General features: G+C 37.7%; 4 protein-coding genes across 6 annotated transcripts in view; 2 read left to right on the top strand and 2 right to left on the bottom strand.

The window, feature by feature from the left end:
• LOC117399440 (solute carrier family 66 member 2-like) overlaps positions 1–29,058 on the bottom strand; it is a 53,885-nt gene extending 24,827 nt beyond the window's left edge. Inside the window, exons 1-4 of one of the 2 annotated variants that reach the window (XM_033998593.3) lie at positions 28,765–29,058; positions 27,763–28,324; positions 21,211–21,344; positions 10,107–10,157 (exon numbers count right to left, since the gene is read on the bottom strand). In XM_033998593.3, the coding sequence (XP_033854484.2) occupies positions 10,107–10,157; positions 21,211–21,344; positions 27,763–27,965 (388 nt within the window). In that variant the 5' untranslated portion in view covers positions 27,966–28,324; positions 28,765–29,058. The remainder of the gene's footprint in view (positions 1–10,106; positions 10,158–21,210; positions 21,345–27,762; positions 28,325–28,764) is intronic. The other variant, XM_033998595.3, reaches the window with a different exon arrangement.
• A 2,488-nt stretch (positions 29,059–31,546) lies between these two features.
• LOC117399807 (nuclear transport factor 2-like) lies at positions 31,547–38,305 on the top strand. Its single transcript, XM_033999186.3, has 5 exons — positions 31,547–31,704; positions 33,823–33,946; positions 35,021–35,092; positions 35,398–35,496; positions 37,911–38,305. Exons 2-5 carry the CDS (start codon positions 33,848–33,850, stop codon positions 38,022–38,024), a joined length of 384 nt encoding a protein of 127 aa, XP_033855077.1. The 5' UTR covers positions 31,547–31,704; positions 33,823–33,847; the 3' UTR covers positions 38,025–38,305.
• Positions 38,306–45,336: 7,031 nt separating this feature from the next.
• On the top strand, positions 45,337–66,021 carry LOC117399282 (activity-dependent neuroprotector homeobox protein 2-like). The gene is made up of 4 exons (XM_033998372.3): positions 45,337–45,625; positions 47,233–47,350; positions 49,653–49,745; positions 61,714–66,021. Exons 2-4 carry the CDS (start codon positions 47,243–47,245, stop codon positions 64,537–64,539), a joined length of 3,027 nt encoding a protein of 1,008 aa, XP_033854263.2. The 5' UTR covers positions 45,337–45,625; positions 47,233–47,242; the 3' UTR covers positions 64,540–66,021.
• A 1,072-nt stretch (positions 66,022–67,093) lies between these two features.
• Positions 67,094–71,701, bottom strand: LOC117399702 (biogenesis of lysosome-related organelles complex 1 subunit 4-like). Of its 2 annotated transcripts, XM_059022314.1 has the most exons (5): positions 71,399–71,697; positions 71,009–71,080; positions 70,289–70,390; positions 69,630–69,764; positions 67,094–69,220 (listed from the first exon to the last, which is right to left on the bottom strand). In XM_059022314.1, exons 1-5 carry the CDS (start codon positions 71,633–71,635, stop codon positions 69,134–69,136), a joined length of 633 nt encoding a protein of 210 aa, XP_058878297.1. In that variant the 5' UTR covers positions 71,636–71,697; the 3' UTR covers positions 67,094–69,133. The 2 variants fall into 2 exon arrangements, with proteins under 2 accessions (XP_058878297.1, XP_058878298.1); XM_059022315.1 differs by lacking the exon at positions 70,289–70,390 and having other exon boundaries at positions 71,399–71,701.
• Between the last annotated feature and the right edge of the window lie 388 nt (positions 71,702–72,089).

Raw genomic sequence — 72,089 nt, 5'->3', positions numbered from 1 at the left:
TTTCTGCGGATACAACTTGATGAGGATGGCAAAGGATTCCTACAACTTTAAACTGAAAGCCGCTGAGCTTTGCAGATCAGATCAGTGTTTGACAAGGTGAGGCCACATACCAGTGTAGCGTGGAGAGAGAAATAATAACAGAAAAATTTCAAAATACCGTGCATACAACCAAAACAGAAATACATTTAAGAAACTTAAGTAATTATCATACAGCTCCTGCATTATAACTAAAATCTATTTCTTTTCTTGCTAATTCCTAACATATATAGGCCCATTCACGTGCATGCCCAAAGCTCAACATTGTATAAATGTAGGTCCTGGTTTAAACATTTTAACTGAGCACAACTGATTGCAAACATGCAGAACAGAATGGGAAGGCAGGCTGCAAAAATAATCAGCTACTGACACCTGGAGAACAACAGGCAGTACTACATGCAGAAATGTATGAAACAAGTCAATTTAAAGAAGTACATCCTGGCATTTTTTGTTATTATAAACACAGGGAAATCAATTTAATCTAGTCAGTTATATAAAATGATAGGAATAAGTGTATCCATGTTCTACCTATTCTTTAAACAGAGAGCAGAAAGGATTCCAGGAGAAGGCAATATGTATTAAAGATCAGGTCTGACTCACTGAATCATGCCATTGAGCTCACCTTCTCACCCACAGTGTGTTTTTACTAATGGGATTGCATCTGCGAAGGAGCGAGTTAACAAATATCGACCGTGAGACAATGCCTTCCAACGTTTGACAATTCTTTTCTAAAATAGAAGACTGCAAGAAAGTACAGAGCAGCCTATGCAACAAGTGTCTGGGATACTCTGGTAACATCTCATTAAATGATGACCATTTCAATGAGATGGGACCCTACAACACTCCAAACAAAATCTGACAGTGATAAAAAAAGAGACATGTACCACTATATGCTGCTTTCATATAAAAAGAAAAAAAAAGATCCTAATAGTAACAGAGCAAAGCAGATTACAAGTATGATTGTGGATGTAGTGACACAAGATGTATTGTAAGGCCTGTAAATATTGTTGAGGGAGCTGCGTTTTGAAAACTGGTTACACATCTTGCACCAGGCTACCAAATGCCTTTTCGAAAGACGACGGCCAAGTAAAATATAAGCCATGAACAATTTACTGAACTGCTGTGGACAGCGTTTACTTTTAGTAAATTAGTTGTTCTCTGGATTGGTTGTTAAACCGACTGGATTTAAACTACTTTTTTGTTTTGTTTTGTTTTGTTTTAAAAAATCAATGGGCTTTGCTTTAACCCTCAACTGGCACAAATCAACACGGATAAAGGTAAGAAAATTATTAAATCTTTCTTTTTGTTGCTATCCTTTACTAGCAATGTTGCACATGAATCCACAGCTCCACATGCATTAGTGCTGTATTTTTTTTTTTTTTTTTTTTTACCCTTTCTTAACGTCAATGAATCGATGCATTGGCTTTTTTGAAAAACAATATATCGATGGTGAAAAATTAGGCATCACCCCAGCCTTAATATGTATGTAGCCTTAACTACTTGCAACCTAAACCTTTTCTACCGAAACATACAAGTTGGTTTCCCTTAGAAATAACAACCATTTATAGGTGTAATTGCTTTATTAAATAATGTATTGGCTACTTCTATACTAATCAAAACTAAAATGCTTAAATAAACTCAATAAATTCAATATAAATCTTTGTCAATGTCTTCATAAAGTGCATTTATCAGGTGATTGACTTATATGTGGCTAAAGGTTACACACGTTAAGCGTGTCTGGTATTTATAATTACATTTTAACTGGCACAGGGCCTATATTGGGGCTCTTATCTAGGCTTTTATCTGCCAAATGTGAACAGACATGGTTATATTAATGCAAATTCAAAGCACTAGCTCCAGTTGTCATAAGGCTCAATGTGACTTGTTTCTTTCAATATATATATTATAAATAACATAAAAAAGCTTGTTTTTTTCAGGGTATTCTACACTTGTGACTTAAATAGTTGAAGACCATTACTAAACAAGCCTTAACATTGGTTAAATTCTATTGTATTTAGGTTAGTCAAGTCTAAAGACTAACATGCTTTATGAATATGAGACAAATTAACAATAGGTTTGAAGCACTGCTAAACAATTTACACAAGCCTAAGACATGAACCAGCTGTATGAATGCAGCTCACAGATGGCTCAGTTGTTCTGGAAATACCCTGCATTGATGTCTCGCACACTGGGATTGATATAATCAGTAAACTCTTTCCTTTAAATAATTTATCTTAATTACTGTAATATTATGGCACTTTATAGTAAGTCATGATAATAAAATGAGTGTGTTTTTTTTACAAGTTTTTGGGGAGAAAGCTTTGCCAGGTGCCAGATTCCTACAGCTCTGGGGATCAACAAACTATTCTGCTAGTCTGATAACACCATCTAGTTATGAAACGTGAGCCTGAGCCAGGCTAAGATCCTTGCCAACTGCTTAGAGAATGCAATCGAACAACTTTTGGGCACCCTCTTGTGGCCATTTAAAGTAAAATCAAATCAAAAAGTACTGTATCAACTTTTCTTTTTTATTATTCTATTAAAACTAATTCAATAATAATAAACATGATGCTAATTTTCACTTCTTAACTAATGCTTTGTATAAATACACAATAGTGAAAACAACAATGTAGCAATGACTACAAGTGCATATTACCCACTGTACTATCAATCCCAGAATGCAATGGCAGAAGCTGCTGTACTAATAAAAACGAATGCATATACTACAAGGTAAATGAGAAAAATATTCAATCAATACAATATCCGCTGTATGTCAAGAGGAAAAGTTTAGAATTATTAGTGTAAAAAGTCATCTAAATGCAACTTAATTTTTTATTTATTTTAAATTAATAAAATGAAGGGTTGTCCTGGAAAAACCTGAAATCCACAATTTCATTTTCTTTAGATAACCTTATTATTAATTAATAAATAAATAAATAAATAAATAAATAAATAAATAAACAAACAAACATTTTGAAAACTGAAATGTTGGTGGGTTATCAAGTTTTTTCACCACATTATTATTATTATTATTTGTTTAATGATAATATGAAGCAAAATGAGAGTTATCAAGTTTTCCAGAACTAACCCATTAAACCCTGAGCTTTATACCTCTGGTTTATGGGTTGTGTTCATTTGTTCACAGGGAAATGCAAACGCCCAAACTGTGGGAAGCAAAACCAACTGTCAAACCAGCCCACAGATGTTATTGCAACTGAATTAAAAGTGTGATTATCTATGACATGACAACAGTAGTTCACATAAAGTAACAAACTACACATTGTAGAGGCAAGTCACATATTTTCTATAGACACCATGCAAGTTTTATTTCTGGCCATTCCACAAGTTTAAAATCGATACTGTATTTTTTTCTAACCAAAGAAATCAAGATGAATATGTTAAAAAAATCCCTTTTACTACGAACTGTGATTCCCAGTGTATAGCATATCTAACCCTTAGCTCTTCCTAATCCAGTCAATAACACCACACTCAAGAAAACAACACTTCAAAACAGCACAAGACCATTTGCATTTTGAACAGCTGGAAGATGCTTTCCATCAGTAAAATTAATTAATTAATCAAGTCAAATATCACTGTATCATATTTTGGTATGACTGCTATTTAATCTCCAATATTTCCCTGAAGTACAAAACATTTCACAGTCTTCATGTTCAGCCAACATAATTTTTTCTGCAGAGAGATTTAAAACCTGCCTCTTACGTCCACTGCAGTAGACGTGCATGAGGTAACTTCCACCATCAGCGCCAACATTTAGAGAGATTGAGTTCTGCCAGCCCACAACTGAGGTTTGGGGGTGTTGCAATTGAAATCGATTTGATATCGAAATGCTTTGAAGTCAGTGCCAGTGCCAATAGCTGTTTCCATTAAACTTTTTTATGCGCTAAAACTCGTAAAAAAAGCTAGACAACTGTGATGAAAACTCGGCTAATTCATGCAAGCGAACAAAATAAATACTGTAATGACCCTGGATCTGCTGTAACCGCGTTCGGGAAGGTTCTGTGGCCGCTCCCCCACTTCTCTTGGGCAGGGAGAGTACCGCTTCCATATGTCACATGTAGGATATTGAACTGTTTTGCTCCTATTAATATAAGAAGATATACATGTGTATAACCTATACCAATAAGCAATTAATACAATAACCCTAAGAAACCCTTGAGAGATAAATAATGAAAAAAGTTTGAATATAGCGTGCTTGGTCTGGAACAATAGGTGTGAATAATGTAGAGGTGAAGGGAACCTGTATTAACGCTGTGCTGAGGTGTCAGCGTTTTACAATTAGATGTAATAATTGGAACAGTTCTTATTTTTGACCCATTATATATATATAATAATAATAATAATAATAATAATAATAATAATAATAATAATAATAGAAGCTAAACATTTATTTAAAAGATACAACTCAATCGCAACAAGCAAATAAAGGGTACCTGTGGCCTTACACATCTTTTTTTGCAAACGGATGCACTTCTGTTTCAAAACCTCAGTCTCATTTGCTCTTAAGCAGCAGCACAGGACAGTGAGACGAGCTGACTCTGGACCAAACCATTCAATATACTACAAGGAGAAGAGGGGGAGTGTTATGCATAGGATTTATAATAATAATGACAGCGTTTTAATCATGTGTGTATTATTGTATGAAACTGGTTGTGAAAATATGTTCAGTATTTGTCTTTTTATGTATCTTTAATATAAATAGCTGTAAGTCTAGTTGCTTTATGTAATCAATTGGTACACTTGTTAGCCCTTTCAAATACCATAACTACTAGTGGCAGCAGTGTGGAGTAGTGGTTAGGGCTCTGGACTCTTGACCAGAGGGTCGTGGGTTCAATCCCAGGTGGGGGGACACTGCTGCTGTACCCTTGAGCAAGGTACTTTACCTAGATTGCTCCAGTAAAAACCCAACCGTATAAATGGGTAATTGTATGTAAAAAAAATAATGTCATTGTATGTAAAAATAATGTGATATCTTGTAACAATTGTAAGTCGCCCTGGATAAGGGCGTCTGCTAAGAAATAAATAATAATAATAATAATAGTGATAAACTGCAGTTCTGTTGAGTGTATGGGGAAACGGGGACTGCAGGCGGCGTGGTAGGGTTCAGAGAGTGTGGGGGGTGGTAGATAATAGTGACCCCTTGCTTCTAAATAGAGCACTACACCACTGGGCATTGGGGTGCATGTTTGTGGCAATTTCTTTAAAGACACTACCTGTTGTAAATTGTAACCGCTAATATCATACTGTAGTATAGCCTTTTTGGTCCAAGTTTACAAACGCCGACATGCACCTGACCCTCTGTTTTCTTTTACAAGCATCTCCTTTTCTGCTGCAGACGTGTTTAATATGTTTGTCAACTTTTTACACCATTTCTGGGCATGATCTCTGGCCACTGTATATTTTAATTGCTTCATTACCTGATCACACCTCATGCATTCCATGCTACTATCCCTGGATCGTTCAAAAACAAAAATATAAATGTTCCCAAGCAGGATTGAAATAACTTATTTTAGGTTTTGGTGCAGCTATCTCCAGAAGGTATCTGATACTGACTGCCATTCTGTCTGCATTATTATTATTCGTATTATTATTATTATTATTACTTAAAATACATGAGGGTGTGGCTGTAAATAATATTGTTTTGTGGGATTTAGGTGGTGGTTGGCAGGGATGGGGTTAATTTTCTATCCCAGCCACATGGTATTTAAGGAGAGAAAAATCCTTTGTTTGGAGAGGGAGTTGGGTGAGTACACTGTGTTTGCTGTCAAAATATTTGTAGTGAAGGCTAATGCCCAGCCTACGGTTTGGTATTTTGGTTAAACCTTTTGTTTTGGCACTTGAGCCGGTTATTTTGTTCCTGTTTTATTGCGTTTATTTAGCTCTTTGAGCAGTGTTTTGTTTGTACAACCTCTTTATTTTGTGTTTATTAAAAGTGTGCACCAACTCTTAAACTGCAGGGTTTTTTTTGCCTCCGAGTCTCCTTCCCTGCCGATACCACCTGAGCCCGCAACGCTACCCTGTCACAGAGGGGCACAGTACAGCTTAAATAAATATGAAAAGTTATACAATGGTAATTCTTTTTACTGTCGGGTCAGCACAGCACAACACACACATATACATACAGTTGTAGTCAAAAGTTTACATACCACAATGGAAATGTATATTTTCTATGAATTTCTCAAAACAAAGAATTTTAGGAAAAATCTTTCGTAGCAAAAGTTTTACTTTTGTGGATAAGGAAAAAAAAAGTTATATGAAATAGATTTATTTCAGCAATTTTTTTGCAAAACTCAAAAAATGCAAATTCAGAAGTATTCATACCCTTTGTTGCTATGATAGTATTGTCTACAAGGTGCTAGAAATTTCAATATGATAATGCAGAACCTAATTCTAGAGAAGTATAGAAAATAGTGGATTGTAAGTGAACATTCTTAGAGAATATAAAAGGGTTAGGCATAAGACGATTGTCATTACCAATAAGTCAATATGGCAAAAAGGAGAGAGCTGTCTTAAGACTTTAGGCAGAAAATGATTTATTGTCATAAAGCTGGAGAAGGATACAAGAATATTTCCAAGCATTTTAGTGTCCCAATATCAACAGTTTTGCTATTATCAAGAAGTACAAGACTCATGGTACTGACAGAACACTCCCTCGGTCTGGAAGAAAGAAGGTTCTTCCACCAAGAACACGTAGAGGAATTGTAAGGAAGGTTAATAACAATCCACGATTGACTGCCAAAGATATTCAAAGTGAATTGGCTGCAAATGGGGCTCGGGTTTTCATTTCAACCATAGGTTGAGTACTGCATGGTGAAGGTCTCAATGGTTAGCCATTATATTGCTCATAATGCAAGCAGAGACAGCATATCAGCAGGGGTAGGTGGGCTGGCCCCTGTGTGCGTGCCTTTATTTTACAGCAAGACATTACAGTTAATGATGTGCATTTGAGGACGTTTTTGGAATCAGGTATCTGTCATTGGAACTGGGTATTTTGAGTCAGATTCCCAAACTATTTCAAAAAACATGTCCATGTGTCAATGTGTTCTACGTCAGTATAAAAACCATTAGAAAGACCACAACAACCACAGAGCAAAAAATAAGTCAAACTCCAAAACAAGGACACCAAAACTAACTCACAGTCCAAAACGATGCCAACAAAATAGTCTAGGTAAGCACATATATTTTTTCTTTTGTCAATTATAGTTATCAAATGTATCTGACAGAAATTAAAAGTCTTTGATAATTTAAAGGGTTTTGTGTTTTAAAAACATAATAGTACTCAGTGGAACCGGATCCCTGATATTTGTATCCGGTTTGTTGGATCCAAACCAGGAACCTGGTAGTCGGTTTTAAAGGAACTGGTTCACACATCACTAGTTACAATATTTAACACGTTAAAGTAGAACAATATCCCAGGAGTAAAGAATACTTTGTGTAGGCCTTACTTTACCCCAGTGAATTAACTACAAAACAAATGATGCCAAATAGCAGTTCAAGTTAAACGTTGTTTTGTTTATTTCCGAAATAAATAGTACATAAAGTTGAAAACGCATTTTATTTATTTTCTTCATTCCTTGCCATTGCCGTTTCTTCACAGTAAACAGTGGCCATCGACACGTTTTCATAAAGTAATAACATGAGGTTTACTTGTGCCTTTTTGTAGCTGAACTAGCAAACAAAAACTGAAATTTAAACACTTTAAACACTTCAAATAAAACAAAACATGGAAATGGCGTTGTAAAATGAAGGGGAAAAAACTCACCGTTTTGGTTCTTGTGTATTACATTCTACACAACAGAAAGTTGCAGCAAAAAATACATAACATATAGAATCCATATAAAAAAAACAATGGGCACTGTTTAAGAGAGGCACTTCAGAATGATGTGCTTGCTTTTTTTCTGTTCCATGAGATTCTGACTCGCTCTAAAAGCAGCACAACGTGTTTTTTTTAACCCAGATGGCCTTCCATAGAGATCACAATGCGTGCGCACACATAACCTGGTTTGTTTACGTTTTTGCTGTCTACAAATTTTAAATAGAGGCTCAAGAGCTGCTGTGTTCATCCTGTGTTATTTTTTAATTTAGTGACCAAATATTATTTATTTATTTTCCCCCAATTTGGAATATAAAGTTATTTTTTTTCTCTACACCGCAGCGAGTCCCCACACAGCACAAGCGTTCTGAGGGCGTGTGAGCGTCCTCCGATCTCACAAGCCTAAAGTCTGAATCGTTTTTACGCCGAGCAATCCAGAGCAAAGGTGGGCGGGCTACCGATCCTGATAGCAGATACCAGCCTTGCTTTTTATCCACTCTGAATGTGCTCGTATCTGGCCAGTAGGGTTCGCTGTTGTGTGATGAAAAGAAGCAATCCATGCCGATTTCCCATCTCAGGAGCGTCAAAGCCAATGTGACACCCCCTTCAGAGTCCCCAATAGAAGTTCAGCCTCTTTGCACAGCCCAGATATATTTGTGCAAAATTTTGCAAGTTCGCTAGAAATGTGTTTGTCTTGATGGAAACATAGCTAGTGATGTTGTTGATGGAAATACAGCTAGTAATGGAAATGTGGCACACAATGTACAGGTGCATCTATATCATTTTGTGACACATTGGTGAAATACCTTGGATGGACTTTATTTTTATTTTTTTTATAATATTTTAAAAATAATTAACATTTCTGTTTTATCATATAATTTCATATGGTTTTGTTATGAAACCTAAATCCTTCAAAGTAGAATAAAAAAAAACAATTAAAAAAAAAATGAATCTTACCCATAGTATATGTAGCACAATTGAAAATGGGACCAGTGATAATGCTGCTAGTTCTTACACGAACCACTCACTCTTATCACTCCATTAATGAACACCTATATAGAGAACAGTTTACTGCAGCATTCTACAATTCTTGGTTGCACAGTTCAAACAAGCAAATACAAAACTCTAAATGCTAAACAGAATCATGTGTTAGTTTTTAGATTAGGACTATGAACAACAAAAAAAAAAAACAATCTTTGAAATAATTCACAAAGATTTTGTTCACCGAATCAAGAAGTGGTGCACACAGACAAAAATAAAATAAATAATTCAAGCTACAGCAAACCCAATGAAAGGTAAAATACTCCCATGGCAACACAGAGACATGCTTTTAATGTTAAACAGAATATTTATAGGTCTGATAATTTAACACAAAAAAAAAACACAACAATCATTGCATGCAAGTTTTCCCTTACTCAGATGCATTGCACTGCTTTTTGGATGCAGTTTGAACATTAAAACGATAATACATTTCATGTTCTTACTTTAGCGATTATGAGGATCCCCTGGTTAGAATTAAGTGGCCACAAGTAACTGCATTTGTTGAGGGCAGCAGGTGGACATGTTAATTTACAGGAGAAGTGGGTGAAAGCCAGACAAAAAAAAACAATGCGAAACGCCTTCAAAAATAAAGCAGACTCTCTATAGTGTGTTTGTGAGAGCATAAGATTTTACAAACTGCAAATAGTCATTCATTTTCAAAGAAAATACTGACACAATAAACCACTTGAAGAATCAGGATACATATTTTGGTGTAGGCTACCTAAAACATAGACCACAATGTAGTTCACAAATAAACTGAAACATTTTTTAGCTTGTATGCGCGGAACAAAAAACACAACTATCTAATAAAATTAAAATAATATCTACTTGCTTGTCTGGCGTTAATGACAAAATAAATATCTATATCAAAGTGCTATTTAAAATAAAACTGGAACCAAATGATTCTACAAGCATGAAATATCAGTGCTTGTATTTCTAGTCAAACTGGATGTGTTCCTGCAGAATGCGCTCTGGAGTGTTTGGATTCAAGGGAGATGATTTTAATGTTCAAAACAGCAAGTAAGAGACTAAACATTACATCAGAGAAAAGGTGTAATAAAGAGAAGCAAATCAAAAGTAAACTTTCATACATATTAATATTTACTTTAATGTTAAATGGGAGGCGCAAATGAAGAATGACAGACAAAGGGGTTCATGTGTGAGATGGGGGGGGAGTTTTTTTCGAAACAGTACATACCCAGAAAGAACTTCTTAGGAACTTTGATTTCTTCATCCTTACTGTCTGTTGCTACAGACAAAAAGCAAAAAAAGAAGGGAGAAGAAAAAAAATACTTGGTTTTCTTTGTGAACCAAAAAATCCTAAAACCCCATGCTAAAAGAAATTGAGACACCCACCACACTTGAAAGAACCCTGAAAGGAAGTGCAAAAAAAACCAAAAAACAGGTCAATGGGCCAATATAGCGTGGTAACATTCTAGGCATTTCCAGGACTGTTTTACATTACAATACAGAAGATCTAATAGAGTAAAGTACAGTGCAGTGAATACAGTAGTCTCTGCATATAGGAACACCTCCTAAGAGAACACCCTTGTGGTGAAATACATTTTTTCCATTGAAAATGCTCCGGCTAAAGGAACAGGAACAATCGCTTAAAAGAACAACTTCTGGCACCGTTAGCAATTAGTTCACAACCGATACAGTACTGTTTTGTAACTTGATAACTCATCATCATCAAACTTAAATTAAAATGGTTTACTCAGTGTTTTCAAAAGTGACATATCACTTGAGGCACACTGATTGGTTTTATTCAATCTTTCAAGAACCGCCGTCATGTCATTGCCACAGGTGCACCTCATCACCGCAAAATGCACAGCTGCTTCTCTTGCTACAAAAAGTTGGAAATTGTTAGATAGCTTGAAAAAAAAAAACCTGAATCAGACACAAGTCGTCAAGTAATTTGCGTTCACCATTCTGTTAAATAATGTCGTGCATGTCTTGAACATTGCTCCTGTACAGGTATTCATAATTAATCTAGAGCTGCTGTTGCATTTTTTAACATGTGTAGGAGTGCTGTGTTAACTTATTTTGACAGTTACTTTATTAATGTTAGTTTGTCTGTTACTTTATTATTAGTTTATTAACATACACTTGCCTATTGCTTTTCTCTTACTTAATCAGTTCATTTCATATGTTGATGCACGTCATGACAAGTAATACATATATATATTTTTTTTTAACAATTTTTTATTTTTATTTTTATTGTAATCTTTACAATGGGGGGGGGGGAAGAAAAAGTTGAATACATAAATATGTAAAAAAAAACAAAAAACATACTATATATAAAAACATAAATAAAGCGTAAAATAAATACATTAAAAATCATAATAAACCATAATACAAAACAAATTATATATAAAAATATTTTATTAAAATATATATATATATATACATACAGACGTGCTCAAATTTGTTGGTACCCCTCCACAAAAAACGAAGAATGCACAATTTTCTCTGAAATAACTTGAAACTGACAAAAGTAACTGGCATCCACCATTGTTTATTCCATATTTAATAGAAATCAGACTTTGCTTTTGATTTTTTATTCAACATAATATTGTATATAATAAAACAAATGAAAATGGCATGGACAAAAATGATGGGACCGCTAACCTAATATTTTGTTGCACAACCTTTAGAGGTAATCACTGCAATCAAACGTTTTCTGTAGCTCTCAATGAGACTTCTGCACCTGTTAACAGGTAGTTTGGCCCACTCTTCCTGAGCCAACTGCTCCAGCTGTCTCAGGTTTGAAGGGTGCCTTCTCCAGACTGCAAGTTTCGGCTCTTTCCATAGATGTTCGATAGGATTCAGATCAGGACTCATAGAAGGCCACTTCAGAATAGTCCAATGTTTTGTTCTTATCCATTCTTGGGTGCTTTTAGCTGTGTGTTTTGGGTCATTATCCTGTTGGAGGACCCATGACCTGCGACTGAGACAGAGCTTTCTGACACTGGGCAGTACGTTTCGCTCCAGAATGCCTCGATAGTCTTGAGATTTCATTGTGCCCTGCACAGATTCAAGGCACCCTGTGCCAGGCGCAGCAAAGCAGCCCCAAAACATAACCGAGCCTCCTCCATGTTTCACTGTAGGTATGGTGTTCTTTTCTTTGAAAGCTTCATTTTTCCGTCTGTGAACATACAGCTGATGTGACTTGCCAAAAAGCTCCAGTTTTGACTCATCTGTCCAAAGGACATTCTCCCAAAAGGATTGTGGCTTCTCAATATGCATTTTAGCAAATTCCAGTCTGGCTTTTTTAGGTTTTTCTGTCAAAAGTGGAGTCCTCCTGGGTCTTCTTCCATGGAGCCCACTTTCGCTCAAAAAGCGACGGATGGTGCGATCAGAAACTGACGTACCTTCACCTTGGAGTTCAGCTTGTATCTCTTTGGCAGTTATTCTTGGTTCTTTTTCTACCATTCGCACTATCCTTCTGTTCAATCTGGGGTCGATTTTCCTCTTGCGGCCGCGCCCAGGGAGGTTGGCTACAGTTCCATGGACCTTAAACTTCTTAATAATATTTGCAACTGTTGTCACAGGAACATCAAGCTGCTTGGAGATGGTCTTGTAGCCTTTACCTTTACCATGCTTGTCTATTATTTTCTTTCTGATCTCCTCAGACAACTCTGAACTTTGCTTTCTCTGGTCCATGTTCAGTGTGGTGCACACAATGATACCAAACAGCACAGTGACTACTTTTCTCCATTTAAATAGGCTGAATGACTGATTACAAGATTGGAGACATGTGTGATACTAATTAAAGAAACTAATTCGTTTGAAATATCACTATAATCCAATTATATATTATCTTTTCTAAGGGGTACCAACAAATGTGTCCAGGCCATTTTAGAATATCTTTGTAGAATAAGCAATAATTCATCTCTTTTCACAGCTTCTTTGCTTTATTCTATGACATACCAAAGGCATGCAAGTATACATGATAAAATAGCTTTTCATTTCATCACTTTTCAGGAGGAATGAAGCATTATTTCAATCAGCTGTAAGGGTACCAACAAATTTGAGAACGTCTGTATATATATATATATATTATATATATATATATATATATATATATATATATATATAATATATATATATACACACACACATACATACATATATACACACATACATATACACATTCTAGTGAGTTGTTGGTCTCAAACTTAAATGAAGGTCTTTAATAAGAATGATAGCAGTAGACCATGTAGTTAAGGTATTAGCACTGGCCTGGTGCAATCTTGCTGTCGACCTCTCCATAAGTGAGATATCTAAGAGAAAGTGTAACCATGTGCAGTTATAGACTATACCAGGTTCCAAACAGCCCTTCAAAATAACCTTCTATGCTGCTGTCAGCCCTGCAAGAAAAAGTCGTCTGGTCTGTAAATTAAGCCCAATTTGAGAGTCATCTCCAAGCAGAAGCAGACCAGGAAACAGAGGCACCTCTATATTAATAAGTTTAGAGAGAGCTGTAGCTACAAATTTCCAGAAACTTTGGATATGTGGACATTCCCAAAACATATGGAGATAAGTGCCGACTGCCCCTAGAGTGCACCCATGGCACAGATTATCAGTAGAAACCTTCATTTGAAATCGACGATATGGGGTAGCATAAAATCTATGTACAAATTTAAAATGAACCAACTGGTGTGCTAAGAAGCCTAAGATACATAAAATAAGAGGACCCAGGGAGTGAGTAAGTCCCCTTAAGATCTTGGAATGTGCGTAAGCCTGTATCATCAAAAATATCATTCAAAACATGAACGTTTCTAGTGGACCAGGGTGGGTAAAAGAAAGGCTGTGAGCCTGTGAACAGAAAGAAATTATTCCAGATTGGGGAGAATTTATGAAAATTAAAAGAAATACCAAGGTATTTATTAGCTTTCTTCCAGATGTCTAATGAATTAGCAATAATGGGGCCCATTCGTAAAGATATAGCCCTATTTTTAAGGCCAGAGAATGGGAGATCTTGGATCCTAATAGTTTTAAATATAGCCTCTTCTATTGCACGCCATGAAACTGGGGCACTTGGGTCCAGCCATGTCTTAAAAACTCTCAACTGAAAGGACCAATAATAGAATTTAAAGTTTGGCATGGCTAGACCACCAAGTATTTTGGGACGCTGCAAAGTAGCCAATCGAATTCTAGGACGTTTGCTATTCCACAAAAAAACACTGCACATAGAATTAATTTCTTCCCAATATTTGTGAGGGAGTGATAAAGGTAGCATTGACAATAGAAAATTAATGCGAGGAAGAACATTCATTTTAATAATAGAAATTCTACCATGCAGCGTAAGTTGCAAAGGAGACCATCTCGCCAAATCAGCTTTGATTTTAATCAAGGCACCTGTAAAATTATCTTTGCGAATCTGTTGAAAATTAGGGTGTATTTTAATGCCCAGATACGTAAAACCTGAAGTTTGTATTTGAACAGGGATGTCAGGAGGGAGAGGGGCAGTTTTAGCTGCTGGGTTCAGGGGCATTAGGACAGACTTGGACCAGTTTATTTTGTACCCAGACAGAAAGCCAAATTCATCAAATAGTTTCAGAGCCTGTGGAATTGATTTGGAAATGTCAGAGAGAAAAAGTAGTATGTCATCAGCATAAAGAGATATGTGATGTTTGGATCCCTTTATGTCAATGGGGGTGTTGCCAGGGTTTTGCCTAACAGCCTGAGCTAGGGGTTTCAAGGAAAGGGCAAAGAGCAAGGCAGAAAGCGGGCAGCCTTGCCGTGTGCCTCTTTCAAGTGGAAACTGAGGAGACATAAATGAGCCGGTTTGCACACACGCAGTAGGGTTGGTGTATAAAGTGCGGACCATATTAATAAAAGAGGGACCAAAACCAAAACGTTCCAAAACTGCCCATAAATAGTTCCATTCCAAGCGATCAAATGCTTTTTCAGCATCTAAAGAAAACACCGCACAGGAAACTGATTTATTGGGGGCAGAGTCAAGAACATGCAAAAGTCGGCGCATATTGTCAGATGCGAGACGGCCCTTCATAAAACCTGTCTGGTCATAATGGATTAAATTACCTACGTATAATTCTAATCTTTTAGTTAATACTTTGGCAAATAATTTTAAATCCGAATTCAAGAGTGAAAGGGGCCTATAACTGGAGCATTCCTGAGGATCTTTACCCTTTTTGAGAAGTAGTGAAATCAAAGCTGACTTCTGATCTCTGTGAAATGAGCCAGTTTGTAAAGAATAATTTATAGAATTTAGAATTAAAGGGCCAACCATATCCCAGACTGCCAAAAGTAATTCAGGCGGAATGCCATCTAAACCTGGAGACCTACGTTTTTGCATGGACGCAGCTGCAGCTTTTAATTCCTCCAAAGTGATAGGAGCGTCTAATTGTTCAGCTTGATCAGCCACTAGGTTAGGCAAATTCAGTGAATTCAGAAATTCCCTAGTCCTATTCAAATCAGAAACAGATTCAGATTTGTAAAGCTGAGAGTAAAATTGTTGAAAAACTTTATTAACTTGGGAGGGTTGAGAAAGCATTGTGCCATTGCAGTCCTTAATAGCATCAATAGAAGCCAAACGTTCCGATTGTTTAAGTCTTAAAGCCAAGAGCCTACTAGGCCTTTCAGCATGTTCGTAGTAAAGCTGTCTAGTTTTAAGAAGCAGAAATTCTGCTTTAGATCTGGTCAGATTTCTAAAATCTGCTTTCAGGGAAGAGAGCTGTCTTGCTCTGGTTTCTAGAAAGTTAATCTTTTGTAATGTTTCCAACTGTAAAATTTGAGCCTCTAATTGAGAAATATGCTTATTACGAGTTTTGTTTAGGTTAGATGCAAATGAAGTGCAACTGCCTCTGATGAAACACTTTGTGACTTCCCATAACGAATGGGGGTTAAGATCAGGGTCGTAGTTTATTTCTAAAAAGGTTTTCAATCCATTGGATATATACTTTAAAAAATCCTCGTTCTGAAGGAGAAAGGAGTTAAAGCGCCATCTTTTGGCACGGGCTGCTCCAGGAGTAAAATTAAATGAATACAAAACTGGGGCGTGATCTGAAATAAGGATTGGTAATATGTCGGTGGTAATAATATAATGCAAAATACTAGGGGAGATAAATATATAATCAATGTGCGAGTAAGTCTTGTGGGGATGGGAAAAGAAAGAAAAATATTTTACATTCGCATTTCTAATGCGCCATGCGTCCCATACATTTAAATCCTGTGCAAAGTTCTGGAAAGATTTTGAAACTGCTACACGAGGCTCTGCAGCGCTGTGCGAGGTATCGAGCGTCGGGTTAAAAACCAGATTGAAGTCACCACCTAAGAGAATTGCAGCATCAGGAAATTCAGATAATTTGAGTCTAACGTTTTCTAAAAACTGAGGATCAAATGCATTGGGTGCATATAAAGACGCAAGACACAATTTAGTCCCATTGAAAGTAACAATCACAAAACAAAATCTACCTTCTGCATCACCCCCAGAGACACCCACAGTAATGTTGAGTTTCCTATCTACCAGGATCAAAACTCCCTTTGACTTATTCAGGGCACATGAACGGGCAATAATTTTATAATGTTTGTTTTGGAATCTGTGTACGTCGGCAGCTTTAGTATGGGTCTCCTGAATAAAAGCAATAGCAACAAGCTTGCGATGGAGAAAATCAAGGCATTTACATCTCTTAATGGGCGTGTTCAAGCCACGCACATTCCAAGATAAAATATTACAGTTATTCATTGAGGAGGTCTAATATTTGCAATAGAAAGCCCAATCCCCAGGTCCTGCGCAACACCACAGTATACACATTGTGTCGCACCAAAAACCAAAGGAGATCCAGATTACACATCTCACCAAGCAAGAAAAACAAAAGCAAAAAGAGTCAATAAACATAACACAAGGAAATAAAACAGCACGTAAATCCTAACAGGCTTACATAATACAAAACAATGGCAGCTGTTTAAGAGAAAATCAGCAAAAATACAACAACCCGCCATGCGATTGCAGGTAGAACACAAACTACAAATAACAAAGTAAATAAAGCAAAACGAAACTACAAACATTTCTAAGAAGCTAGTCGGCCGGGGCCAGAGATCCTTACAGCCCCACATGACCAGCAAAAACAAAATTAACAGCACTTCTTTGGCTTTCGAGCCAAGATGGGACAACACACACCCAACAGCCCATAATGATAAAGATCGTATTACGCATAAAATTACAATAACAGATAAAGAACTTTAAGTCCCAAAGAAAAGTCTTTGAAAAAGTATAAACAAAGTACACCATGACAGCCTGTATGAGCGTACCTATAGTTGTTCGTTTACTCCCCCCTCTGGTGACTGATAGACATTGCAAATTCAAACTCTTACCTAAAACAAGCAAATGTCCAATAATACAGCTCATAGAAGTCCAAACAGTTGTCCAGGGCAGAATTATCCTATAGTGGCTGCACTATTCCTCAGGCCAGGCATCCATTATTAAGTACAAATAAGCGACAGACCAGTCATCAAGTAAAGAACCGACTGATTGTAGAACAAGCTTGCAATAAGTCTGCAGTCCCGTCCCATAGGTTAGGCATTCCGCTTCAACTCCAGAACAAACTGCTGGGCATCCTGGGGGGTGCTGTACACATTAGATTGGCCGTTGTGCATTATTTTAAGCTTCGATGGGTATAAAAGAAAGCTCTGGATGCTCATCTGTTTAAGAGACGATTGGATCGGTGCAAAGGCTTTTCTGTGCTCAGCTGTGAAATTAGAATAATCTGGAAACAGCAACAACTTTGACTGACCTTGCGATATCTGTGTACCAGGCTGCCAATATGCTTTCAAAATAGCTTGCCTGTCATTATACCTAAGGAGTTTAAAAATCAGTGTGCGTGGTGCGTGTTTCCTTGGGTATTGGCTCCACTATAAATCCGATGAGCCCTCTCGATCTCAATGACACCTTTGGAAGGCAGGGAGGGAAACCAAAGTGGCAAAGTGTGTTGAAGAAAAGAGATCGGATCATCGCCCTCCTCTCCTTCAGGAAGACCGACGATTGCGATCCTCCAATTCCGCCACACGCGGCTGTAGCAGAGTAATATCAGCCTTTGCATCCTTAATGCTATCTCTATTTTGCCTCTGAGCGGCCTGCAGAATATCTGTACGCTTGCCATGCGTCTGTATCGAAGAGGTCAGCGTTGACACTTCCTTTTCAACCTGTTGTAGTCTGGACCGAATTAAATCCATGTCATTGCGTATAGCTTTAACATCAACAGAGAGTTCGGACAGCGCACCTTTTATATCCTTGACAGAATCGGCGAAAAAGACCTTCAATTACTCCACTTGAGAGTCAGGTAACCAAGGCAAGTCTTCTCCATGCGGCCCCGTGCTAGAGTCAGTCAACGTATCCGACGACATGGTGACCTGTTTTCTTGCTTTTTTACCCTTGTTTTTCATCGAAGGGGAGGGTGTATGGGGTTCCATTTCCAAAGACGTTCTTTTATCTGCGGTATTCATGAGCAGAAATATCGGTAGAAAAATGCCCACAGTTAGTAAAAATAGTAAAATTACGCGGCCATCTTAGATTGAGTCCAACCGGAAGTCAAGTAATACATATTTATTTATTTATTTATTGATTCATATTGTGTCTGGTGGTCAACTCCGTCTTAGAGAACGCTTTGCTTAAGAGAACACTTCGATTGCTTCCTGAGGGGTGTTCTCTTAGCTGGAGACCACTGTAATTAATTTTGAACGTGATGCATGGTTTTATGTGTAGTATTGAATTATGCAAATGTCTCAAGCATATATAACTGGTCCCATTCAATTATTCAAGCCATGGGCCTAGTAGAGTTAAAAATGTTCCACAGTTCTCCAACTGAGCCATAAACTTAAGCAAGTCTGACAGCTCAACTCCTCTGGTCACTTTCCGGTGTTTGTACTGAAAACTGTCTGCCATTTTTCTGTTTTAGTAGCATTAGTAATTCCAAACAGTTTAAGCAGAAATGTACTACACAGTGAAGAGTTACAGGTACACTGTCATTCTGTACAGCATTTTGATATATTTTACACCACTGTACTTTCATCCAGTTAGTTTGTTCTATTTATCATAGATTTCCAACTTTAGATGCAGCCCACCCCAGGGAATGCCATCCTGGATTCACTAAGGACTTGGTAAAACACATTGGGGCCTAACAAATGTAAAAACCACTTACAGACATAAATAAACAAAATAGAACTACATGCACTGCAAGATGTTTAATTTTACTATAGAACATACATTAGATTAACTGAATAAACCCAATTATCTTGAAATTTAGTAGACGTATCAAGTATAATGTAGACGTGTTGGTACGCTGTAGCTACATAAGTTGGTACATAAAGTACTTGGACTGTACTTAACATGTACAGAAGTTGGGCGTTACATTTCAAGTGGAAAATTGAGGCAACCCCCAGGAGGAGGCACTGTCCATATCTATTTAACTGCTGGGGCTCAAGACTTGGTCCTTTGTTTGTGTTTGTTCTTTTCATGTAGAAGAGTAGAATCAAAGTAATGGGTATATGAAGGATACACATCAAAGGAATTGAGATCACTGCATGCTTTGCTCTGACCTCCACTCGCACTGTCTTAAGGTGAGCAGCTCCATCTTGTACCAAGCTTCTGTGTAAATACATCTCAATCACATTGCTATGAGCCCATTTCTAGTGACTGAGATGATGCTTCGATGTCAAAAAGGAGGTTAAACAGCAGAAATGTTTAACAAAAAAAAGGGCTGTTTGCTAACACTTCCTGATTTTTTTTTTTTTTACCAAAGGTTTAATCATCTCACCATATAACCTCAACTCAAACTGAATTGGAGGGAAAAATACAATCACAAGACTGCAGAGTTTTTACATCCCTGCAGATGAATTAAAGTTAACACGTGCAAGTGAAGAACATCAAGACATTAATAAAATAGTGTAAATCACTGTTTAATGTAAAGCAGAGAATAAACAACCCAGTTCTTTGGAAGGTACGTTTCCTTCAAAAATAACAATACTATGCTTCAGAGAAACCATGTGCAATCATTGGTACCATTAGGAATACTAAAAGAAATATAATAAATTAAATGAGAAATGTTTCAACTAGAACTCTCTCAGTGTCTTGGTAGCATTAAATACAAGTACCATGACCTACAGTACCATAACATTAGGGGTTTTCAGACTTCAACAAGTTTCTATCAGTAATTCAACAGAAGTTTAAGTGAAATATTACCATTTTGCATTAGTTACTGGACATTGTGCTGTAGTTTATGGATAGCATGGAGATGGTTTCCTATAGAGAAATCAGTCAGCCTACAGCAGTGGGCATCTGTGAGGAACTGCTAGAACAAACAGGGCATGCAAGATACCTTCCCTCCCTCTTAAAACTATTACAGTGATATGAGATTTGCACTTTTTAAAATGTTCCTCCTCTGTAAATACTTAGGATATAACTTACAAATTAAAAAGTGGATTTGAACCAAACACACCAAAAATGTTCACCTTTTTTGTGCCAGAAACTGTGGCATTAGCAACCTTTAGTTTTCATACTGCATGTTTGATAAAAAAAAAAAAAAAAAAAAAAGTCGATTTGCATGTAGCTTAACACATATATTTCTAATGATTTACTGGGATATAACAAAATGTACAAACTCTTAGGAGCAAAGGCATGGTTTTAAAACTAGAAAGAAGCAACTTAGTTGCATTACAGTAGCAGTTCTTGCTAGTTTTATATTTTACTCATTTGAAAAGTATTTGTTTTGAAATGCTTCTGTTCTGGTTTCTGTTGAGCTACTGCAAGTTCAGTTACTAGTGCAGTAGAACTGTTTAACAGGGCAATTCATTGTTATTTTAGTCTGCAGGGGCAGCTTGCTTGGCACTGCCTGTGCAATTGACTTGTCTCTAAGTTCTGAACATGACATTAAAAATGCAAAACAAATGTAACCTTGACCTGACAGGGCTACGTTTGCACCATTGTTTACTACATGTGGTCTTGAAACTGTATTTAGGCTGTGTACACAGCACAGGGCCCTTAAATTACTACAAGTGCCCCTTTCTCTAAACTAAATGACTTCAGCCCTGGTGTTTATCAATAGCATGGACTGTGTTCTAAAATCTTATTTAAATAATTATTAATGAATGTAAAGTTTGTTTTTTGTTCTTTTCTTACTGAAACACAATTGCCAAACAATGGTCGAGAAAACTGCAAGCTATCACAACTATGACAGTATATCAGCAAAGCAAGGTGTGTAAAGAAAACACGTTATGAGTTTGCCTTGATAATCTTTTGAATAACAGTTAGGGTGTTAATAAAAGTAACGGTCACTGACCTGCAAAGGCTCTGCGCTTCGTGTTGAGTTCACTGGCCACCCTGATGTCAGTGCAGAGGCGGAGCATGATTAGCATGGTCAGAATCATGATTATGCTTTGCCATAGGAGTGGTGTCTCGAAATGTCTCCCAAACCTGAATGCAACACAAAAATACATCATTAATATTTTATATTTATTTATTTATTTAAAATTGTATTCACTGGAAAAGCCATGAGCTGCAAACAGCTTGTTCACAAAGGCACCCCAGGAAGGAGTAAGATACAATTACATAGAAGCATACACTAAACACACAGCTTCACAATCCATGTCTTATTGTATTCACTTCACATCACGTGCAATCACAAGGCTGGTTCAAGAGATCAAACAACAGTCTCTTAAAATGTGACACTGTGGATCTGGGTTCTGTGGGTAGTTTATTTCAGTAGGAGGGGGCAGCAAAAGCAAAAACTGTTCTTCCAATAGCACTTCACTGGTGGCATTTTAAAATATTTCTTATCACCAACATTTCTTAAGGAATGAAACACAATTAAACTATTGGAACAGACTATTTATATAAACAGGCAGTTTATTGTTCCCTCGTTAAAAAGGATCTGGTTCCAGTGGAAGTTCCTTCTATGCTCAGGGGACAATAAGTTTAACCTGGTGTACAGAGTGTAATGTTGTTCTAATGGACCACATTGAAGAATAAATCTATAAAATCCTGTTAAAAGTAGTATCTATTTTCTTTAACATCACTTTACTTGCGGTCATGTAGGCCTATATCATAAATGAAACCACACTAATGCAAGTTTTGCTCCAATTTTACCACATTCAGCTTTTTTTTCAAAATTTAAGAGCTGTATCAAAATGAACACTTAAGTATTTAAAACTATCAACTCTCTCCAAGGTTATATTATTACAAGTGACAACATTAAAGTGTGAACTGATATTTTGCACCTTTTTCTCTGAACCAAACAACATGGTATTCATCTTTTTTTAATTGAAACTCAAACCACTTTTATCAAACTAATCCTGAAGTTAAATAAAATCACTTTTCATCAGTGTTATCAGAGATACAATAAAGCAGTGTCATCTGCATACATAGCTACACTAGGTATTTCACTAATAAAAATTGAAAATAAAAGAGGTTCAGGAATTGACCCTCGGGGGACACCTAAAGATTTTGGCAAAATGTCAGAATTTACAATGGCTTGCGAGCGCTCTGATAGATTTAGTGAAGCCAATAAACACTGCCCCTGTAATCTTCTTTATTGTCTGTTGTCAATGATATAATTTGATTCAGAAATGTTTTTTTCACTTCTTTGACAGAACTGGCAAGACAGACGCCCTGTAACTGCCAAGAGAAGAAACATCTCCACTCTTAAAGAGACTTCAGAGTAACTGGCCTTGTCAAGGGGTAGGCAGCCCCAGGTTTTGGTTCAATCCTATCTGCACCACCTTTTTAGTTAACACCTAATCCCAATAATTCCTCATTTATGTATGAGGTATTCCCAGTAAACAAATGAATTAAGCAAACCTGACTAGTTAATTAAGTAGAAATATGTATGGTCAACCTGGCTCTACAATGAAACAATTGTACAAGTGTTATACCATTTTAGGAATTGTTTGCTACAAGTACAAGAGGCCACAAGAAGTACAGGAACAGTCACAAAGCTTTTTGAAGAAGTGAAGGCAAAGTTTCTAACCACAAAAATTATGATGAAACATGACTTTGTCTTTCTGAAAATCTGACTTCTACAGAACTATATTTAGAAAAGGCTGTTACAGCTAAAATAAAGTCTTACAACTTAAATTACCTTACAAGGGCAGAGCTTGGAATAGATTTTTACTGAGGCAAAAATCTAATTTTTGTCTAAACCTGCACATCCTGTTTTTGTTACGAATGTGATAGTTATCATCTTATAAAGCCTGGAGACTATTTATTTATTTATTTATTTATTTATTTATTTAAATTTAGTCGTCGCCAATTTTTTTACCCCGGTTTTCTCCCCAATTTAGCATGCCCAATTATTATCTGTATCCTCGGCTCACCGCTCGCAACGCCCCCGCCAACTCGGGAAACGGAGGCTGGAACACGCGTCCTCCGAAACGTGCTCCTGCCAAGCCGTCATTTTTCGCACTGCAGATCCACAGCAATGCCACCAGATCTATAGTGCCGGAGGACAACACAGATCTGGCAGCTCCACTGCAGAACCACAGGCGCCCTATCGGCCACAGGGGTCGCTGATGCGCGGTGAGCCGTGGATTCCCCTGCTGACCTAAGCCCTCCCTACCCGGGCAGCGCTCAGCCACTTGTGCGCCGCCCCCTAGGAACTCCCGGTCACGGACGGCTGTGACATAGCCTGGATTCGAACCTGCGATCTCCAGGCTATAGGGCACATCCTGCACTCCGCGCGGAGCACCTTTACTGGATGCGCCACTCGGGAGCCCAAGCCTGGAGACTATTAATGCAAACTGCAGTCGCCAAGTCTTTTTCCCCAGTGACCTACCTTGCATGATGTTTGAAATTTCATGACCCATATTTTTTTAAAATAAATCTCCCAACAAAAACACATCAACCTAAAATTACCCTATTCACACTCTCATAAATACGTGATATTAAAAAGGACAAGAAAAATATAACTTATAAATATGAATAAGTATACCTTCATTGAGACACATGTGTTTGGTTCACTGCTACTGAAGTTAATGCTGATATTGGCGACACTGATGCTACAGCTGCAACTGGTAAGACTAGTGCTGCCACTGCTGGGACTGGTAAGACTGGTGCTGCCACTGTTGCTGGGACTGGTAAGACTGGTGCTGCCACTGTTGCTGGGACTGGTAAGACTGGTGCTGCCACTGTTGCTGGGACTGGTAAGACTGATGCTGACACTGCTGCTGGGACTGGTAAGACTGGTGCTGATAACCAAAGATGTTTGTTTGATAACCAAATCAATACACTTATCATAAACAAGCTGTTTAAAGATGCTGGAAACGATAAAAATCACCCTTAAAGATCAGGTCAATGTGTTTGGCAATAGCCATTCAGGTGACATGTTGAAAAATATGGGGATCTGATCAGCATTTCCAATCTGTCCAAGCTGATACTGTTTGTTAGAATTAAGCCAATGCTAAAATTTTAAAGCTTCTCTTTGAATTCCTTAGGAAGCTAATGATGCTTGTTTGAAAATGGCTGCCTGTATGTCACAGATAATTCGAGATCAATGACGGTTTTGTTCATCTTCCCTCAGCAGTCAGTCACATTCCTGTTTGTGTACCCGGGCAGTCACATCCAGCGCTCCAGATAAGGTTTTGGGTCTGGAAGTAATTTACCCTCTAATTTTAGCACTAAGAGAGTAAAACGTATTTTCAAAGGGTAAAATGCAACATTACCTTGAAGTCATGAGTAATCTCGATAAATACTGTACAACCTTTAATGGTAATGGGGTAGGCATTAAAAAAAGAGCCTTCCATTTTAACTGCAATGTTACTTTGAACTGCTGTGCAACCACACGTGTGCTACAAGGTTCTTTATCGGCTCAGTGCTTTTTTAAAAAAAAAAAAAAAAAAAAGAGGTGAAGATGTTAAAACTCATAAGCCATACAGGTAAATAAAATAAGGACATGCATTTATAAGTTTGTAACAGGGTGAGGAGCCCTGTACATGTATTTGTTTATTTATTTTTAGAACGAGGTCTCCCCCTCCGCCTGTGTTATTTTGTATTTTTGTTTTATGATTTATTATGTATTTAAATATGACGGCGCAGCCGTGCGTTTGTTTGTTATTGTTTTGTTTTCATTTAAACGTGTTCTGGCAGAGGCGAGGTTGGTCACTCGTCCTCTGCCAGGAGTAATTAAAAACCTTGTGCAGAAGATGGTCACCTGCATATAAACCTGCAGCGTTCTCGGTTCCGGATGATGGATGTTCAAAGGAGGAACGAGAGCGAGCAAGGAGCGAGATAAATTTAAAACTGAAACTGAAACTTAAAGAAAACGTGAAGGCTACTGCCCAGCCAGACCTTTAAGAGTAGTGTTTTGTGTTTGAGATTTGTTTTGTTTATCTTTTTTATTTCGCTCTTTGAGCAAGTTTCTTTTTGTTAAAACCTTTTATTTATTTTTATTGTTTTTGAATAAACGGCGCACGCCGCGTCCTTTTTGCACTGCATTACCTGGTGTCAGTTTTTCCTTCCTGCACTCTGGCCCGACGTCACCACTTAGCCACCCTGCCACAAAGTTATAAAACTTGTTGTTTCTTATATTATAGGCACCTTTTTTTAGCGGTTGCCTGCGACAATGGTTCCAATTGGATTTGTAGCTGGACTGGTGTGTTTACGCTTCAACCTTTGTACTGGGTTGCCAACTACTTTTACAAAACCCCGCCCACTTTTTCCCGAAAACCCTCCCAATCAGGAGCGGAAACTGTGATATCACAATCACCTCAGATGTTTCCCATTGTAACAAATAGTAACTACACTATTTGCAATCATAACTTTTTTTTTTTATTGTGTTATATGTGCTTAATTACTTGAGAACAAATTCTCATTTGCATAATGCCTTGTTACCAGACTGTGCCTTTAAGAAAGTGCATCAGGGTTGACAGAAATTAAAATACGTTAAAATACTGGCAACACTGCCTGTGTAGCTTCAATTTTTTCTTATTCTTACTGTGATTGGCTGCAAAGACAACAGGGCTAGCCAGAGACTGGATAGCGTTTGTTGGGTTGGTTTTTCTTGTGTATATTTTCCTAGTAACTGAAGACATTGTATTCTGGGAGATGTAGTTGTTAGTGGAAGTTTTAGGGGAGGTAGACAAGCTGTTCAGTAAAATTGCAATGCGCATTTTTAGGTATTAAATTTAAATTTAGTGTGTATTTTGGATTTTTAATGCACAAAAAACACCAGGTACGAAGCTTATCAGGACCGCTGGTCACATCTTTTGTTTTAATACACATTATCACGATACTCTAATTTAGACGCAGGCCATTTTTTTTAAGAAAGATTTGGTTAAAAAATTGCATCTTAAATATTTGAAGGAATACAGTATATCAGAAGGAAAGGGATCATGCAAGACCATAAAAAAAGAAGGTATGTGAGGGGAGGTATGGGAGTCTAAGGCGGTTGTGCCTGGTCATTTTGTAAATTAGATCCACAGGTAACCGCAAGGGTGGAGATTTAAAACTTGCTTCCTGATCTTGATCTGCAGCTGATGGAAATGAACAAGTCTGATTTCAAATAGCTTTCAAGTAAGTCCCAATATGGCATTTATACGGAAATGACAGTCCTGCATTGTTTATTACATCTTTGCTTGGTTGTTTGCTTAATTTCCCAGATGTTGAGTTAAATGTGTTTTTTTTAGCTTTATAAAAGCTTCAAAACAAACAAGGATTTTCAGTCAAACCTGTTCGAGTCAAACCTGTTCAAGTCAAACCTGTTCCACAGTCTACTGATGACACAGGGCATGTGAAATGCAGGTACCACAAATTCTGTAGCATTCCAATAGCCTTGGCGGATTCATTATTGACAGATTGTATTACTTGTACTGTAACACTTGAAATGTATTTGCTTACGATTGTAAGTCGCCCTGGATAAGGGCGTCTGCTAAGAAATAAATAATAATAATAATAAAGATGCCTTTTATCCATATTTCCAAAGAGGTACTTAATCCTAACCACCATGCGCACTGGTACAAAGACAATCTATGAGAAGAGTGGCACACTTGCTCAACACACACCATAGTGGTTGAAATTATTACTGCTGCAGCAGACAGAATAGACCTGTTTACAGAGTATTACAGAATACCCCTTATAAATATTTACCACAGTATTTCTGCACAGTGATTTTACAATGTTCCCGTGGTTATACTATAGTTTACCATTTTGTGCCATTTTTTTAATATGCATTACAATACCTCTCTGGGCTTTACAATGCTTACCTACACTGTATGCTTTGCCAAGTTTTCATATTGTTTTATTGCACTTTGCTGTGCTTTTACTATAGTAAACTTTTATAAGGAGGCTGTGTGGTCCAGTGGTTAAAGAAAAGGGCTTGTAACCAGGAGGTCCCCGGTTCAAATCCCACCTCAGCCACTGACTCATTGTGTGACCCTGAGCAAGTCACTTAACCTCCTTGTGCTCCGTCTTTCGGGTGAGACGTAATTGTAAGTGAAATACAGTTGAAATATGACCCTATTGGGTAAATCAGTGGATAATTAAAACCGCCAAACCCTGTCACTTACCCTGACCTTAACTCAAACAGTCACTTACCCTGACCTTAAGTCAAACCCTGTCACTTACCCTAACCTTAATTGAAAGTCATAACATCAACAATGAACCCCAAGGTGATGGGGCACATTCCAGCTTCTGGCTTCAGGTCCTACAGTAGCTACTATATATACAGGGAAACCTGAGTTAACTGGTCACCAAAGGGGCTAGACATGGCTGCTTAGTTAAGCTGTGTCTGATATTCATTTTCTGGGTTTAGTGGCTGGTAATAGAAGGTGGAAATTTCAAATATAAATGAATCCTCAAACTTATTTGCTACAACAAAATAATAGTAATAGTATGAACTCACCAAAACAATATCCTTAAAATGTTTGCCACCAGCAAGACGAGACACACGTAACTTGAGAATCCCTCAGCATTCTGCGTTCTTCTGATGTCCCTGTACTGAGGAACGTATGGCACCACACCTCCAAACATCATGGCACCCGCAGCAACCCACAACACCAGCTGATTCAGTACAAGAATGAGCTGATCCATGTTTTCATCCTCCATTTTGAATGTTAAAATTGAAAAAATAAAACTTACTGGTAAGTTAATTAAAATAAATAAATAAATAAATAAATAAATAAATAAATAAATAATACAAAAAAAATATTTGGCTTTAGTTGGTCACTGTGTTACTGATGCACCTTAGCTCCTTGGTTGTATATTTTTTACGAGTGGATATGAATGAATGGAAAAGGATGCATGTATCAATGTATGAATGTATGAATGAATGTGTCCCCTTCCTGGTTGTGATTTCAGATTTGTAAAGCTCCAGCCCCTCTGCGCGGAACTGTATCAACGTTGCTGGAGTGACGTGAGGTCACAAATAACCAGACCACATCACTGCCACGCAAGCACAAGTGGATCTGAAAAAAAAAGCAGACGATGAGAAAACGTAACAAATAAAATAGTATAAAACAATATGTAAAAGTCAATGTTACACAACGCTCGCACAACGCATAATGTACAATTTAGCGAATTACGTACAGTGTGTTGCACAAGATAAATAATAAATGCGGGGAACATTTTCCAACATCATTCACAGTGTACAAAATGAAAATATAATTTCTTAGCTTTTCACTTTTCTGCATCCCAAGTCAATACCTTAAGTTACTATATTTAATAACGACCAGATTAACCTTTATCTGTTCTCTCTCTCTCTCTCTCTCTCTCTCTCTCTCTCTCTCTCTCTCTCTCTCTCTCTCTCTCTCTCTATATATATATATATATATATATAATCCTGGTGGTTTGTGTAGACATGGCGGTATAAATACAGCAAGTTAAATCATAAATCACCATCACATACCACGGACGCAGAAGCAGACTGACGAGTCTTCCGAGTTCCGGGAACAAACAAAGCTGGTGTGTATGCTTCTTTTCTAGTGAATACATGAGTTAGTAGACGACCCCTTTACTGTATTTGTTTCAGAGCACCAAGCGTGCCCCTTTATTCGTGAACAGCTAGTTACAGTTACATGCCCACTGGAGTGTCAGAAACAGCATCAATTTCCTGCTATGGCGGCATCATCATACAACAATTCCGAAGGGGTGTTTCCTTTCTCTACGTCACATTCATGATTTCGACATCTGGTATGATTCCTCAGGGTCCTAAAGCTTAGTTAGCAGACAAGTTAAAGTCCATCAATTGTGTCTACAGGCCTGAATCGAGTTACTGTTAAACACATAGTTTAGTGGTGTCTTGCTGTTTATACTGCATGTATATACTGTAAAGCACCCATTTTTATCAATTTGATTTATTTTGGACTACATAGATAACAATGGTTTTTAATTGTGCAAGCACTGCCAGAATATCAGCCAACATACAGTCGCAGACAAACGTTTTGGCACCGTACGCTTATACTATAATTCAAGGTAACAGCTTAAGGACAAGCATTTAGTAAACTTTAAACAATTTTTGACATATCAGAAAATAAAATACACAATTTTTTGTAATTTAACAAATATATAAAATAATTATTTAATTTAAAGTATTCATTCATGACAAAATTATTGGCACCCCTGCTTCAGTATTTCGTGTGTCCTCCTTTTGCTTTTATTATGGCTTTCAGACGTTTATGATAATTCACCATTATGTTACATCTTGTTGGTGAAATCTGGGCCCATTCTGTTTTACATATTTCCTTCAGCTCAGACAGATTGGATATGCTTTGCTAGATCTTTTTTCTGTTCAGTCCAAAGCATTTCTATTGGATTGAAATCTGGTGATTGTGAACGCCATTCCACAACTTTTATCTTTGTTTTCTTCAAGAACTCCAGAGTTAATTTAGCCCTCTGCATTGGTTTGTTGTTGTGTTGGAAGATAAATTGTCAGCCTACGAAAGAATGGTATAATTGTACATTGTAGAATGTTTTGATACACGGCTGCACTCATTTGGTCTTCTATCACATGTATGTCTCCAGTTTCTGAACTGCTAAAACACCCCCATTTCATTATTGAACCACCTCCATGTTTAACTGTAGGTAAAGGGTTTTCTTCATTGAAGGCTTTCCCTTTGTTCTCCAAACATACTATGGTCTATTTTTGAAGAAAAGTTAAATTTTAGTTTCATCAGACCAGAGAATTTTGTTGAAGAATGCTTCAGATTCTTGTTCATATTTCTTGTCTTATTTAAGATGGTTTGTTTTATGAATTTTCTTTAAAAGTGGTTTGTAGCGAGGTCTATGTGCATTCAACTGTGCTGTGTTCTGTGTCTTTTACACATTTTTTTCATGCACTATTATGCCTGATGTGTCTAAATCTTTCTTAAGTCCTTGGCTTTTAATCTTGGACCTTTCTTCTGCGGTACTTCTTGATTCTTGCTCTGATTGCGGATTTTGATATTTCATATTTCTTTGATACTGCTTTGTAACCATTTCCTTTGTTGTAGTTTGTTATGAGTTCTTTTCTCAAACATGAATCCAGCTCCTTTGTCTTGACCATCATCTGATTTGTTGCCAAAATGTTTTTCTTCAAAAGATGTTGAAAATAATTACCACTTTTCCAGCTATTTACTTTATAATGCAGCTTAATTGCTGTGTAATGTTTTTCAATCAATTAATATATTTTTAAATAAGTTAAATTCATTTTTTACAGACTAAAGTGCCAAATCTTTTGTCATGTACAAATATTTGAAATGACCTACATTCTTTATTATTATTATTATTATTATTATTATTATTATTATTATTATTATTATTCCCCTATATAAAATAAAAATTGGTTGATTGATTGATTGAGTATTTTGGTCTTTGTCGTATTAATTAGTGACTAATGTGCTTTCTTGAATGAACTTATACTTACTATACCATGCTTGAAAAAGAGCGAACTCTCACATTACATGGTTTTCTAACAGGGCAGTAATATTAATTCCAAATCCAAATTACTCGTCACTGGCTCCATAATTTTCAGCGAGGGTTAAAAGTATTTCTTTCACGGCGACAGAGGGATCTAATAATTTTAAAACAACACAAAATATTAGAGATGTACGAATCGTTTCCTTTGAAATTGGGTACCCGGTTCCTGCTTTGAAACCGACGAACCGGATACAAATATCAAAGATCCTGTCCCCCGTCACACATTGACACACGGACGTGTTTAGTTTGGGAGCCGGAATCGGATTCAAAATACCCGGTTCCCAAGAGTTGCCCGGTTTGTACCCGATTCCCAAAATCTCCTAAAATTCACATCATTACTAAATATATCTGACGAATAATGATTCTTTGCCAGACTCAGTGGTTGTTATGTGGGGGTGTGGCTCAAGTGCATGTTCAGGAGAACTTATGTTAACTGTTAAATTCAGGTTTATTAAAAACAAACAAACAAAAAATGTAAGTCCAACCCAAAGTGGGCATTTGTATATGCACTACCTTTTCTGTAAAGATAACACTTATTTTTAAATCAGCGACATAACATTTGTACATAAATATAAAACAAAATGTACAATAACATTTTCAAGTTCAATCATTAGAAACCATGTACTGGTAATGTGGATAAAGAAAGTACACATTTTGTTTAAAAAAAAAAAAAAAAAAAAAAAGACCTTCCGGACCTAAAAGAAAAAAGGTTGTTCCTCAAAGTACTCTGTGCAGAGAACTTGGTATGTGTCGTCTTGCACCACAGCAACTCCCATTGGTTGATACGACTCTAGTAAAACTGAGTCAGTCACTTTGTTCCCGGTCAACCGGCTTGAGCGGGACATCCATCAACAGGGAGTAGACGGGGAAAGGTTTACTTTTAAATAAGAAGGTACGTGTGGAATAACTTCAGAAGTAAACTGCGATTATGAAAATGCACATATGTAATAATAAAGAGAAACTCTAAATCTAAAATGTTTTATAAGAACTATTGGGTGTGGCGAAATATCCATTATTTTGTGACTGTAGCAGGCACACTTTTCTGTGCTCTCCCTTTTCATTTGTATTATTTCTTTGTCTGCTGTGTCGCAAGTAGATTTGTTCAGTTGGAATTTTAAAGTTATAATATTAAGATATCCGGTGCTCCGAGAAAGGCCATTGTGTAAAAGATAAATTCAAGTAAGAGTAATCATTTCGGCTGTAAAGAAACTGAAAAACCGGATGGCACACGTGTAATGGCTTTTCTGCGTCAGTGTGCGCACGTTGCCAGCAGTGTATTCGCCCTACTTAATTGTAAACTAAAAGAAAAGAGGCACGTGTGAGGAGGAAGCATTAGCAGTTGGCTTCAACGTGATTTATCCGTATTTGGGCGTTGTCTTATAATTAAAGTAAAAGGAATTTCTAGAACAGTGTAACCTTTACTAATCGCAGTACAAAAATATGTAAATCACGCAAAAATTAATTTCTCTGCAATTTATAATTTTTTTTATTAAGAGAAAATCAAAAAGGTCAGTTCTTATTGGCACCTTAATTTGGGGTGTTGACTTCAAAATTCGAAATGAATCGCTCAAGATGGTTGGATGCGAAACTGCTTGTTTAATAATCGGAATATATGATATGCGTTTATAAATGCTTTACTAATTAAAGTGGGAGGTCTTAGATTCTTATTATAGCGCTACACAGTGTTATACGAAATAAGCTACCCATTTGTTTATCACCTTTTCGTAAGTATGCTTTAGAGATATGATGTCAATTTTTTTTTACAAACTATAATTTGGAGTAATAAAATCGTTGTACATAAAAGGACATCTCTTTTCTTTAATATTCGGGAACTAAATACATCTGATATTTTGGCTATTGATAGACAGTAATCGAAAACACCAAAGTCCCGTTATATCGGAAGGAATGTGAAATGATTAAAGCCCCTTTCACACTGGCAAGTGCAACCCGGTGTCATGTGGGTCGGCTACGCGATTTCACACTGCTTTTGATAAAGCAGGGTTGACCTGTGTGACTGACTCAATGCCCCGGAAGCAGCTTGTTACAGACGCTTCCATCCAAGCTTCTCTGGATTGAACCATTGGCCCAAATGTTGATTAGAGCAAATGTTTCTTCATCTCTGCTGCAATCTGGCTCATGGTGTGTCTCAAGCAACAAAAATATGGCTAAACAGAATAAACAAAAACGTTCGTTGGGGAATTGAAACCAAGGCCAGGTTATTTAGTTGGCCGTCATGCAGTTTGTCTTGCTCAACCTGGGTCAAATCGTGTCAACCCACATCCTGAGGTGGGTCGCTGGGACCCGGGTTAACCCGGGTACGACCCGGGTACGTGGTTTCACACTACGTGGGATTGTGACACGGGTAGCCAGAACCCGAGTCCTGACCTGGGTAGAAGTGCCAGTGTGAAAGGGGCTTAAGAAAGCAATTCCAATCAGACTGCTAAGTCATGTAAAATTTGAAATATGTTAACTACACCATGATCAAGGGAATTGGACTTAACGTAGATGGAGTAATTTTGCAGTCTGTTAAATGCAATAATACATTCTTAAGAAAATAATTCAACTCAAAATAATAACACAAGCAAATACTATGTCAAAGTGGCATAACATCTCATGGATATACCAGAGGATATGCATTTTAAAGGAGCCTTGATGTCTCCTTTTAAATTTCCAATTCTAAATAAAGCCAAGGAAACTCATTTGAATATTCTGCACGGGACTTACCCAACCAATCTAAAGAGAAGCCAGTTTATGAGTATATCCCCGCAGTGCAGTTTTTTGCTGTGGCTCTGAGGAATCTATTAAACACTTGTTTTACCAATGTGATGTAACCTGTCACTTTTGGAAAGGCACTGCAACTTTTTTGGTTTTAAATGATAGCAGTTGTTAAGGTTCTGGGAAGACTGCCGATCAGATGTGCACGGGATGTGTTTTTGAACAAATAATATACAATTTGGGGGATAATGAATGTTGCGGTGAATCGGGTTGATGAGAAATGTATTGTTTTCAGATCTAGATCCGAAACCCTACTTATAATGGCGGAAAAACCAATGTGGGAACAAATAGGAGCTGGCTTCGTACAGCACTACTACCAACAGTTTGATAGCAACAGAGTGCTTTTGGCAGATCTCTACGTAAGTATGATTATTATATAATTTTTTTTTGCTGTTGATCCAAACAGTAAAAACATCAACAGTATATTTTAACTTGAATAGATGTCCCACACATGGTCATTTGACTTGGATGTACACAGCTGTTGACAAACTTGGCCCACTATAATTGTACTATATAAATAAGGGGGGGTATTTAAAATTCACAAACGCACTGATTAGTAGAAATCCCAGGATCATAAATCTTTTAAACTGTACAAACAATTGCTGTTGGGTATTATGATATACTGGCTGCATTCTGGATTAAATACATCAGATATTACAACCTCCACTAGGCACTGGAGTGGACTGTCCAAAATGTTATGTTTTATTGCAACATCTTTCCACATGTTTGCTGTGATTGCGTGGTTCACTATGTTCACCCTCCAGGATTATACAAAGTAAAGTAAAATTGTTATTTTATACAATATACTGTACCGATTTGATATAAAGGATAACAAATTATGAAATATTGGTTAATGTTTTGTGTAATTCTGGAGGGACAAATAAAGGTATTGGCGATTGCTGTAAGGCTTGCCCAGCTCTGTTCATACAACAATCAAAAAAGTTATTGAGAGTATACTGTATGTACAACATGCGCTCAGGAGTTTTTGCCTCATCATGCAAAATTATAAATAATGCTTGATGTTTATAGAACACAATGCCAGTTGTCCACAGTGGTGTTCTCTCTTGCAAAATTTACCGTATTATACTCTCGGCTGGAGATGTATTTCAGTAGGTGTGTCTGGTAAGGGAAACCCTTGTGGAGCAAACAAATTAGTTTTACCTATAGTTTGGACCACAATTAATGAATCTTGCTTACCACTGGTTAAGCAGCCCTTAAAAACTACAAGATATTGCCATTTTTAAAAACTGGTATCAACTAGTCTATAAAAATATATATAATGCATGTATACTGCAACCCCGGAATGTTACACACATACTGGTGTATTTGCACCGGTGGCGAGAGATGCATATTACTTCTCTCTTGGTTTAGTTGAAAACACTTAAATGAGTCGCAGTTTTATTATTGATGGTGTTTTTTTTTTTTATATATAGACAGAGGCCTCCTGCTTAACATGGGAAGGACTGGGGTTTCAAGGCAAGAATGCCATTATGGAAAAATTGACTGTAAGTAGTAAAAAGGGATTTTTTCTTTCTTTCTTTCATGCATTTAATTCTACAATATGACATGAGATTTGATTGGGTAATACACTTGGGTAATTGTTTTTTTTGTGTTGTTTAAGTGACACCTGTATGCTGTTGTCTTTTTTTAATTTAATTTTGTTTATGTATTTGAATTAATGGCACAAAAATGTATGCCTGTTTCGTGTACAGTATAAAAATACAGGTTAGGATATAAATAATTAAAAATATGTAGGATTCATGTATTATTTTAACTTTTATTTATTTGTATTTATTTATTTTTTCTCCAGAACCTGCCATTCCAAAAAATCCAACACAGTATAACAGCACAGGATCACCAGCCAACCCCAGACAGTTGTGTTATTAGCATGGTGGTGGGGCAGCTTAAGGTGAGTGAAGCCTGTGCTTACACAAAACCATTCTTTATTGTAGTACAGATTTGTCCTAGATTAGAACCAATTGCAAACTTGTGCCAAACCAGGTAGATTCCCTGGTACTGTAAAATGCTTTAAAAAAAAAAATAAAATAAAAAAAATACCCTCAATAAATCTATCTGGCTTATCCTGATGAGCCATAGATTGATTAAATTGACCTCTTTGTTTCTTGTAGTGCAAGTAGCTTCAAATTATGAGTGATTGTGGGGTTTTTTGTGCTAATCTGCCTTTACCAGGCTTTGAGCTTCTCCGGAGAATCCTAAGTGCCAGGACTAAACAGACTTCTTCAGTCCGTTCACATTATGTGGCTATGTGACCTTCTAACTCTTCCAGCCTCACCTATATGTGTGTGTGTGTGTGTATATATATATATATATATATATGTGTGTGTGTACATATTTCATATCATTAGAGAGATTATTCTATAGTTTAATTGTCACATGATTTAAATGGAATGAAGAAGGCTGTTTTATATAACTAATTTCTAGCGTGCTCCATCTCTCAGAATGCGGCCAGCTTATGACACAGGAGCACTGCTATTTGGACATCCAAGCCACGTTGGGACTAGCACTTCCAATAAGCAGTAACATGGCTTATACTGTAATTAAATGCAAGCGCCATTTTCAATGTGAATGGCTGCAGAAACATCTACTTTGGAATGAAATGTTGTTCTTGAGAATGACCGATACCACAATGACGAAAATGCTCCACCGGGCAATGAAACACAGTAAAACATAAGGCAAACGTACCTGTTTGCTAGACCAAAACATAGTCGTGCTTGCCTGATTATTTATGCCTGAACTGTTAAGTGGAAATCGATTAGTTTTGGACTGGAGAGAGAGAGAGGAAGAGAGAAGTAGCACAAAGGAATATCCACTAGAAACTGTCATGAGGGCATCAGATGATTCTTAATGGTTAGGTTTAGGGTTAGGTATTGGGTTAGGTTTTAGGGCTGGGGTGGCTTAAGGTTAGGGTTGGGTTAGGGTCATGGTGGGTTGATGTCAGAGAGGTGCCGAGCTCGGGAATTGAAAGGTGGGAGTGCTTGGCAAATGCCCTAGAATCATCTGATGCTCTGAGGACTCTTTCTAGTGGATATTCCTTTACGCTGCGAGAGAGAACAGCAGAGTAAGAGATGGAGCAACAGAGCAAAAGAATGTGAGAAATACGTACTGTATTTGTTGTTTAGTTTGAAGTGCTAACTTGCCGTTAAAGTGCAGTAAAAGTCTTGAAACGAAACCCACAGCTCCAGCACCTTCATTTATAAAAAACAAAATTATTTAAACTTCATGTTTACTTTGATATGTTCTATAAGTTCTACAAAAACATGCTTGATTGTAAATTTATATGAATAATGTACGTCGATATGTAACTTTTCAGGCTACGATGCGTGGCATTTTTATTTATTTTAGCTAACGCTAATTTTTCTAATAATGTTACTTCACATATTGCATGGCAATTTGGATTTGTTTGATCCTTTTGAAGCATATAAAAAGAAACACATTTTTAACTGTATATCTTTGTTTTTATTTATTGTACAATGGGGTTTTATAATGTCATTTGGAAATAGGTGTATATGTGTGTGTTTAAAAACATGTAAATCTTGTTGGAGAGGGGCTTTAGGGCTCAAAATGTGTTGAAGACAACCCTCAGGAATAGACTGGCAAGACTGAATACTTTCCTTGTCATATAAGTTGAGGGACCTCACTAGCAGGAGTTTGATTATGGTAAGGCCCTTGCAGAGTTCAGAAATGAAAAGGAAAGAAGGATCTGCAAAAAAGTGACTTGTGTAATGTAGGGATACCTTGTTTCTACCAGTTCTTTTTATGAGGTGATTTCAAAAGACATCTTTCTTACTGACTGAATACTAAATGAAAACTTGTTTTTACAATTTAATTTTTTGTTGTTCTTCAGAAACACAAAGTAAACTCTGTTGGCATGTATAAGAATACTGTAGTTGTGTTGAATTATAAATCATAAAACATACTGACCCCATCACTAAAGAAAATGTCGCCCTAACATATTGGTAGGGGGCCAAATTGACCCTCAATCAGCAAGTCCTAGAGCAAACACTGCATTTCAAAACCAATGTTTGTTAACTAGCTAATAAGTGATTTATCAGGTTGGTCCATCTGGTAAGTGAAGTCATTATTGAATTTTTTTTCTACAAAGTCAAATTCAAATTTGCTTCTGAAAGTGGTCCAAAATGGGAGTACATCTGAGAGCATGTACAACCCCAGAGCTTCAGGGGGGGGATTGGTTTTGCCCCTGGAGTTTGTCAATGTGATCATTGGCCACTTTCACCTGTGCATAAGTGTTCAGGGCTGCTGAGGATCCTAACCATGTTTTCTTTCTTTCTTTTTTTTTTCTAGGTGGATGACGATCCAGTAATGGGATTTCACCAACTATTTCTTTTGAAAAATATTGACAATAAATGGATTTGCAGTAATGATATGTTTAGATTGGCCTTGCATAACTTTGGCTAAACCAGTGGTTCCCAACTCGAGTCCTCCTAACAGTACAGACTTCTGTTTCATCGAGGGCCTTAAAATTGCGCCTCTGAGGCTATTTTGTAGAGTGTGGTAATTCTTCTTTGTCAGTCAGAATTCAGTACACATGGGTATTTTTAGAGCCAGGTTTAAAAAAAAACTTGGGACAGCTTGGATATTATATATCAACATTCCTATTGTTCTAAAATGATGTTTGTGTTTTCGGTACATTTGGCGGGAGTGGTGATGGTAAACAGAATAAAGTCATTTGGAATAAATGTTGGCACTATACCTTGTTTTTGTAATTTACTATAAAGATTCATTCAAAGATATGTTTTAGGCATCAGCAATATAAATGGAAAAAGTCACTGTAAATGCCTGTCCTTTTTTTCCCTACTCGCATGCAGTGTATAATAATAATAATATTTATTTCTTAGCAGACGCCCTTATCCAGGGCGACTTACAATTGTTACAAGATATCACATTATTTTTACATACAATTACATTATTGTTTACATATTATTTTTATATACAATTACCCATTTATACAGTTGGGTTTTTACTGGAGCAATCTAGGTAAAGTACCTTGCTCAAGGGTACAGCAGCAGTGTCCCCACCGGGGATTGAACCCACGACCCTCCGGTCAAGAGTCCATAGCCCTAACCACTACTCCACACTGCTGCCCTTTGCAGTACCTACTCAGATGATCATCCTAACTCCTAATACATACATACATACATACATATAAAAATGAGCATAGTGCTGTGAAGTGGGACACCAAATAATAATCAATTACTACCAATACACTGACAGCAGTTGAATACTTCATTATGTACTTGCGTACAAACATCAAGCTAAACTATGCAATTTGACATCTGCCTCATGGTAGAGCATCTAATGGGGTAAAATTGCACTAGGCCTTCTGTTTTTCAGTGTTTCTTTATTCTCTATTTCAGTGTTTATTTTTAGACTTTTTCTGGCTTTTATAGATGGAAGAAAATCTGTGATTTTATTTATTATAATAAAAGCACACAATATATACATTTTAAACAACAGTCCCATGTTTTCAAGTGTCACTTTCAAGATTTGATTTTCTGCAGACTTGACAAATTGATTAGTGTTTACAGGGATAGTCTGAGCACAACTGCTCAACAGTTGCAGCAGTCAAACCAGAGGCCCCTTCTGCTGCCTCTGTGAGAGTAACGGGGCATCTGGGAATGTAGGTTTTATTGGGCCCATTGCATGCTTTGTTGTTGAGATTTTTTGTATTTAAAAAAATCATTTTCATATTAAAATATCAAAAGATGCCCTGACTGTTGTTGGGGAGGTCCATATGTTGCTTCCACCATAGGTTATGAAAGTGTAAAAAGTTGCCAAATACTGCCGCTGCAATAATACAAATGTTATTTATTATTATTATTATTATTATTTTACCCATATTTAGCAGTGAATTTCTGTCTGTAAACATGTAAAACAGCATTACCATATAATTCAATGTCTGTTCACCTCTGTATCTTCGCATTTTCCAACTGCAGTCACCAGCGGGAGTCTGAGATTGTTACTGTATCCAAGGTCACAGGCTATCCGTTTGAACACAAAGCCACAGCTGCTCTAAGACAGATCAGAGGCGATGAAACAAAAAGGCAGAGAAAGTTTAGTCAGTTCCAGTCCAGTTTGACTGGTTCACTTGTCTTTGTAGATCAAACGTCTTCTCTTGAAAACAGTCACAAACTCATTCTCTCTTGGGTTCATTATTCAAACTAAACCTCCTTCAATTAAAGCTTTGTTAATGGAGAGTCCTTACTTGTATACTCCAGGGGTGGGGTTTCAAAGGTAACTTTATTGTCCAATAGCGTTACAGGTTACCAAATGATGATTTACACATTCACTGCAACGCTTAATATTCGTGATACTGAACTTTATAGTTTATAAGAATATTCAAGAAGTTTCTTACAAATCTATTATTTGTCAAAACATGGTCCCATGTTTTAGAGTAGTGGAGCTGATGTAAGGATAGGTACAGTGCAAAGAATTGTGACTGCAAAATCCAAATTGCCTAGTGGCCAGGCAATTATTTTGCCTTGCGGCCTATGTAAACTTAAGAGCAATGCAAATTACAATGCAAATGCAAACACGCACAAATAATAAGCTGCAATCATAATTATGAAAGTCAACAAAAAAAATTCTGAGGTCACTCAGCATGAAATTGAGTTATTTGAAAAAGCCTCAACCAGCATCATTTATGCTGCCAAAGAGGCCATATGGTCCTCTATAGTGGAGAAAGTCAATGCTGTCGGTGTTACCAAGAGGACAGTCAACCAGGTGATGAAAAGGTGAAATTCAGCTATTAGGTCTAGGATGCCTTACCACCACAACCTCCGGCATCCCAAATAAAGTGATCCTGGGTTTGAATATGCAGGGTCTTCTCTGTCTCGCCCTTCTACAAAGGTTCCTGCCTGTCCTCAACCAGAACCAAGCGTCGCCACATCAGGAAGTGTACCACAGCAGCCACCCTGAGGCCAATGACAGGTCTCTGAAGGTGTGTGGTTTTACAGCTCTTAATTACTCGCTTCTACAATGGTTTCCAACTTGTAAGAGGCAGTGCAAAGTTTTTGAAGGCTCAGCAATTGCCCGTGCAAGGCAAAATACATCTTATTATAATGTTTGCGCCCGCTTAGTATTCCAGATCCCCACCCAATTCCATGCTCTTCTCTTCATTTGAATACATTTCAATATCATTGAAATTGATTAATGATGGCAAAGTGCTAATTTGATAGTGGGTGCAGAACGCTAGGTGAAAACCATTCTTTACATACACTGCAATATGCAGTCGCAAATCACTTTGCACGTATCCTTACATCAGCCACAGTGGCTCCAGTTTTCAACGCTACCTCTTCCAGTGTTCTAGAAATGTTCTCAAACTCAACTTTTTTTTTTAATATTTGAAACCAAGTTACCTTTTTGTGGTGCAGGCAAAATCCAGAATTTCTGGGACCAATTTACTTCATAGAAGCATTCAAATGTTACATTGGCCTGGATAGATGAATAAAAAGGATGCATGAACTTCAGAAATAATGATGAATAAATTATATTTTTTATGGTAATCTATTTGGTTCATGATCAAAATTATACAATTCTAAATTAAAATGTTTGTTTTATGCAGTTCAGAAACGGTAAATGGCTTCTTGAAATAACAGATATGGTTATGCTATGTAAAGTATTGTAACGACCTGCTGTGACTGCCGCGTTTAGGAAGGTTGTGGCCCAGGGTCAACAGTTCCGTGCAGCAGGTGTTCAGGGACGTCAGAGATTGGAGAATCGCCCCCAATCGGGCTTCGCTTGCCGTGCGAGTGTCCCCAGTTGCGACATTGTTGGCACTCAAGGGACGAGCTGTTGCAACTTCAGGGAATCGAAAGCGGGAAGCCATGTCTGCTTAGGATTGGTGGCTGGTGCACCGAGGGTGTGTCCTGGACACAGAAATAAATAATGGGCTGCTGCTGCTGTGCTGCGGTGGAGAGAGAGACAAGCTGGAGTGCAAGAGAACGAGAGCAGAAGAAACAACTGGAAAGAGCAAAAGAGAAGCGGGACTACCAAGGACCAGAGACTGCACTTAGATGGCTGTAGCACACAACCAAAATAGTGTGTTTTTGACTCTCTTTTATTTTATGTGTATTATTTGTCACAGTCTGAGTAGCACTACGCTCCTCAGCTGTATTTGTACCACTGGCTTGTAAAGCAGCACGCTTAACCTGTCTAGTGTAGAGTCCCGGGTTTAATAAACCGTGAATCAAGAACCTGCAAATCCTGTGTGAGTCTCATTCATTTTCATGCAACGCTACAGTGGGATTATGGACTATACGCTGCAGGAAATGGAGATGAGGGACACACATCTGAGGGACCAGATTGCCGAGGTGCAGGCTGAGGTCGAGCGAGAGTCAGCCAAGCTGCTGCTACCCCCGGGAGAGGACGCTACTCTAACCGCAGTGACCGCCGTCTGGCTCCACGGCTATGAGAGGCTTAGCGGGAGCTGCTGCTGTAGTGCTGCGACAGCTTTGCTATCAGCTCAGGAGGAGTAGGCCAGACTTATCTGGTACAGCATCACATGCCAAGAAGGTGCTGACGGATATTCGGGAAGAGGGCCTGATTGAGCCGTCAGACAGTCCCTGGACATCACCAGTTGTGATGGTTCCCAAGAAGGATGGAGAGTGGTGCTTCTGCGTCGACTACAGACGGCCGATCGAGGTGACCAAAAAGGACTCCTACCCCCTCCCCCGTATCGATGAGTCCCTGGACCTGGTAGCAGGGTCTACATGGTTCTCATCACTGGACCTCAAGAGCAGCTACTGGCAGGTAGCCCTTGCACCAGCGGCAAGACCCAAGACTGCATTTTTGATGGGTAGAGGACTGAAGCAGTTCCGCGTGATGCAGTTCGGGCTGTGCAACACCCCAGCGACCTTTGAACGGCTCATGGAGAAGGTTCTGGCTGGCAACTTGGCGTCCCCTCCCAATAACGCCTAGTCTACCTGGACGACCTGCTGGTTCACGGAACATTCTTCCAGGCCGCCCTCAATGCCCTGCAAAGAGTGCTACGGCGAGTGACCACGGCTGAGCTCAAGCTGCAGAATGCGCAATGCCCAAGAGTCCAGCCTGCGTCGCTGCGATCCTGCCCAGATTTTCCATGTTGCCGCTGTCGGTCCACAACAGCAGCAGTAGCATACAGTAAAGGCACTTCAAAACAGCACGGTTCGATGGCCCAACTGGGCCGGGCGGTGGAGGACACAAATTCCCTGTACCGAGCCGGTTGCTGGCGGTGTCGTTGCGCCTGTGCCTCGCCTTGGGGAGAGTCTCTTACAGGTCCAAAACTGGTGGCGGAGGACTGTGCTGTTGGCGAAACAGGGGGAGTCAGTGGTGGGGTTGAAGGTGGTCTCGCTGCAGCCTCCGGCCCGTGATATGGGGCGAGTCGGTCGTGGTGGAGCACATCCTTTCGGTTCCGGATGCAAAGTTGCAACCAGTAGACCATTTCACCCACTCACTGCAGCACGGTACAAGGTCCCACCCAAGGAGCGTCCAGTTTGGGGGACCGTCCCTTCTTTTGGCAGGGGTTGTAAACCCACACCAGCTCCCCAGGCTGAAAGTGGCATCCTCTCTACCGCAGGTCGTAGTTCTGACGCTGTCGGATCCCAACAGCTTGGAACTGTTCTCTGGCAAAGGCATGAGCACTATCCACGCTTGTAAGCGCTGGGCATATTCCATCCCTGGCGGCTCCTTTACCCCTAGCGGCTGCCCATACCGGATGGCAGCTGGCGTCCGCAGCTCCCAACCCATCATTAACAGGGCAGGGGTGCGGCAGGTGGACTTCTGCACGGTGGTGTGACAGGCCAGTAGTATCAGCGGCAAGTGGAGATCTCAATCCCGCTTGTGCTCACTGCTGACGATGGCCAGTTGGGTGCAGAGGGTGCAATTAAAATGCTCTAACAAGCCATCGCTTTCGGGGTGGAGGTGGGTGGTGTGGGTCTTGCCTATCCCCAGCCGCTTGCTTTCAAAGTTCCGCCCTTGGTCTTTTGAGGTGTTTATTTTAAATGTATTTTGTATATTATTAAATCTACAAAAAAAAAATTTAAACGGTGCTGCATTTTAGGTAAAGAAAGATTAACCCTAAATCTGTGCACTACCTAGACATTGCATGCCCTATTTAAATTGAGTTGACATATTCCCATGAAAATAAAGTACACTAACACGGAAAACAGAATTTTCAATAAAGGCTTTAAAAATGGTTATTCATGTTACTAAAAATAGTTTAATTCTTAACCTATTAAGTGCCATTGTCCTCATTTGAGGACAGGCTACTTTGTAATTATTTGAGCATGTTTTAACTGGCATCTACCTGCTATTTAAATGATCTTTTTAACTATATTGTTACAATAATTTACTCTAATTTTGTTAAGTGCTAAGTTTAGTCTAAATGTAATCTATCAAATTACATAAAACCCAGCTTGTGTTCTGATTTTTCAAAGAAAAATATATTCGGTACATAAAGACATACAGTCAAAATGTTGTAGAAACGCTAATGCAAATGAAAGGGATTAACAAATAGTAATAATACACAACACAAAGATAGTGCCTTAAAGTATGGACCCGTAATGAGGCCAAGGCGAAGCTATGGCTCTATTTTGACAAAATGCACCAAAAATGTAGCAAGTCTTTTATTATAAAGTCTATTATTGCAAGTATTTCTCAATGGGCATATGAAGAATGAATTAATCCTTGCATGTCTAGATTTGTATGCTTACCTCCAGCGGTTTCACCATGCATCAGAATTTGCATGTTGCCAAAACAACAGTAATAGATCTGTCTGTTCAAAACATGGTGTAGTTCAAGCTTTTGTACTGTTGTTCCTTCGTTGGTTCTGGATGAGTATTCCTAGATAGAATTTAAGACCTGTAAATATGATTGTCAAATCGCTTTCTGAACATGTAAAGGCACAAGAATTGAGTCTTGTTGGTTAACATCAAAAATATTAAAGGTCGATCTGGTATATTGATCGGACCAATAACATGGGACAGGATTCAATGGGCCAAAATGGTCTGTTCTCGTTCCAGCATTTATGTTCTAATCAGTACTTTCTAAAATTGTATACATTTTTAGGATCTTATTTGGACAACTATGCATGGATTGTTATTCCTTGCAGAATTTATGGCCCAATAATACCTTCATATTGACCTATCCAGTAATTCACCCTGACTTATCTTGACCATATGCTGAGAGTAAGACTTCTTGAATGACATCATGAGGGTTGCATTGCTGACATTGATAGGTGTGAAGACACATGACATGTTTCCACACCATTTGAGGCACTTCACTGATTTTATTATTTGTTTTTGTATTATGATTTTTTTTTTTTAATTCTCCATTTCCACTTATTATCACCAAAAATATAATTGATGGTCTTCTCTTATTGGCTGTTGTTTGTGGCAAGGTATGATGTAATTGCACAATGGTCTATGGACCGCCTTCTTGGCCTATATCCAAAGAAAGCTGTGATGTCACAGTTTAAATTTCATCACGTGATATTCTTAGCTTCGTGATTTTATAATAGACACGCCTTCCAAAATAAAATCTCACGTGAGTATATTATAATTGGCAACAATGGAAAAGATAACATAAAGATAAATGGAAATGAATGGAAACCATGAGCAGGTTTTTCCAAAGCAAATGTAAAAACCCCGTTAGTTTCAAAGACGAACAAAAGCAATAGAGTTAGGGTTATCTTGTTTACTATTGGTCAGAATATTTATATGTAAATGAGGACGTAGCGTCACTTCCTGATTGAATCAAGCGCCATTTTTCTTTCAGGAGGAGGGTGATGCAGCTTAAATTTAGTGAAGAAAAAAAAAAAAACACTACTTATTGTTTATTGCTATTAGGAACGTCGTTGACGTTTGCAGGAGCTGGATACAGATAACTTGTTTCAAGTTGAGCGGTTTTTATATGAGCTGCAGTGACACCGGAGGGGCGCGTGTGGGTTTGTGTACATTACAGGCAAAGACAAGAGAGAGGGCGAGAACGAGCTAGAGAGCTCCCTCTTCCAGAACTAAAAGGTAGGTACAGAACACTGACTGGGGCTTTATTAAAAACAGGCGGGATAGAGGGACTGTCTGAACCACTCCGTACGGGTTTAGGCATATCATTGATTTGACTTATTGCGAACGCTACTGTAACATTGTATATATACAGGGTGCAGTTTACATTCTCTAGCTGTCATGAATGATGTTTTGTAAACATTATGTACAGTATTACTAATAATACATACAAACGGAGTACAAAAGATCAGTACCTGCCGGTCTGCTTTGTACCTATAACAGAAAATAACAGGTTTATTATTTGTAGTGTTATAGCACCAGGCAGTAGTACGGGTACGTTTTGCAGTGAAAAGTACGTATCTTGAAACAAACTTGAAAGTATATGATTTTAAAATGCAAAATGTCATAATTAACGCTGCTGAATGCACATTGACCCGTTTATCGTTTTGCTAAAACAAATACGAGTTTTGTTCCAACTCTTTATACTGGACACCAAACAAATCTATTTTTTTTTCTTTTCTTTCTTTTTTTTTAAACAAAAATCAATACTTTTTTATTATTTTTTTTAAGGGGGGGTGGGTAGAATGGCCCTATGAGGGAATAAGGGCGCAAGATGCTATAAGCAACACTGAACAAATACAACTGTTATAACCACAGTGAAGATGAACACACATTTTATGTTTGTATTTACATTCAAAAATACATAGTATGGCTTTTGGTTTAAGTACAGACTGACTGTTTATAAAAAGAAACACCACACATGGTCGTTTTCCCCATAAATCTGGATACACAAATGAAATCCGTCTTGAGATTCACTCTCGGCAATGCAAGTGATATTATGAATGGAATAGAGGACCCATTTGTGACGGGTTACAGATAACTAGTTAGAACCGTTGACATTGTAACGTCAAATACATTATTATTTGTCGACCTCACAAACAGTCCGACGCATTTAGCCATTCTTTCTTCAGTTCTAAATTCTATTTTTTTTAAATAGGCTATATTGACCTCTCACATTGATTAGACAGATACATGTACATTCATTTGTTTTGTAAATTAAATACGTTTTATGTAAATTAACTAATTTAGTAGTTGTGTTTTTACTGTATAATATTCTTTCAGGTATGTTTGGAATTATTTGTCCAATCAAAGTTCAGAGCTCACTTTAACACATTGATGTTGTCAATACTTGTTCAATCAGTAGTTTTACTAGGATTAACAAAAGCAAGATACACTAGTATTGTATATATGTGTTTAATGACTGATGGCGACTAGTATGTAATACTAGATCAGATGTGTGTTTTTCAACTCGCTGATGAATGTTCCCCCCACCCCCCCCCCCCCCACACACACACATTTTCCAGCCATAATTACCACAAAACTGCAATAGTTTGCATGGTTTATATATCAGGAAGCTTGTTTAATTGGGTTTCAGTGTTAATATATGTTGGCAATTACTAGGGACAGGTGGGGGGAGGTCGAACAATGAAAAACTCCCCCAAACAGTGTTCCGTGTACAGATTTGAATATATTGCAGTATTTGATAGAGTACAGTTGTAGTTGGAGACAGTGGTTGGATTAAATTCATAACACAAAAGTATTTCTTGAATGTTTTCTCCTGATAGGAAAGGCAACATGTTTCAGCTTCCTGTGGTTAATTTGGACAAAATCCGAAAATCTAGGAAGAGGGTAAAAGAGGTCTTGTGCGATATTGGACTTCAGAATTGTAAAGAGCTGCTTGAGGTAAGTACAGCATGCTCTTTACCACTATTTGAATTTTTTTATATATAGTTTGTAAAGATAAAAAAAAAGAAATCAAGGTAGTATCAGAGTCAGGAGGCTACTACTGCAGCAGAGTGGTGAAACTTAGCAGGAGACACAAAATGGTGAACAAAACAATTCTAGCAACATCACTGATGCTTAGGACTCATTAACTGTGTAGAGTACCATGTTCACTGGAAACAAGACTCTTGATAGATGGCATTCTTCAGATTGGTTAGGCTTTTGACCACAGCAGCATTGTAAAGTTAGACAGTATTACAGTTAAACCTGGGGCTGTAATATGATGGATTTGACAGAGTTACTTAATTACATAAAAACGGTTTAGCGTGCAGTTCGTACAATGCACTGATTTTACTTTTCCCATTATATAAATAGCAATGTATCTACTGTAGTTAGTTCAATATTGAACAGTACTGACATCTTGCAAAAAAGAAAAAAATCACACAACTCTGTGCCGGACTACAGTTGAGTAAACATTGATTTTAAACAGCGAGGGCGGACAAATCATGCCAAATTATAGGTTTTGATTTCTATAAGGCTTATTCTTTTTTTTTTTTTTTTTTTAATAAGGGTTTGATCAAGACCCCCAAATCTTTCTGAATTAGACAGGATGCTTTCAGAGAGGAGGGGCCTCAAAAAATAAACTTCTGGAGATGTATTTAAATAATTTGGTTGAAATGTTTCATGTTTTAGACAATAATTTACAGCCCAGATGATATTTGATCAGGTGGTACTGATCTTAACCAGACTGTGCACAAACATCATCTCGGTGCTGTTTGGGAACATCTTTAAACTGAAGACCAGATGTAAGGTATTTTTTCTCGGGGAGCCAAGAAGCCGCACATTTTCTCGTCATGGTTTTCATCAGCGATACAGAACACAGTTTTAGACAAGCAACACATTATCTGAGTGTTGCATTTTTTTTCAATTGGCCAAAAAAGTCTAATATTGCCTGCTTTTGTGGTTGCACAAAATGGAGGACTGGTAACAAGAGAACACCAGGCCACATCATATAGGCTCCTCCTCCTTCTTCTGAGTGGAGTAACTGTCCGTCAACCCCCCCCCCCCCCCCCCCCCCCCCCGTCATCAATCAGTAGTCAGTGTTCACATGATGATTGACGTGGTTCAAATGAGTGACCACCAAATGCATATCCATTTAGTCTACTTGGGTTACCTGGCTAGTAAATCTGTGCCAAAGTTGTTTCCACTTAATTTAATACCATCTCCATTTAATTCCATTCAACTTGGCTGTCTGGATTTCAGTAGGTTTCAGTAACAGGCCAGAGAGATGTGATGCTGCAAAACTGCTGTGATTGGCTGGCACTTGCATCATGATTCTCTCTGCAAATCAGAGTAAAGGGGGGAGGAGTCCCTGTTCCAAGTAATGAAGGCCGAAGCAGTTTTCACAAATACTCTTAAAGGTATAGTTACATTTACAAAAGAGTATTCCACAACCTATTAAATTGTAGTCATTTTAAGTGGCAAAGCATGATATGCACATTTACATTCTTATCCTCGGGGCTATCTCGGTTGAAAAACGTCATGGCCTATTTCAAACCCACTGAAAACAAAACAAATAAGACAAAAGCAACATTTTACTGAGCACATTTGGAATCTGGGAACAGTGTAAAACTGAAGGAGCGCAGTGTCATGTTCACACCAAATAGAAGGTATTAAAAACATCTGTTTCCACAATTTTGTTGCTTTAGCTTGCTTCCAATAAAACATATGGTGTTGACTGTTTATGTCTTTTCAGTGTGAGAAAAATAGCAAAATGCACAACTAATGAAGGACATCCACTTGAATAATTTCTGAACATCTTTCTACCCAAATACCATTCTGTTTTTGTCTATCTGTCTCTCGCTTTTGTTTTCCAGCTGCACACATGGGATTTCACAATTGCATATCAGTTAACCTAGTCAATGTAAGATAATTAGGGACAGATCCATCTATAGGCTGTAATCTGGAAGCGCAATGTATAGTTAGAAACAGTTGTGCAATTATTGGTGGTCAACAGATAACCACTCCAATAGCACAAGGCTGTTTACCACGATGCTGCAACGTTGGTTTTTGCTTAGAGGGATAAGCTGCCACATACTGTGTCACCCTCACCACTTCCTGCTGCAAGTGATATTTATTGGGAGATCCACCCGCTAGAGCCAGTACTTTCAGATAACACATAATTAATGAGCTAAAGTGGTAATACAAATAGTTTGATTTCAGAGCTGATTTATGTGTATTTTGTTTCCCTCTTATTTGTCAGGAAGTCCAAAGTTTTGATGCAGGAGATAAATACTTCAATAACACAACATGGTGGGATCTCTCAGAAAGTGAATCGCATAGAAGGAGACGGAAGGTATGTTTTTTTTTTTTTTTTTTATTGATGTACTCCCAGGTTGTCCTTTTCATAAGAAATGCCAAAATTATGTAACTGGGAGTGTGTCCAACCTTTCCAACTGGTAAAACAAAATATTATAAATTGGCTGTGTAGACACGGGAATTACATTTAATTTGAAGTGGTGGGGCCTATGTGTGTGAATTTCCTGCACTGAAAACCCCTTGCCATACACAAATGACACACAATAACTGAAGTAACATGTAACAACATTTGCATACCACTAGGATTACTGATCTGTGTTAAACCATCTTAGCTTGAAACCCTCTAAATTTAGTGTAATGAAAACCAGACACTTCACTTTGACTTGCCATATTGGGGTCATGTGACTTTTTGCATTGAAGACGATGAAGCCCTAAGCCTTCGAGATACTAGCACAGTATATAGCTGTACTCTGTTCTCTTGTTAATGTTCGATTGTGGGTATTGTACACAAAAAATTAACCCTTTTGTGCCAGTTTTATTATTAAAAAAAAAAAAAAAAAAAAAAAAAAAAATCTTAAAGCTGCCGCCTTCACACAGTGTCAAAGCCTGATATCTCAGAAACAATTTAAGTTAGTGACTTCATATTTGCTGTTTTATAAATCCCTGCATTTTAAATGAGTTGCTGACCATGACATCTGACCTAATATGGTAAATTTTGACCTATTGGTCTTTGGTACACAACTCCATCTACTGGTGTCCAGTAAAATATAAACCCTTTCACTGCCACATTGTTTAAACCTCTGGCTATTTTAAAGAAATTAAAAATTAAGTTTAGTAACAAGTTAATAAGACTGCATTCACCCTGGGTCAGTTTCAAATGGTCTGGTTCGTTCAGTTTGAAACAGTGTATCAATGTGTTTGCTGTTCACACTTATTTGCAAGCAAAGAGGCCGAGTTGTTTTGGATGCGAACTAAAGTTTGTATTTATGGTCCTTGTCCATTTCTTTTCAGGACTGACTGTTTATGTTCACAATGCAGTTAAGTGAACTCGGATTTAGATTCTTTCATATTGCTGTGGAAGAAAGCACTGGGGAGCACTTTGCTAATTTAAATTTCTCCCACTGTCCAAAAGTCCACAGTGAAAAACCTTTTTTTTTTCTTCAATTCACTGACGCCGTAGCAACCGAGTCTAAAGCTGTTAAAATAACAGTATATAATAACACAATAATAGTTTTATGAATGAAACATTGGGGGAATTTATTGCAGATCATAACTCATTATTTTCGTATTGTCATCTAGTCAACATGTTTAAATGTACAAAAAGCCAAATTTAAAAAATAGATTAGCTATTACCATTTAAACATATGGTATACAGTCCTAATCAGAATGATCAAACAAATAATTGTTTGTTTATTTTATTTTTGAATGGCGCTAACACAACCTAATACTTTACTCTGCTATTAACTGTAGAGCACCACTGATGCAGTTTTGTAATTAATACTATATATTATATATATATATATATATATATTATATCTACAGTGCCTTGCAAAAGTATTCAAACCCCTGACCAATTCTCTCATATTACTGCATTACAAATGGTACATTGAAATTTTGTTCTGTTTGATATTTTATTTTAAAACACTGAAACTCAAAATCAATTCTTGTAAGGTGACATTGGTTTTATGTTGGGAAATATTTTTAAGAAAAATAAAAAACTGAAATATCTTGCTTGCATAAGTACTCAACCCCTGTGCTGTGGAAGCTCCCAGTTTATACCGATGAAAGAAATTGCCCTAACGAGGACACAATTACCTTACCATTGGCCACCACCTGTGAACCATTAAAGTTGCTGTCACATTTTCTGGATATAAACCCCACTGTTGAAGGATCATTGGTCAGGCTGTGAATCTGAAGGAAAATGAAGACCAAAGAGCATTCTACAGAAGTTAGAGATAAAGTAATACAAATGCATAGATTGGGGAAAGGGTACAAAATAATATCCAAGTGTTTGGATATCCCAGTGAGCACAGTTGGATCAATAATCAGGAAGTGAAAGCTGCATCACACCACCCAGGCACTGCCAAGAAAAGGCCGTCCCTCAAAACTCAGCGCTCAAACAAGGAGGCTTGTGAGAGAAGCCACAGAGAGGCCAACAATCACTTTGAAGGAGCTACAGAGTTCAGTGGCTGGGAGTGGAGTAATGGTGCACCAGTCAACCATATCAAGAGCTCTACATAACACTGGCCTGTATGGGAGGGTGGCAAGAAAGAAGCTGTTACTCAAAAAGTACCATCTGAAAGCACGTCTGGAGTTTGCCAGAAAGCATGAGAGTGACCCAGCTGCGATGTGGGAAAAGGTTTTGTGGTCAGATGAGACCAAGATAGAGCTTTTTGGCCAAAACTCAAAGCGCTATGTGTGGCGCAAACCTAACACTACCTATGCCTCAAGACACACCATCCTTACAGTGATGTATGGTGGTGGCAGCATCATGCTGTGGGGATGCTTTTCATCAGCAGGGACTGGGCATCTTGTTAAAATTGAAGGAAGAATGGATGGAGCAAAATACAGGGAAATACTGCAAGAGAACCTGCTTCAGTCCGCTAAAAAACTGAAGCTTGGGAGGAAATTCACCTTTCAGCAGGACTATGATCCCAAGCACAAGGCCAAAGCAACATTGGAGTGGCTCAAGAACAAAAAGGTGAATGTCCTACAGTGGCCCAGTCCAAGTCCTGATCTCAATCCCATTGAGAATCTGTGGCACTATTTGAAAATTGCGGTCCACAAGCGTCGTCCAGCCAACCTGAACAACCTGGAGCAAATCTGCCAAGAAGAATGGGCCAAAACCACTCCGACACTGTGTGCAAAGCTGGTACATACTTACCCCAAAAGACTTAAAGCTGTTATTGCAGCAAAAGGTGGCTCTACCAAATATTAATGTGTAGGGGTTGAATACTTATGCAAGCAAGATATTTCAGTTTTTTATTTTTCTTAAAAATATTTCCCAACATAAAACCAATGTCACCTTACAATAATTGATTTTGAGTTTCAGTGTTTTAAAATAAAATATTAAACAGAACGAAATTTCAATGTACCATTTGTAATTCAGTAATATGAGAGCATTGGTTAGGGGCCTGAATACTTTTGCAAGACATTATATATATACAATACAATCCCAGTTTTCACAGGATGTCTGGTACCCTCGTGTAGTTCCGAGGTCAGGTGAACTTATAGTTTGTTTCCTATGTGTAAAAGGACCAAGTCCAGCAGTTGTTCACACAGACGTTTAGCAAGCGAACCAGACGGACCGAGACCACCTCTGTAGGTTGACTCGGTACGGTTCGTTTCCCAAGCTGACTTTGTGCGGACCAAACCCTCTGAACGGACCCAGTGTGGACACACACTAAGACAGGATCAATTCTCGAAAGTCTCTTCTGATCAGTTGATAATGGAAATATTAATCAATTCGTGTAAAAAAAATATATTTGAGAAATCTGATTATGCAGCACTGCTGAAAACTTTACAAACTTTAAGTTCCATTTGAATATTAAAACTAATGGTGTTTTTTTAAGATGGAGATGCAATAAATTGATAATTAAAAAAAAGTATTAATTAATAAAGTGCTATTTATAACAAATAAATAGGCAGCACACGCAGGGTTCTCCCCAGGCCTTTTCAGCCGAGTGGGCCGCCCAACTAAGTGGCTGCCATGGCCCAGCTGAAAAACCCTGAGCCTCCTGTCTAGCAGATGCTACTGTGCCTTTAATGATAAGGGTTGATTGTGCTACTAGTGGACTACATCACTTGCGCGTGCTGGGTGAAAGAAAAAAATCTTGGAACCACATGACAGATGTGTACGTCTTGACACTACATTTGAAGCACTTGGAGAGGCTGTAACATTAAAATGACTACTAAGAAAATAACCGATTTATTTTTTAAGCAAAAATAGTGAATGAATGTGGAAATTACCAAACTGAAATGGATGATAAAAAAAGAAAATGTAGAAAATGAAAGAGCAACTTGTAGTAAGTGAATTGGAAGAACTGCAAGAGGGGCCTGTGAGTATGTGGCAGGGCAGGGCCCTGCTTGTAAATAGTGTTTGGTTTGTGTGTTGGTGGTGGTTGGCAGGGATGGGGTTAATTCCTATCCCTGCCAAACACATGTGAGAATGTGAGGCTGTTCCCAAATTAGATAATTGGTGCTAATTGAAGAAACTTGCCAGAAGTGAGTTAGGTGCTCCTGGTATTTTTTTCTCAAAAACCCTATTCATTACGAGTCGAACGAGGTGCTATACGTGATGGTAGCGTCTAAGTTGAACCCAGGGTGATTTTTCATTTCTTTAGGTTGACCTTTGCTAGGTCACAGCTCAAATGAGATGAGCATTTCTGAGCTCAGCGGGCCTGAAAACCCCCAGGTGACTTTTTCCAGCAAAATCTGAGATGACAGGGCGACAAAATGCCCCTTTTCTGGTTGAGTTGGCGTGGAATGACCCAAATCCAACCCAAGGGCACCAAGGCGATTTCATACTCATTCATAAAACAAGAAAAAATAAATAAAGAGCCTATTATGTTGATGAAATTTGTATTCAAACAAACAGATATCAATGTTTTCTGAGTGATTCACACACCAATTGTTACAAAAATAAAATATAGGTCACTTTTTTCCCCATTGTAAAAATAAAATGGTATAAAAAAATCAAATTTTTAAAAACAACAATCTTTCATAATGAAAAAATACGAAGGGTATTTGGCAAAAAAAAAAAAATATTCAGGGTATTTTTACTAAACCACTGACTAATACATAGATTAGACTAGAGGCTTAGATACAGCCTTTGTGACAGCACAAATAAGCGATGTCAGTGAAGGGAAAGTTAAATAGATTTTCAGGCAAACTGGCTGAAGATTTACCCATGGCTGGAGTTTAATAACAATAGTGGTCAAATGAGTTACTCGGTCTGCAGTGTCTGCGCAATTGTAGTTTCCGAACAGCTGTTACAAAACTTGTACAACCTGCTTTGGAAAAAAAAAAAAATGGAGCACGCTCTGCATCACAATGATGAACAGCTGGATGTATGTAGTGTTAGCAAGGTTTTCAGTTTATTTTAAGGTATGTGGCACTTACAAGGTAGTAGGGGGCACGGATCTCATTGTGGCGTGTAGGACCAATGGGGGAGTGTGTGGGGGTGTCTTCTCCCCCCCCCCCCCCCATTTTGAAAAAAGGGATTAAAATGGTGCATTCTGGCACAATTTTGGATGGTTTAAGCATGTGCTAGACTAGTAGTGGTCTGCTTGTAATGATCAACAAGAAGAAAAATGTACTTTTGGAGCATCAAGGCCTCTATAATACAAGAAAATGTGTGTGGAATTGGTGACGGCACCTTTTAACTGTGCACCGTAATAATATGGGAAACAGCATGCCGCAGCTCCCATGCTCAGCATTAGCCAAGTCTTGATCTGACAGCATGTACTGTAACACAGACAGCTCTTAGGATTACATGTTACCGTTTTATTTTTCAGTAAAAAACAAGTTTAAATTGCAGCGTGTTCGTTCTGTTATTTTCAATATTAAATACACCACATCAAGCACTTTGTCATTTTCATTCGCACAATCTGAGAGCTCAGTTTAGTGAAGGGCAGTTTATTTTACTGCAGTACATTTCATTTATTTCTCAAAATATTGTTTTTTTTCTCAGCAGTACACTTCCTAATTACAGTCGCAAGTATTTATAGGAGTTCTATTTTCACCTTTCTGGTCAATTTGAGAAATAAACTTTGTTTTCTCTTCAACAGCTGACCATGCTTTAATACAAAACTCACGTGCCATTATTTATGGTAAATTTATCTTAAATGACCGTGCTTGCTTCTTTGACTGAAGAGATATTATCAGGTCGTCATCATCATCATCTAACTAGGGAATCTGCTGCACGGTTAAACTAGGAAAAACTCCTGATGGTAAACAATGTTCTGGCTGCTATAGAAGATGCAACAGACGAATAGCAACAGACAAAAAAAATCTGTTTGTGACAAAACTTTATTTAGGCACTAATTTGACTGGCAAAAGATAACGTAGGTTGACAATATACACAGCACCTCTGCACTGAAGCATTTGTATATCACCTGATAAGGTTTCAGCTGATATCCCATTATGCCTTTTTTCTTAAAGGCATACAGCCTCTATACATGAACCCCCCATTTTTGGTGCATATGTATAGCTATTGTGTACTATATATTGCCATACAGTACGATAATATGACAAAAATGGACTGAACGATAATACCTGAAAATAATCTTAATATTTTATAATAAAGTAGCCGCCGCAAATATAGTATTAGGGGTGGATCGTGCCTTTAGATGCAAAACCCTGCTGCTAGATGTTTTCATTTGAGAGACTTTATATAGTTTCACAGTTCTTGAAATTTACAGTTGCAAAGGATTTACAGGTTTGTTATGGTGCATTGCTGGGCACTCAATTCAGGGAAGAAAAAGGTGTGCTTTTTAAGCATACACATTCTAACCCCTTTTTACTAGTTAGAAAGCAGAACTACATGAGGTATTGAATGTATTACACACAAATAATTGAAAACAAATTGATGCACTCAGGGCCGGATTAAAGGACGTGTGGGCTCTACGCTAACCCATATTTTGGGGGCCCTATTATATATTATGGCAAATGGTGTTCTTGGCATATTGGTTAACGGTTATTGGTAAATCTTCATCTTCTTCTTCTTCTTCTTCTTCACCACCATTAGGTCAACCCTAGAACACTTTGCTGCCACTTTAGACAGCTCTTCTTCCTCCTTTTCTTTTTAAATATTTTTGAGTTGGCATGGTGCTCACAGATGGGAAAAGTCATAGTGATGAAGCGTGTTCATATTGATCTCAGTCTAACATAACAGTAACAATAGTACGTCTTTCTCGTGGCTTTGTGCTGGGAGGTGCACAGTAAAGAATGGCAACAATAATGCATTATGATAATGAGTGATTTTATCACAGGACGAGATCAGACAATTAAATTGAATTGTGACAGAATGGGTCAGCTGACGCTGAGCAAGGTTGTGAATGAGTTGTAGATCAGGTGCTGACACCGGCGGCAATGACGGACGGGCTTACAGGCAACTTTTGCCGTAAGTTGTGTGTTGCTTTTGTTTGTTTTTTTTTCCATTTGAGAGGCATTGCGACAAGCAGCTGGGGCACAGAGCAACATCATTGGCTAGATTTAGTCATTTTATTTTAATAACTTGCAAACTTTAAAGATTTGTTTCAAAGCATTTTTCTTTCCAAGCCTGGATTATAGTTGTCTTTAGTTACTGACGGTCTTTACTGACCTCTAAATGTTTGTTACAGAATGAAAAATAATATTGAACTGCCTTGGAAACTCCCTGAAACAAAATAACAAACCCACACTGTAGACCAAGTCTGGATCGGTGGGAATGGAAAGCACCAGTTAGTGGTGGGTGGGGTATTTTTTCTTACGTTTCTGGCCAAAAAACTGTACAATAAGCTATCCAGTGACCAAACTGATACAATTTTAATTCTCACATTTTATTGATTCACAAGGAATGTGAATGGGTATAGGTAAACTAGATACAGTGCCTTGCAAAAGTATTCAGACCCCTGACCAATTCTCTCATATTACTGAATTACAAATGGTACATTGAAATTTCGTTCTGTTTGATATTTTATTTTAAAACACTGAAACTCAAAATCAATTCTTGTAAGGTGGCATTGGTTTTATGTTGGGAAATATTTTTAAGAAAAATAAAAAACTGAAATATCTTGCTGGCATAAGTATTCAACCCCCACACATTAATATTTGGTAGAGCCACCTTTCGCTGCAATAACAGCTTTAAGTCTTTTGGGGTAAGTATGTACCAGCTGTCTTTTATCCGTAATCAATAAAGTAACAGCGCTCTCTTGTAAAGGAAGAGAGAAACCGTGGAGAAACAAACGGTCCTCCCTAGATGACAGAATTAAAGTTATTAAACTTGTAAAGATAGCAAGTACCAGAAAAACTGCTGAGAAATTCTGCACTAGAAAGACGCAGATACAGAATTTTGAAACTGAAAGAACTAGAAGGGTTAGGTTTTTATTTTTGTTCACTTGACCGTGTTTTGAGACAAGTCGCTCCTTTTTACCTTGATGTCCCCGATTACCCTGATTGACTTGCTGATTCTGTTTCACCTGCTTCATTATTCTAATACAGGAGCAAGCAATGACATTAATCACTTCCCCCAGTGGACTACATCCTATCAAATTTTAACTTGCATTTCGTTCTCGCACTTGCCTGGTAACTAGGAAGCTTCCAATGTGTCAGTTTCATGTTGTGTTGTTCTTTCCCGCTAATTTAACAGAATGTTCTCATAATTAGGATGTAGCAGCTTAATAGTTAAAGGCAAACTATTAAAGGGAAAATAAACACAGAAAAATTCAAGCCATACTTATAACAGTATGAAAACAATGTGTGTGGTAATCGAAAAAGATCATATGCTTATGCTGGCATTGGTTTCAGGATGCAATGAATCTGCACATACCTGAAAGGCAGACACAGGCATTGAAATTTGCAAAGGATTTAAAACATTTTGCGTGACCTGAAACAGGCAAGCATTCATTACTTTCACAAAATAATTAGTTTTGTAAATGCATTATCTAAATCAATGTTATTAAATGACATAGTTTATTTTGTTCATATTACATCTTCTGGCTTTTACAGTGTGTACAAGACATACATAATTACAAGAAAGCATGTCAGAGACAAATAGAAAATTCATAAGTTATGGGCCCTCTTTTAAGAGACCACCTGTGTTAAGAGGCCACTATTAGACTGTCCCTTGAGCAGTCATTTAATACAGGTTTGACTCTGTGTGATTAGATAGATAGATAGATAGATAGATAGATAGATAGATAGATATTTATGTATGGTATGTATGCATGCATGCAGGATGTTCCCTTGCCTGAAGTGAAAAATGTGTTAGGGTTGGCAGGGATACAGTTAATTGCTGTCCCTGCCAAATAAATGAGGGGGTGTGACTGTGTTTGCACAGCCACAGGTGTAGTTATTTTTAGTTAAGTTAATTAGTGTCACCCGCCTGTTTGCAGGCAGGTATATAACAGTACGAAAATGTTTGTTTGGGGCAGTCTCCAGTCTGTGTGAAGAGACCTGTGTAGTTTTTTAAAAAAGGTAATGTGTAAAGCATTTTTGTTTGTGTTAAAATTGTTTTGTTTAATCGGTAACTGGCTTAGCCGTTCAATGTGTTAGTTAGCAGTGTGAAAAAAAGTTTAGTTAGTACTCCATGTGTGAGTTAGGTTTTTGTTTTGTTTTGATTAATGTTTTATTTCTGTAATAATAAAACTGGCACCCAACTGCTGTTTTATCATTAGAGACGTTAAAAAATGAACATATCATTTACTTCAGAAAATGAATACAAATAAAAGTATTATTGTATGCTTGACAGCAGTTTATACATTTCTCTTACAACAGCGTCTGGTTTCTGCCAGACTTTTTTCTGAAAGCCTCAGTTTATTTTCAGTAACATACTTTGTTACCCCATCTCACAATTGGGTACACAAGCCACAGATAGTCAATATATACATAGTATTGTAAGAGTTCTCTGTTGGGTAGTTAGTACATTGCTTTTTATAATCTTCTGATATCCCTGCACAACTATTAACCACCATGCCCTACTTCTTCAACACTTCATTATACACACGCACCCATAATGCATCTACTCCATTGGGAGATGGAGTTTGACGTCAGTCTCTCAAGAGCCTCAAACCTTAAAGGTGCAGAGCTAGGATTAATTTACAAGAGATCATTACATATTCCCCTTGGTTATTATAAGGGCCATCCTCGGACCTTAAACCTATCTATACCACAAACAATGGCAATATTATTGATATTAATATTATAACTTCTACCAGTACTGTACATTAGAAAAAAAAAAAGTAGCCTACGCACTGTCAACTATAACAACTTTTGTTAAATTCTTACACTGCTTAAAATAATGCAGCACAACTTAAATTGTTCACTTCACCAAAAAAATAAAATAAAATATTACATTTCCGGTTACAAAATTCAGTCAAGCTTGAATTTGTTACTTAACCAAAGAAGGTACAATAATCAATTTCTGTTTCAAAATGTTTCCGAATACAACCGCAACCAATGCAGATTAAGCAAGATCAATAACAATTACAAAGGTCATTTTAAAGTACATTGTGTAATAATAATACAATAACTTAAAACATCAATGTTTGTTTGTTTTTTTTGGGGGGGGGGGATTGTTTGATGGATTGATACATTAAAATTTTAAGTGTAGAATAGGTAACAATTTTATTTTAGAATTTGCAATGTGTACCTTTTGAGTTCACTTCACATAAACAAATGAGTACTATTATATATCGTTCCTTTATACAAAAGGTGCATTTAAAACGGTACTATTCACATTACTTTTATTCCTGTGTGAGCAGTTTGTTTGTTGTTTTGAAACCAAGTAGTATTATTCCCAGTGTTGTGCTAATAATGTGCTTATCAGTTCAAACTCAGTGCAAAATATAGTGGTAAAACAAACTTCAAGTGCAGGCCATTTTTAAACCAACACCAATCAGCCACATAACTAAGTAAAAAAGAAATATCATAACCACAAGAAAGTGTGGACATGCGCACGGAGTACATACAACACAGTGTACGAAAACTTTGGTGGGATCTACAATCTCTGAACTAATCTTCTCTGTTCAATAATAAATGAACTCCGGCTGCTCGCCTGGCTGTCTGTGGTTTTGACTTTGTTACCCCGTCTTCAGTATCCAACCCTGGTTCTGGTTCTCTCTCTCTCTCTCTCTCTCGCTCGCTCTCTCTCTTCGGCGAATTTCAGCTTCTTTAGCATAGGTGGTTTTGCATCAGCCCTGATCTTTTTATAACTGATGCCAGGCTGGAACATGCCTACCTGCTTATTTAGATTCCACACCTGCCACTCACACACTGCAGGCAGGCTCTTCCAGGAGTGTCGGGTATTTCATTAGTTAATTACAATAAATACACACTATTTACAATATACATTTACACAAAAAACCCTCTTCATGCTCAGGGCTCCTGCCCTGCCACAGTGCTGTATACACTTACATTAGTGTCAGGTAATTTACACAGTAGCAAAATGCATACGTTTACAAAAAAACAAAAAAAAACTTTCAATTGTAAGCACAACTCGCTTTCGCTTTCATATAGCCATTTTGAATTAGCGCTCTACGTTGCTGAAGCACTTGATGGGCAGATACACGACGGATTACTGTACACGCATCAAAAATGAATTGCACTTCTAGCTGTTTTAAGTGGTACTGATGTGGCGGACCAAGATTGTCAGGTGTAAAATTCGGGAGAAATTTGTAAAAAAAAAAAAAAAAGGCAGGAATTTAACCGTGAAAAACGGTAAAAAACAAAGAACCCTGTTTATGTAAATGATCTAGATTTAAGCAATATTAGATGTGCAGTGGTTTGAGGTTATACACCAATGCATCATTGCATACAAAATCAATGGTTGATAAAAATTACACAGAAATTCATTTTAAAGTGATAAAAATATGATCATTAGACTTATGTAAGTTTTTTTTTTTTTTCTTTTGTTTAGCCAAATATATGCTGTAAAATAGGGATACCCTTTATTACAGCACTAATAACTTGTTTACCAGGCAGTTCCTCTACTGCCTTGTTTAGATAGTCTATTCAAATAGTTTTATATCTACTGGGATTGACTAGGGACTGAAGGGAGGCTACAGATTGTAGACAGGCATGGGCAAAACCGTGCTGTTGATGTAGATCATGGTGGACTATTTATTGCTGTTTGTAGGCAGTCTAAGGCTTTAAATTGGTCTCTCTCTGTCTCTGGATTCTAGATGAACAATCCGTGTCCCCCACGGGATGTAGGTTGGCGTATCATAAAAGAAAGATCTTGGTACTCTCAAATACTGTGATAAAATACTGTCAATGATACTAATACTTAACCTTTTCTTTTTCAGCCAAGGTACCGCACCAAGACATTCTGCTGCAGCCAGTGCAAGTTTTGTACAAAAACATTATACTCCTACAGAGCCCACATACTGCGTTGCCATGAGGAGGAGGAGGACCTTGAAACTCTGGCCGGGTGCCCCGTCTGTCCATTCACATCCCATCCTAAAGTCATCAATCAGCACTTTAGGATCTTTCATACTATGCCACGGAAGAACCAGACATCACAGTCTGTACCCAGTTCTGACCCGACACCTCTAAATGCTGTGGATAGATTCTCCTGTCGTAAATGCTTCTTTCAGGACTCTTTGTATTACTGTATGAAGAAGCACATTTTAGTGTCTCATTATCCTACCTTACTGAACAGTTACTATGGGCAGCGAACAGAAAATGAAATGAATGCCTGTAAGGAAAGTGGAACACATCCTATCAAATTTTACTGTAAAATTTGCAATTTGCCTGCTGACAGCTCAGAGGCTTTGCTGTATCACATCTTGACATCTGATAAGCACAGAGAACTGGAGGTTCACTTAAAAGCCTTGATTCACGAAAACACAAAAACAGGGAAAAGAAACCAGGTGAGGGTCCCACCGATAGCCCCTAAGGTGAAAGTATCTCATCAGGTTCTGAAACTGTCCATGTTGCCTGGAACGAGTGGACAACAACAACAACAACAACAACAGCAGCAGCAACAGCAGATGAAAATTGTTTCACTTCAGCAGAATAAACTCTCTCAAATCATGGGGCCTCCCAGACCTCCTGCAAACACCGCAGGGGCAGCTGCTATTGCAAAAGCTCGGCTTCCAAGCCCTCCTGTTTCTCTTACAAGCCCAGTCCGCACACCTGTGGGTCCACCAGCAATCCATACAGTCCCTGGAGGTGCAGCAACTCTAATACGTGCTCCTGGCAGCACTCAAGCCTTCTACCCAGGGGGATCAACATCTGCTCTCATACAGATGGCCACAGCAGCTGCTAGGAGCTCACTGCCTTCCACCTCATCCGTCACAGTCAATTCTCTGCCTTCTAGAAGGACAACCGCTACCTTACCTGCCACAACCCGGGTTGTGACATCCTTGGTACAGGCCTCTAGCCACTCCGGGTCCACTACTATCAGTTCTTCCAAGCAAAATGTCTCATTTCAGCAGCAACAACAGCGCTTTACTGTGGTGCAGTCAGCCGTTCCACTTAACAAACTGGGGTTACGAGCACCAGGTACTCAGCCCCTCCTTGTTTCCTCACAAAGACTGAACCAAGCCATTTCAGCTGTCAACCAACCTAAAGGTGCTATGCTGGCCTCACAGTCTCTCTTTAGTCAGCTGATTCCAACAGGCAATAAAGTGAATGGCTTACCCACCTACACTCTGGCACCAGTTCAGGTGACAATGCCAGTTCAGTCTGGAAGTGTGCAGAACCTTTCAACGTTGCCAGTGTCGGTGCAGATCCCCCAGGAAAATACAGTTTCAAAGCTCCAGACAACTAAACCCATTCAGACAGTCACCTGCCAGCCTAATACAAACTCCAAGCAGGCTAAACAGTGGATAACTTGCCCTGTGTGCAACGAGCTGTTTCCCTCAAATGTGTACCAAGTCCACATTAGAGTAGCTCATAAACAGGCTCCTACCAATAGCAGTAATGCACCGCATAGACTTGCAGCCCGGGCACCATTTTTGAAGAAGATTAAAGACAAAACCCTCAAATGCCTGCTCTGCAAAACTTTAATTTCTGAAAAAGGACTTTTTGAACATGTGTTGCATGGCTTGAACTGCCTGTACTGTCCTGCAATGTTCAACTCTGTTAAACAGTTAGTGGAGCACACAAATTCTGAGCACAATACTAAACAAAAAGTAAATAGTGAATATCGGCTTTACACTGATGGCAGTGGGGAACTTGTTTTTCCCTATTTTGACTTGCACACTGCGGCGTCCAATGAGCAAGTGGGAGACAAAGAAGTTCATCTAGCCCTTGTCACAGGAACGCTGGAGGTCATCTACATTAAGATGCATATCGAGGCTGTTAGGCCAGTTTGCAGAGTAACTCAGAAAGCCCAGACTAAAGATTGCCCTTTTTGTCCAGAGAAGTTTGAGAGCTCTGAGGAATATGAACTGCATCTGAAGGTGAAACACCACATAATGCCTACAATCCACACAATTTTAAAAACGCCAGCTTTCAAATGCATCTATTGCTGTGGTGTGTACACAGGAAAAACTACGGCAAAAGCAATATCTGTCCACGTGCTGCGCTGTAGGTGTGCTCCGAAGAACACCAAGGATTTAGAAAGGACGTTAAATCCAGACTGCAGCATTCCAACAGTTGTGTCTGTGAACGGAGGATCCCAGAGGTTAGTCATAGTGCCACTGAAACAAGATGCTCAGATGACTTCCAATTCCCAGGCAGACAATCCTGGCTTTCAGAGTAACCTAAGGCTTGAAGTGGCAACGAGAGACTCTGCAGATGCTAGTGTGAGGGAAAGAGAACTTACAGCTACGAAAAGGAAGAGGATTGACTCCGATGGTGGTGCCTTGTCTTCTGCACAAGAGCCTGTAGTGCATCTCGAACTTGACCCCACTGGCTTCGAAATGCGTGCCTATGAGGACCGGAAAGAGTTCCTCAATGACTATTTCAACAAAAAGCCGTACCTGTCCAAAAATGAGACTGAAGTGCTTGCATCCCGCTTGTGGATTAATAAGACTGATGTGGCTTGTCACTTTGGTTCCAAACGTACCAGATGCTTAAAAACCATCCAAAAAACCAAGGCAGTTGTCCTGTTAGGATTTAATATGTGTGAACTAAAGAAAGTAAAACATGACCTAAATATTGCTGAACTAAATGATGATTGAACTGTTGAACTCCACCCCTCCTATTAAAAAAAAAAAAACTATGCTAGTACTATTTGTATTGCTTTTTAAATATACAGCTAAAACAAGTTACCCAAAGCAAAACTGCAAATATGTATTTTGCAGCAAATGCACTGAGGACAAAACAACGAGGACTAATGCTGACAAACCTGGGAACTGACTGTTAAATCACACTTGATTCTCTTTCTGATAATGCTGATGTCTTGCTCGCCAGGACAAATTAAAGTTATTTGGTCTGTGGAAACTCTGAATGCACACACAACACATTTAAGTACTAATACACAGTAGCAGTCCTTTTATTTTTTTTGTATTATTATAAAGTGGGTCATGATGTGTGTTTTGTGTTTGGTAAAGACCAGACTAATTTCCCCCTATTTTGTTCTAATTATGTACATTTCATACAGTTCTAATCCACTTCAAGACGATGGCTTGTTAGTGTTGTGTGTGTTTTTTGTTTTTTTTTTGAGCGGTGACCCATGTTACGCAGTATAATTCTGCTGTTTTCTCTTGTTCCTTTAACTTAATTTCATGGTTTGATGTGAGAGGGAAATATATGTGTATGATAATTGCTTTGCTTGTGGTTTTATGTACCCTTTATGCTGAGGCTCATTTTTATATTGTGTAAATATATATATATATATATAATATATATATAATTTTTTTTGTATGGTCAAGCCTTTTATTTAAACACTTTAGATTCACAAAAAAAAAGTGTTCAAATGTAGATAGGTTTTTATACGTTTTTTGTTAAACAAAAATGAAATGCTTAACAGTTGCATTTTATTTATACGTTTTAAAACAGTTGGACATATATATTCTGCTTTGGATGTGCTTTATTTTCTACATGAGAGGGTAAAGCCTCTAACTGTAATGTGAACAATCATGTTTTGGCTTACAGATTGTAATAGTTCTAAGGTCTACAGGGCTGAGGTGGAAAGTGAGTATACTCACGGGCCCTGTTTTGTGGACCTCATCTAAAAAAAGGTAACAACCCAGCGACCTTTCTCTTACTTTGCGCTGCATTGAAGAATGCTGCCTGGTCCTTTTTTAAAGTTATTTTCCCTTAAAATACCATTGCCTCTTGCTTTTGAAGTCTTCAACAAATGAGGATTTACATAAGACACATCTGAATTTCAGTCCATAAAGTAAAAGAAATGTTAGTTTGGTTCCACCCCAGACAAGTGCTTTTGTTATAGAATTATAAATAAATGGCAGTATTGGGGCGGGGGGTAGCGTTTTGCTATAGGAATAGACAATATCTATTTATATTACAGTACTTAGGCACTGTTCAAAGTAAAATGGTAATGGTTTCCAAGAAGTAATGTACCGCATTACTATTGTACAGCTCTTATTTATATAAATGATACTTTAGGTTTGTTTTATTTGGATACATAAGATAAATAGTAACTAAATGCTAAATTAAAAGCCTATATATATTTTTTATTTTATCTATAGTAATACAAATCAATTGTTAATTAGACCTAATCACAATTTGAGCAGCAGATTCAAACCTAATATTGGCTTTTTTTCTTTCTTTCCCTAACTTTTAGTTTGTATATGCAGACAGTATTTAGTTCGGATTTGTTTTTTTTAAATACATATTTTTGGACCATTCTAAGATTAAATTGTAGAATTAAATGCATTGCACAATGAAAAGTCGAAACTTGTTTGTAGTTCATTTCTGGTTCACGTGTTGCAATGTTAGAACCATTCTGCTTGTGGTCTGTATACATCTTCCATTCATAGCATTGTTGTAATAATAAAAAAATTAAAAAAATGAGTTGGTTGAGTTCCATTCATGTTATATAACCTTATATTTGTAGGTCTTGTCCACCCCCTCGTCCATTAAAAGCCAATTAAATTAAAGTCCTGCACTATTAAGCCAGATTGGCCATGTTGCTTGATAATGTTCAGGTTTTAAATGTGTCATATCTGTTATATAACAAAAAACAAAGCGTATGTCAGAACAGATCAAATGGTTTCAGTGCCACATTGTCATTAACCTCTGAAGATTTTAAAATAAAAGTGACCAACACTGATTGAGAGTATCATATAATACTAACTACTATATAAAGACCCCATATCAAAGCATGTGGCCTGCATCATTGATATTAGTTTAAAGCAATGCAGCATTGGAAGTATGAAAACCAAAGAATACAGCTGTGCACTAAACAGTTAAAACACTACCTCAAAGTGTGCTGTCTATACAGCTGTAACAGTCACATGACTGCAGTGTGGCAGCCATATTAGAGCTCAAATAATTTCATGATAAGCAACACATTTAGAATGAAGGCCCTGCAAATATAAAGTCACTTCCTCATTGTTTCTGATATATTAGGCTTTGGCACTGAAATTTGTCATTTTTCTTGTGTGACACCCATGATCATATTTAAGTACAGAATCACAGAAGTCACATGACCCTAATATGGCAGCCATCTTAGGTCACATATTAAAGTGAAGGGTGGTGTTAGATTGTTCCCCAAAGTTTCCATAACTTAAATTGCTAGTTAAATGGTTTATGAGGAGGTATTAGCAGTAATGGCAGGTTGACAAACTCATACAAGCTCCCTCTACAGGGATGCTTAACTACATACAGTAGAGACTACCTTGTACAGTTGCAAGGTTTGCAACAAAGTTGGTTAATGTTGTTACTGTATATGGAGATGTGGATATGCACATTCATATTAACCAGACCTCACTAATAACCAGACAAGTGTATTCATTTTTTTTATTTTTATATACGCTTTCAAAATTACTGTATTGCTTATTGATAACAACAACAAATCAACAACAAATACTGCGGTTAACGGATTTTGAATGTGGGGAAAAAGATCTACAGCATTTTCTTAATACCTGTAATTTGAGGTGAGGGAATAAGTTCAGTTTCCAAGCCTGGTTCTCTTTGTTTATAGCTGCAAAGGTTGTGTTTCATACATTTTGAAACTAGTCATGGATGGAAGGCACAATGTGGACAACTTTTTTTTTTTCTTCATAATTTTAAGCATTTAGTACTTTTTTATATTGTAGATATGCTCTTGAGCAAATGTATGTTGTTACCAAGAACAGTAATCAAGATAACCTTGTGCAAATCACAGATGTATTCACTCTAACAGTCCACATAATCTAAAGCCATTTTCATACCATCAACATATTCCATAGTTAAGTTTGTATTTAAGACTGCCACTTCCCATTGATGAAATCCTGCAGGAGTCATAAAACCCTATTTTAACACATAAAAACAATTTCCAAAATAGCACAGTAAATGCAATTTAGCAAAATATTCAGAAGAAAAAAAACAGTATCCGTAATTAACAGTATCTAAGTCAATATTCAAAATTGCAGAACTATATCCTGCTCGATAAGGCCCTAATGTCACAGTTCAAAAGCAACTAAAGATCAGATTCTCATTAGCTTTGTTGTTGCTGCATTTGTCAGGTTAAACTGGAGGAAGTGCTGCACAATAAAGATGGACTGATTTGCACAAGCGAAAAAAAACAAGACAACAGAAAAACCATGGGCTGTGATAGATGATAAAATAAATTGCTACATTGAAGAGATGGGCTTTGTATCAGTGCGCATATATATATATATATATATATATATATATATATGGGAATTGATTTTATTCTTAATACAGGGACGGTAAAATGCAACTGGCATGTATCTGAGTGTCGTCTAACTGAGTACTGACTGTATCTAGATTGCAAAAATCCTGCACAAAGGTACCAAAGAACCAAAAAGATGTTCCGCATAACAGCTTTGATTTTAAAGTCTTTTAAGAGACAACACATGTTATGGCAGCTTCATTTGGAATTTAAATAATAAATGAAGTAACATTACAAAATACCCCACAATGTAGGGCCACTGCTCTTACTTGTGTATATTGATGAGTACCCAATATACCTTCATAAATCACTCGCCTTTAGAGAACACACTTCTTTCAAGTCAACTTGGGTTGCTTGTTTAACTTCACTTTGCAACTCATCAAAAATAAACACTGAAAAGTTCAGCCCTACTTTTATGTACTGCCAACAAATACAAAATACAATTTTATACAAAAAAGTCACGTACATTTTTGTTGTGGTTTGTAGAGACTAGTTTATATATTTACTACAGTATTTAGATTTTATCCCCCTTGGCTTTTCATAAAAAAGGCTGCATTTTAAAATGGTATTTGACTGCATTGTCACTGAAAGAGACAAATGTTAGACACTGTAGCCTTTGAATATATAAAACCTTCTAGTATCCATGTTAGTGTCTAAAAACGTCTACTGTCTAGTAGTAGCATTTAAACAGAAAAAGTGATTATGTGCAGCAGGAGGTCCAAGTCCTCAAGTGCTACTTTAGATCATATATAAAAAAATGCACTTATCGTATAGCTCTGTTAAGCTCAGTTTTTCATAAGTGCTGACGATATCCCCAAAACTGTTGATTAAGAAAGCAGTCAATGACTTTGAAAGAAACACCTGTCTTTCATAGGTATGGCTCAAGTCCAGTATTTTCAGTGCCTTAGGCTGGAGAGGATGATCAATCCATCTCTTGGAAGAAACACATGCTGCTGGTCTCAGATCCATCCTTACTGTCCTGAGTGTGATGAAAAGTAATCCTCTGTCCTGAACACTGGGGGAGGCTCCTGCTGTGGCTGCTGTCTAGAGGTTGTTTTCTATGGTGAGATGATGTCATTATATTAAAGAAAATGCATTTGTTACTGACTAACTGTCAAGTGTTATTTCTGGAATACATAAAACCTTATTTCAAACACCATTACTAAAAGGATGAACGCAATCATTTTACTGGTACAGGTGTTAAATATTCGATTTGACCCTTCTAAAGTTGGTATTTCTAGAAATGTTAACCAATAAATCAGATTATTTTGTATATATCATATTGTGTGATCAGATAGTTTGTGTTGTTCCTGAACAAGCATGGGCAAAAACGACAAGTGTTTGTATTTAAAAACATAAAAAAAACATCAAATGTAATTAAGACAGTACTCTGTAGGTGTACAACATACTACTTAATTAGATTATATAAGGACTAGTGACATTTTTACTAAATGGGAGAGTACTTACATTAAGAAACGCTGGGACAGCAATAGTGCGAAAGATCTTCTTGAAGGCACTGGGAAATGTTCCAAGGTCAGATTCTGCTTGTGTCACCTGTTCCTCCATCACAGTCACATTATGACCAACCATTTTAACAAATGCCTGAATAAGAAGTAAACACATATTTCATTTAATCCAGTGTTGCCCACATTAACAACAACAATACAGTGCTCTGTATCCCAATGTATCAATGCATTACATAAGATAAGGTCTGTAGGGAATTACGTTTCTGTAAATGTATACACACACAGCTCACAGAATTCAGAGTTTACATTATTTTCTTTATTCTGCAGCCTATATATATATATATATATTGTAGAATACATTTAAATGTGTAAAATAAAAGCAATAATTCTCTAGCATTGTTGGTGCAAGCTGGTGCTGAAAATGTGACATTTTCTGCCCTTAATAAAGAACTAGAGTAACAACAATTTGTAATTCGCTACCTTTTTCTTCATGTCCAAGACTGCAATTCAAAGTCACAACTCATGTGATACATGTGAATGGAATAATAGGCCAGATTTACCAGGTGGTTCAAAATTGGGGCCATAGTCTAGGTACACCTTATGATTCTCTGAATTTAATTAATAAAAATCACAGAATGAAAAGTGAAAAAATAAACTTGCATCCAGCTTATCAATTTTTGTATATATCTTTCTCATTTCTTCAGACTTTCTGTGAATTTGAGGTAGACTGTCGTTCACAACCTGAGAGGTATCATTTCGAATCTGGAAGAAAACGGGAAAAAATGACATCCTAACACTGATCTGTTTTTTTTTTTTTTTTTTTAACCACAGTGACCATGATGCTAATTATTATCCTGCCATTGGGTGAGCTGTTTAAGAAACCTTTCTAATCACAGTTTAAAGGCAGCTACTTGTAATCTGTTATGTTAGTATTCATTTTTTTTTATTATTTATTTATTTTTATCCACAGATCTGCATTCTAGTTAAATAAAAATAAAGGAGACATGAAAACAAACCACTCCTTTCTGGCCTCTACTTGGTCCCTAATTTTTCTCAACAAATCCTCTTTTTTCCATCTTTCTAAGCAGACACATTTAACTATGTACAGTAGGCTATTATGTTTTTACTTTGTCATTTACCTATTTTATATGCATCAGTATGAGACACTTGCCACATAACCAGACAAAGAACACGATACCATATTAATTAGGTTTGTACATCCATTGCTTACTCGAATCGATATTGTCTGTGTTCCCAAAGGGGACGGACTAACTTCAGTTTTACTTGTGCAAGTGACATAATACCATCAGCCTCCTGCCTCCTACAGTTCAAATTTCAAAGATAGTTTCACTTTCACTGAAAATTAAAACAGTTACCTACCATGTCAAGCATTCCTACAAACTCGTCCACTCTGGTAAGCATTTCCTCCAGGCTCTTCTCTAGACTTTCAACCTGTAAAAATAAATAGGTATCAGAATTACAATGCTGCAATAAGCGAGCAAGACATTATAAATCACCAGCCTAATTTGTCACCACACCTTCCCAATCTGTTAAATCACTGCTACTATCAAAGAAATTTTAAAATAACCCGTTTCGTGAACCTCTTGCAACAAAACACAAAAATAGAAGTTAGCAACATTTTATTTGTAGGACACATATGTCCCGTGTACCTTTTTATAGGTACAACTTAACCTGCTAAAATTAAAGCTAAGGCATTTGAAAGTATATGAAGGGGCACAGTGGCTTTTTAAAAAGGCAGAAATCACCTACGTCCTCTCCTACGTTGGCTTTGAGGTACGAAGAGTAGCTTTTTGCGGTACGTTCCAGCAGTCTGTCTGGATCCCCGTCCCCCTGCGGGACTGCCGCACTGAAGCTGTGACTGTGGGAGATGTTGCCGCTGCTCAACCCTTCACTAATTACTGATCCGCTGCTCTCACTCTGGGAAACATTACCGCTGTCTCTGCTCACATCGGTTGCCAACTCCTCTTCGTCCAGCCGTTGCTCCATCTTTAATGTTCTTCTATACTGTCAGCTGATTTCAATCACGTGGGGAACCAGACGAATCACGGGGGCCGAAAGGGCTCAGTTTCGCTTAACTTGCTGATGCCTTGTAAAAGTTTGCCATGGTAGTTTTGGACGGTAAAAATAAAGAAAAAACCTAGAGAAATAAGAGTTCTTTTCTGTGTTTCTTTTTTTTCTTTTTTATCTTAATGCAAAACATTCACTGAAAAACAATTGTGTCAACATTTACAGTCTTAAAACTTTCAAAGATCTCGTTGCATACTTTCAACAGAACCAGTTTGCCATATTACACTTTGCACAATATTTAGGTATCAATACAACTTATGAAACAGTAATAACACTTACATCACTAATACTTAGGGTAATTCGAGGAAAACAAAATAAATCAAATTGCTGATTTAATGACTGATACAGAATAAACTTTAGTTGAAAATGTTAT

Source organism: Acipenser ruthenus, chromosome 4 (genome assembly GCF_902713425.1).
Source record: "Acipenser ruthenus chromosome 4, fAciRut3.2 maternal haplotype, whole genome shotgun sequence".
In the NCBI taxonomy this organism is placed as follows: domain Eukaryota; kingdom Metazoa; phylum Chordata; class Actinopteri; order Acipenseriformes; family Acipenseridae; genus Acipenser; species Acipenser ruthenus.
This window is presented reverse-complemented; position numbering and strand designations above follow the sequence as displayed.

Bases quoted from the DNA above. Each gene is read 5' to 3' on its own strand.
- LOC117399702 (XM_059022314.1), bottom strand. From the start codon at position 71,635: ATGGAGCAACGGCTGGACGAAGAGGAGTTGGCAACCGATGTGAGCAGA. The intron at 71,081-71,398 runs GTAGGTGATTTC...TTATTTTTACAG, and splicing joins AAGCCAACGTAGGAGAGGAC to GTTGAAAGTCTAGAGAAGAG. The intron at 69,221-69,629 runs GTAAGTACTCTC...ATCTCACCATAG, and splicing joins CTGTCCCAGCGTTTCTTAAT to AAAACAACCTCTAGACAGCA.
- LOC117399807 (XM_033999186.3), top strand. From the start codon at position 33,848: ATGGCGGAAAAACCAATGTGGGAACAAATAGGAGCTGGCTTCGTACAG. The intron at 35,093-35,397 runs GTAAGTAGTAAA...TTTTTTCTCCAG, and splicing joins CCATTATGGAAAAATTGACT to AACCTGCCATTCCAAAAAAT. The intron at 35,497-37,910 runs GTGAGTGAAGCC...TTTTTTTTCTAG, and splicing joins TGGTGGTGGGGCAGCTTAAG to GTGGATGACGATCCAGTAAT.
- LOC117399282 (XM_033998372.3), top strand. From the start codon at position 47,243: ATGTTTCAGCTTCCTGTGGTTAATTTGGACAAAATCCGAAAATCTAGG. The intron at 47,351-49,652 runs GTAAGTACAGCA...CTTATTTGTCAG, and splicing joins ATTGTAAAGAGCTGCTTGAG to GAAGTCCAAAGTTTTGATGC. The intron at 49,746-61,713 runs GTATGTTTTTTT...TTTCTTTTTCAG, and splicing joins CGCATAGAAGGAGACGGAAG to CCAAGGTACCGCACCAAGAC.